The 72,089-nt window shown below is 40.2% G+C and overlaps 1 protein-coding gene across 3 annotated transcripts; it reads right to left on the reverse strand.

The window, feature by feature from the left end:
• Positions 1 to 4,534: 4,534 nt before the first annotated feature.
• Positions 4,535 to 60,688, reverse strand: ASB9 (ankyrin repeat and SOCS box containing 9). Of its 3 annotated transcripts, none has more exons than XM_036742860.1 (7): positions 60,385 to 60,688; positions 35,103 to 35,182; positions 19,835 to 19,942; positions 18,771 to 18,921; positions 16,748 to 16,882; positions 13,240 to 13,431; positions 4,535 to 4,782 (listed from the first exon to the last, which is right to left on the reverse strand). In XM_036742860.1, exons 1-7 carry the CDS (start codon positions 60,476 to 60,478, stop codon positions 4,658 to 4,660), a joined length of 885 nt encoding a protein of 294 aa, XP_036598755.1. In that variant the 5' UTR covers positions 60,479 to 60,688; the 3' UTR covers positions 4,535 to 4,657. The 3 variants fall into 3 exon arrangements, with proteins under 3 accessions (XP_036598755.1, XP_036598758.1, XP_036598756.1); XM_036742861.1 differs by lacking the exon at positions 4,535 to 4,782 and adding an exon at positions 8,817 to 9,576; XM_036742863.1 differs by lacking the exon at positions 19,835 to 19,942.
• Positions 60,689 to 72,089: the final 11,401 nt, after the last annotated feature.

The following is a 72,089-nucleotide window of genomic DNA, read 5'->3' on the forward strand; positions in this document are numbered from 1 at the left end:
TGATGGGTGTTCACTGCACAAAGCATGCTACGAATATGGCTCATTTAAAGATGATGATGGTGGTGGTGGTGGTGGTGGTGGTGGTGGTGGTGGTGATACCACTCCAAAGTTTTCAAAGCATTTTATATTTGTCATCTCACTTGATCTTCATATCGTCCCCATTTTACAAGCCAGGAAACTAAGGGTGAGAAAGGTTGGTACCACAGTTAGTAAGTATATGAGACTGGACTCAAACTCAGTGCTTCCTGGCTTCAAGTCCAACACTTTCTCTACTCACCCACTCTGCTACCTAGCTCCCATTTTTTGATGGACAGACATGAGGATGCTTTATATTTTTATAGTATTGGCCAACTTCACAGGGCTGCAGTGAATTGACTGAATAAAGATAACTAAAGAAATGCCAGTGAAAACTACAATTTATCAGTTCTTGACTTCCTCAGAGCCACATTCGTTTGAGTGACACTCGTGGGCAAAATAAAGGCATGAAATGAAGGTGCTGGCAGAGTTAGAGCTGGAGATAATGAATTTTCAGATCCTTTCTCCATTAAAGCTAGATGATACATGTGATAAAAGGGTAATTATCAGTTCCTGGAAATCATTTTTATTGGAGTTTTAAGATGTTCCTGCTAAGTATGGTGCAAGGGGCAAGTGGCAAGTTCAAAGAGCAAATGACTTTCTTAATAAAAGATACATAATTCCCAATGGCTTCTGCCTTCGTTGTGTAAGCATGGGAGGCAACTGAATCAATGGATCAATGTGTCATCCTATCCCACCCCTGAGCCAGGATGCCTCTCTCAGGTAAGAATATATCCACTGCATCAGTCATTTGAAGACGTGGACTAAGTGATAGCAAGGACTCCCACATCTCTGTGAATCAATCCATGGAGGGCATTTCAATTAGGAGTAATGAGAAATCTGTTCAGATTGGTTGAGGGACTTGGTCATGTCCTGCAGAGCACGTGTAAAACCAGTGCACTAGTTTGGAAATCAGGCCTTTGAACATTTGGTACCTTGAGGATGAAGCCTTTTAGCCAAATTTCTGGGAAGGAGTCACTTGGGCAAAGGAGAAGAGCCTTGGCCCCTTCCTCAGCCTTGGCCTTGGCCTTCTCCTTCCTCTTACACGTTGCTTGGAGAATGAAAGACAAACAACAAAAACTCTTAAGATTATGGGGACCTTTTGAGCTTCAAAAGATCAGAGGGTTTAGACTTTCTATCAGCATCCTAGCAGCATCCCTGTGGACAGCAGTGAGTGGCAGCCATGTCTTCATGGGAAGTCAAGAATAGGCTGGGTGTGATGAGGAAAGAGTAAGAAGAGAAGAGAAGCAGCATTTATTAAGCACCTACCATGTGCCAGGCACTTTGCTAAGTACTTTATAAATATTATCTATTGGATTCTCACAACAACCCTGTGAGGTAAGTGCTATTACTTCCCCCCCCCATTTTATAGCTAAGAAAACTGAGGCAGAAAGAAGTTGGCTTGCTCGGAGCCACACAGATAGGAAATACTTGAGGCTGGATTTGAACTCAAGCCTTCCTGATTCTAGGGACAGAGTTCTATCCACTATGCCACCCATCTGCCTAAGAAAGGTCACACAGATGATAACTGAGAAGTTACACCATACTTAGTGGGAATATACCCTTTTATCGCCTAGCCTTAAGCCTACTTTCCCCTGGACACCATACATACTTATTGTAGAATGTGTCAGACTTGGGAGGGGAATGTTTTTGTACCACTTCTTCAGCAATCAACGTTGTTCATCCTTCATTTTCCAAGAGGACAAATGACATCACGATGCTCGTGAATGGGAATTAAGCGAGGCAGAGTTGCACAAAGTTGTCAGCCTCACTCTCTCTTCCAGAGTCATCGAAGTCCAGTGGCCGGACAAAAGTCAGGGTGACCAGAAACAGCCCAGGATACAGTGGATGACCTTGGCATCTTCAATGTCTGACCAAACTCTCAGTGCTCCATAGTGCCGGCTTTATTCACCTTCATAGCTGTTAGAATAAATTGTTCTCATCCACCAATTCTGCCGGGGAAAGTCTTCACATGCTTGGGGTGGATACGCCTCTAACACACCAACAGGTTGGAGCCATCTTGGTTACTCTCAAACTCTGGTTTAGCCCACCTGCTAAGATGTTTTACTGCATGTGACAGCTTCTTGGAGTCACAGGTGAGAATTGGGTACCAGACAGAAACCACAGGTGGATGAGCAGCCCCGAAAAAGGTTCAGCAACCCATCAGAGCAGAGGTGCTAGTCCTCCCTGAACACACCAAACATTTCTGTTCTTACTATACTACCTTAATAAATACGCCTTTCTAAAAGTCTGGCTAACTTACTGGTGTCAACTGATAATCATAGGGGAAGTCCAATGATGGGGGCTTGTGATGGCATTAAAAAGATTACCCTCAACCTCTCAGAGATACGCCTAGAACCTAGAAGTGAGACAGTGCATCTGCAGTGTCTGCAGACCTGGGCTGCTAGTGCCCAAGTGGGGTAAGAGAACGGCTCCTGGACATGAGTTGTAGGAATCTATAACATCTGAATGCAGTCCAATATGGTAAACTCTAGAGGTGTTATTTACCTAGCCATTCTCTCTCCTCCAACAGTAACGGGCAGTATCTTTTCGAATCAACTGATGGCTTCAGTTCAAACAATGGAATCATGAATGCATAGTTTTTGTGACTTGCCCTGATACTTTGGTATCAGAGTGTCATGGTGTAATGGAAAAAACATTGGTCCAGAGTCAGAAGACTTGGATTTGAGGCTTGGCCTGTATTTATTATCTGTGTGACCTTAGGCAAGCCATTTCTCTGAGACTGTTTGCTCAACTGAAAAATCAGAATACTACTACTGCTTTCTCCATCTACCTCATGGAATAGTTTTTAGGAAAAAGAAAACTGCCTACCAAAATGCAAGCTGGTACTACTACTACTACTACTGCCACTGCCACCACCACCACCACCACCACTTATAACAACAATAATAAGCAGCTAGGTGGCACAGTGGATAGAGTGCCAGGCCTGGAGACAGGAAGATTCATCTTCTTGAGCTCAAATCTGGCCTCAGACACTTTCTAGCTGCGTGAGCCTGGGCAAATCCATAACTGTTTGCCTCGGTTTCCTCATCTGTAAAAGGATCTGGAGAAGGAAACGGCAAGCCACTCCAGTATATTTGCCAAGAAAACTCCAAATGGAGTCACAAGGAGTCGGATATGACTGAAAATGGCTGAACAACAAATAAAAATAAAATCTGCAGTACATACCACATAAGGCTATCATAGAAGTCAAATGAGTTAATGTAAGCAACACAATGCAATGTAAACAATCTTCCAGCTCCATTTAAAACCACAAACTAAGTTTAGTCTTGGACAATTCTCACACAAATATTGCTCATGTCTTCACCCAAGATTTCTCATAAAAATAACAGAATTTAGCTTATGCTCGAGCTCCACAGAAGAAAGGATCTTCAGCTACTATATGCAAACACTCAGGTTAATGGAACATATAGACCAGTCTTCATTTAACTTGACCCCCCCCAAAATAATAAATAAAACCTAAAACAAAAATACAACCCACCAAGGACCTGCATCCATCTTTAAGTAGTCAAGGAGACTCCCCCTTTCCTCCAGTAAACCCCATCTCCCAGAAGGACCTATAAAATCCTTCAGATTTATTGCCAGTGATGTGCTAGAGCCAGCTGGAACCAGCTCACAAGAGGCAATTGTTAAATTTTCAATGGGAGCACAGACATCTTGGAAATAGGCAAACGCTATAAATCAGGGTTTGATTTATTATTCTGTTGACTGTATAGACCTTTAAAAGTGATGGATAAAATGTTAATGATGCTGATTAAACTTAAAGGTGTATCATGCATACATTCCCCAGCACCACCACCACCCCATCACCACCAGAGAGCTGGTTGTTAAACACTTATCAGCACTCTCATGTTAATACAATACCACCCAAGGTTTTCTCTAACCCCCTAAAGAGGGAAGCACTTCAGCACTGAGGGCCAGTCAAACCCTCTGCCCTGGACTAGCACAGGCCAGGGTACACTTGCCAAGTTGTGGCTCCACCCAGCTCCAGTTCCTACTTGGTCCATAGGACCCCTCCCTCTACTTGATTCTCTTCACCTGGAGCTGGCTCCAAGCTATTTCTGGTTTCCTAAAGAGGTGGCATGGATGTGTGTGTGGTCCTCCCTCCAGGGAACCAAATCTGTGTGTAGTCCCTCTGCCCTGTGCGTCCCCAGTTTTCCAGTCTCTAGCCTCTCCTAAAACCTTTTAAAAGCCGAACTTTAAGGTTGTAGCTGTAACTCACTCATCGAGAGTCATTCGTCATCATCAGTGTTGTCTTAAAGAGAAAACAAATGCCCAGGCAGTAACGTGCTCTGAAGTCTAAAGGCCAACTGAGACCTGTACTATTGCTCAGACCCCAGAGCTGCATGGCTGCCCTTTTCAGGACAAAAAAATTCAAACAGAATCCTTTCCTAACTGAAAAGAAGCAGTACTCTCCAACGAAATCCAACTTTATTCTGGAAATACAAGGCACAAAAATAGCAACGCCACTAGTCAGCCCCACACTCTTCTCTTTTTTTTAAGAAGGATGATTTTAATATGCTAATGTGTTGGCCTCTTATTTATGAAAACAAGAACAGGTTTAGATGTGTAAGAGAAATCGTTTCAGCTCCTCGGGAAGAAGTAGTTCACTTATTCTATGATGTTGTTTGATTCCAAAGCACTTCCTAATGCGTAGTCGGCAAATCTGCATCAAAGACAGAGGCCCTGGAGAAAGAGGCCACAAGGTAAGTTATACACCTGATTTCATGCTTCTAAGATTCGTTTCTGTAAAGCACAGAAGAGGTTACAGTTTAACAAGGTATAAACAGCTCAAACACATCTTACATTGACTCTATTTTTTTTTTGAAGAGGAGTTTTCAGATTATTTTGTCTTTGCATTCTCTGAGTTAAACCAATCCATAGAACCCCTTAGGTTTTGTTTTAGAAAGGGAGGAGAGAGGACAATTTAAAGCTCGACCTTCCTCACAATCTTAAAGGGACTAATTTATGAATAACTCTGCTCACAAAACAGTTTCCAATAAAAAAGCAATTTTAAACTGATTAAAAAAACCTAAAAGGAAAAAAGCTCACTGAATTGAGCACAATCAGCTTTACAACTTGGAGTTACAGCTGAATAGGTAATTGTAAGATCTCTAAGCATAACATATGTTAGTACAATGAATGGAATCTATTTATATCCCAGTAACAATCATGTGTTCTAAAATATTTAAGAACTGTTATACCCAATAGTTCAGCACAAAGTGGAGAGTGTGCTTTCAACACTACGGGGTGGAAGGATGGGAGATTCTATGCGGAATTAAAGGAACAATTCCTTCTGAGTCACACACACACACACACACACACAAACAAGCCACACACCCCAGGGAACTCTCCCAAGGATGGTCCGATGAGCCCTAGCTCTCTGCCAAATCACCACTGAAAGGTTTATAGAGTGCTCTCTTTTGGATAGTTCCAAGAGATGGGCAAGTATCCTTCTTTCCAATTTGAACCTTAATAATTACAAGATAACTGCATCCAAAAATCAAAGGAAGAATTGGGGTGGGGTATCAGTTTCTTCATGAGCCCCTAATTCAGAAAGGCCTTAAAGCTTAGATGGAATTATAAGTCTCCATGATGGCAGGCCATAGCATCATTGGAACCTCAGAGGCCATGAAATCCAACCTCCCCCCTCATTTAACAGATGAGGAAACTGAGGCCCAAGGAAGGAAAGTTATGTGCCAAGGCAACATAGGTAGTGTCAGGAGAAGGATTCAAAACTAGGCCCCTCTATTCCTAAGTCAGTGTTCTTTCTGCTCTAACACACTGTATTCAAAGAATATATTAGAATTACAGAAAGTACCCCTTACTGTCCTTTAATGCCAGGCAGCATTCAGAGATTTCTTCTATACCATTTTGTGGAGGGTGACTCATTCTTCACGTCTCTTTCTGTCCCACAAGCAAACATTTCTCTAAAAGCTTATTGGGGGGAAGGGGTGGCCTCTAAATGCAGCAAGTTATCATCCAAAGAAGAAGACAAATTTGAAAGAAAGGAGGAAAAAAATCCAACTTCTGTGAAGCCCATATTCAGGAAAATAGATGCCCTCTCCAAACATGGCTGGATTTCATTTAATTTATTCCCTGTCATCCACACAGTTGAGAGTGGGTGGTAATTTAATTAATTTCTTTTCCCCCAGGTGTGGAGGAACAGATGGCCTGAAGAAAATATGACTGAGGTGACACTCGGGGACAGAAATTGCCATGTTAAACCAGTGGGCATGACTTTCAGCAATGCTTGGCACAGCCTCCTCCTGTGGTTCCAGCCAGTTGAGAAATCACCTCATTGGAACTCATTCCAACAAAGGGATTTGGGAGACAAAAAAAAGAGATGAAAAGATTCTGTTCAGCAGCAAATGATCTTTTTATGAACCAATGGAACCGTTACTGATTTTGTCGCCATTTAAAATCAGACTAACAAGGACCATGGGCATGAAAAAGACGGGAATGAGACTCATGGAAGCCTCAGGGCCTGTCGGGAAAGTCAGGGTTTGGGGATTTTGTTTTTGTTTGTTGTTTAATGCACACACAGCACCCCTCCTTCCCAAACTGTTCAGTCAGTCAAAGGTGTACATAGCACATTTCATTAGGTATCTGTCCAGGGAATTTTTTTAAGGTGAACATTTTTATTAGATCTCCTCAATCATAAAGGATATTATTTTAATTCACACCATGCTAAAAAACACCTAAAATAACTTTTAATTAATAGCTTAATTTTACTTAAAGTTACTTAAACACTTAAAAAGGAAGTGATTTTTTTAAAGATATTAGGTGATGCCTGGGCACAGCCATTACACCCCCATCTGCGTACCTATCCTTTTACTGTGGATTTAATTAGTACTTTATGAAAGATTAAAGTGATATTGCCCAATCTTGGCCCCATTTTGATTACAAAGAGGTCAGAGGTTAAGAGCATTTGGAGGTATTATTCCCCACACTGTATGAACTCAGATTGCCGTTGGCATTGCCCTCGTTATGACCCTTTAATAAGTATAGCTGAGAATGGAGAGGAAGAGTAATCAAATACAGGTGGATCTGAAATATGACCATCTCACACCTGGCTACTCCATACCCCAGAGATACAGCAGGGAGGAGACTGGCAAAGTGGAAAGTCCCTGGAAATGGAAGCCAGGAGCCAGGGTTCAAGTCCTCCCAGCATGACCTTGAGTGAGTAAATCACTTTAATCCCCTAACAGAGGCTCACTTTCCTAAACTCTAAAATGGGAATTATCACCTCACACAGAATATTAATTCCCAAGGTGGCAGTGCCTTATCAGATGCCATAGAAACGTGAGCTATTAACACAGGGTACCTAAGATTCGAGAGGTAGGTGGCATGGTACGGAGAACAAACGTCTGGCCAGCTCTAACTTTTGTTAGCTGCGTGGCAAGTCACAAATGAAAAGTGTTCTGAACCTGCCTGTCTCGGTTTACTCCTCTGTAAAATGGGGTGAAAACAGCACTGACCTCTCAGGATTGTGGTGAGAACAAAATCAGAAATTTGTAAAGTGTTTGGCAAATTTTAAAGGACTACAGAAATAGTATTATTGTATTATTACTATTACTATTATTATGCCTAAGCCTTCCTGAAGCACCGTCAGGAAACACTGTGAGGAACTGTAGCTGAGAGGGTGCAAAAGCAAGGAACGGGGTCTGCCAATCTCCATGAAATGCCATAGGTGACTTTCGCCAGGATGCTAAATACAGCCCCTGCGCCCAGGGGCTGGCAAGCTATTTCCATTTTCTAACCATTCCAGGAAACTTCCAAAATTTCAGGTACTCCACTGCCCACTCGGGATTGACTGTGCTTATGAGAACACAATCTCTCAGAGGTGAGACTTACAATCATCCATTTAGTTTCCTCTTCCATATACCACTCACCTTCTAAAAAGACCCTCCGTAGAGCCAGCCCCATGCAGAGGACAAACAGGTAACTACTCTCTAGGTAGGATTATTTGAAAAGTCCAGAATGCCCCTGCCCAAGGCCGTCTTTCCCACTACCCTGCCTTGACGCTTAAGTTCCCACAATTAAAATTACTCCTTTGGCTAAGGCACTGTCTCCAGAAAGACTCTTCTAAATCTAAGAGGTGACTATACAAATAGATAGCTAATGCCTAAAAAATGGACACAGATTTTAATTTTAAGGGTAGTATAAAATAGACTACACTATAGTTAGCTTAAAAAAAATCAGGAGTTTCAGGGATGATAAGTTGTGGTAGATGAATATGGGGAGCAGCATAGGAGGCGCAGTGGCCTGAGCGCCAGACCTGGAGTCCAGAAGACCTGAGTGCCAACGTGGCTTCAGTTGCTTCCTAGCTGTGACCCTGGATAAGTCACTTAACCTTGTTTGCCTCAGTTTCCTCATGTGTAAAATGAACAGGAGAAGGAAATGGCAAACCACTCCAGTACCTTTGCCAAGAAAACCCCAAGTAGCCAGACATAACTGAACAAAATGTGATGGGATACTATCATGTATAAAGATCACATAAGAAATAAAGAAATAGATGATTTCACATGCAAAAACATACATGAACAGACGAAGAACGAAGTAAACATAACTAGACAAATTATACTACAGGGTATTCCTAAAGTCTGGACACATAGGCAAAAATGCATATTTTCAAGAAATGAAATGAATTTTTCAACCACATTTTATTTAATTGGAATATTAACAAATAACATCTTCAATATGATGTCCATCATTTGTGATGCAAAGGTTGATGCGCTTTGCAAGATTCATGTGAACTCGATGCAATAACTTCACATTGCGGTCAATTTCAGCACATTTCACTCTTTATGCACTTACACATTCAATCGAGTGTGTTGCACCTATGATTTTCATCGAGTACACCTTCTCCTTTAGCGTACTCCAGAAAAAGAAGTTGCTGAACAACACAGAGTCTTCAGTGAAATGGTTAATGAGATGTTAATAACATTTCCTATGGGCCCAGACTTTAGGGACGCCCTGTATAACATCGATATTATAAAAATGAGCAATTTTGAGGACTTTTATAAACTGATGAAGAGTGAAATGAGCAGAACCAGGAGAATAATTTATGCAATAAAACACTGTAAAAATATACAACTTTGAAAGGTGTAGAAATTCTATCGATACAAAGATTGTTCAAGATTCCAGAGACCTGATGATGAAACTTTTTATCTATTAACAGAGAGGTGGTGGATTTAGGAGGCAGAATAAGACATATATTTTTGTACACAACCATTGAAGGAATTTGTTTTGCTTGACCATATACATTTGTAACAAGGAATTTGTTTTCTCTTTTTCTCCCAATAGCATGGAGGAGGGGAAACAAATAGATTTCCATTCATTAGAAAGAAAAAAAATAGATGGAGAGGGAGGCTGCAGATGTGAAATGTTACATGCACTTTCAGATGAGGTCACTCTATTGGTTTTACTTAATTGTTTTGCTTTGCTATAAAAGATGTCTCACGGAGTAGAGGTAATCTGCAAATAAAATGTAAAAACAAAACACATCAATAATTTTTTAAAAGAGAAAACAAAACTATAATATTTAAAAGTGACTCAAATTGCAAAAAAAAAATATCGGTTTTCACAAAGAAATACTCTGCTTGGGCCCAGCAGCAGCTTTCTTTTGGTAGTCTCAGGGCAGACATTTACTTACTCCACCAAAACTCCCTATACAGCTAATTCCAGCAAACCTACTAAAAACAGATCATGACCTCAGCCTCACAGTCTCCCCCAAGGAATTCCTATGAAAAGATGGAGATCAAGGAAAAAATTCTGACCTATTGTCCAGCTTCCTGGTGCCCTGGTGGATGGAACTTCTCTATATTTCAGCTCTTTGCCCTAATTTTAGCTGTTTCAGAGCACAATGGCTTTGCATTTGGGTCTAGTTGGACACAACTAACCCCTACTATTAGCAGCCAATCCATTGTTCCTCTTTCTCCTCCCTCAGAGGATCTCAAGGTTGGAAGAAACTGTTCCAATCTATACCCTTTTCTACTATCTCAGGAAAAAAAAGGAAAAAAAAGCAGTCATCCAGCCTCCACTGGAGACCCTGTAGCAGATGGGGAATTTGCAGTAAAGGTCATTGCATAAAGACAGATTTCACAGTGTGTCTGTCTGTCTGTCTGTCTGTCTCTGTCTGTCTGTCTCTCTCTCTCTCTCTCTCTCTCTCTCTCTCTGTCTGGAACTCTCTGACTTTTCCTTAATATGTTGTATAACACCCAAGTGCTGAACCACTGGGCAACACCTGTTGGGCAAAGTCCAATTGCTGAGCTGATTTCCAGACAAAGAACTCAAACTCTGTATAAAGCACTGTTCCGGGTTAGCTCAGAGAGGCTTCCACCCAGAGCAAACCCATATTCTTGGCAGCTCCCCATCCAGCTGGCCCACTCCAGAAGGATGTTATCAGAGCCTCCCTCTGCTATTAGAAGCATTACTTTCCCCTTACTTATCTTTTCTACTGCTTTAATAAAGTTCTTTTAGCTACTATATTATGGTTCACGTTGCCCCTATGTTTCTATGATCCCTCAACTTAGGACATCCCAAGCCAATAAATGGGAAAATGAGCCATTAATTCTACAGGCAGCTCATTCCACTTTTGGATGGGTCTAATTGTTTAAAAAAAAAGTTTTTTCTTTACTTTGAGCCAAAATCTCAATGCTAGGAATGACAGGTGAAAATTACAGGTTAAGAAATACTTTGGCTTGATGTAAGAAAAAATTATCGAATAATTAGAACCATCTTTAACTAAAGGTACAGCAGGGTGGTAGAGTCGATAGAGTACAAGGCCTAAAGCCAGAAAGACTCGTCTTCCTAAGTTCAAATCTGGCTTCAGACACTTGCTAGCTATGTGACTCTAGGGAAATCACTTAACTCTGTTTGTCTCAGTTCTTCATCTATAAAAGAGACAGACAGACAGACAGACAGAGACACTCTGTGAAATCTGTCTTTATGCGATGAACTTTACTGCAAATTCCCCATCTGCTACAGGGTCTCCAGTGGAGGCTGGATGACTGCTTTTTTTTTTCTTTTTTCCTGAGGAGAAGGAAATGGCAAACCACTCTAGTATCTCTGCCAAGGAAACTCCAAATGGGGTCAGAGAAAGTCAGATACAACTAAAACAGATAAACAACTACACACATACATATGTGTATATATGTGTGTATATGTAAATGTGTATTTTAAGTAGATGTATATGTATGTGTATGTATATATGGTGTGTAAATACATATAGGCACGTATACGAATATTCACTGAATTGTATACTAATTACATTTGTAAAGGCAAAAATAGGTGTTGTAAGAAGTGGATAAAAAAATTAATAAGAGTAGGTTTCAACACCCTAGTGACAGAATATGATGAATGCAAAAAACTATTAAAAATGAAGTTAGGAACTTGAACCATGTTGAAGAAACAAGATTTAATAGCCATATAAAGAGCAGTTAATGAGAATAAAGCAAGCATTTTATCTGGGAAAAATAAATTAACTCATTAGTACATTATGAACTCAGCATAAATCAGTTAGTCTATTAGACTTGTTAATTGAAACCCTGGAAAGGAGGGGTTCTTAACCTACATAATATGAAATTTCTTTTAAAAAATATTTTGATAACTATTTCAATATAATTGGTTTCCTTTAAATCTATGCATTTTGGGTATTTAAAAACTTTTTTTGAGAAGGGGTCCATAGGTGTCACCATAGTATCCAAAAAGGCCATGAAACAAACCAAAAAAAAAAAAAGTTAAGAAACCCTGCTGTAAAGCAAAGCTTTGAGGGAATGGGATGCAAAACATTAGCAAAAGATTTGCTAATGCAGAACTGAGTAGAATGTTACAAGGGCAAGACGCATGGCAACCAGGAGACAACAATTGGGCACCAGTACCAAGGGAGAATGGGCAGAAGAGAGTGACAAAAGGAGGAAAAGAAAGGCATTGCAAAGGGAGATAGAGATGTGGAGGGGAAGAGGAAAATGCTGAACAAACTCAAGCCCCTTCACAATTCTGTCTCTGGCTAAACTTGACACTTGACTTCTGGCAAGAGAAATGACTATGTGCTAGAGGTTGAAATGACATTATTGGGTCAGGGTCATCCTGAGAAGGAACAGTCCTTTCCCACTGGGCTTCTTAGAATTCACTTCAGTTCCTAGAATACAGTACAGGTCATGAGAGCACTGGGAAAGTGGAAACTGGGCCCTGCCCCCCCCTCCCCGCCTTTTAAAGCTACACATAAGCTCTCTCAGGCATTGTCTACACACCAGACCAGAAGATGACCCAACCATACACCAAAATTCCCAATATTCTTAGGCTTATAGGGGTGGAGGGTGTGCAGTAATTTGAGAGACTGATTCAATTAAGGGCTCAACTTTTTATAGGTCTGAAGGTATATAAAATAATCCTGCAAAGTAGGTAAAGTATCATTCCCACTTTACAGAAAACTGAGGCTCGGAGAGATTAAATAATTGCCCCCAAGTTATAGAGCAAGTAAGTTTTCAAGAGCCAACAATCAAACACAGTCTCTTGACTTAAATTAAGCAAGTCACTAATACATTTCGGCCTTAGTTTCCTCATAAGTAAAGTGAAGGGATTGGATCAGATGAGCTTTCAAAGTTTTTTCTAGCTCTGAATATCTGCGTCTATGAATGTTTTTCCTACTCATTTATTTCACTATACCACCCTGTCCCTCTATATTGTCACCTGACAGTCCATGACCCAGAATTTTATTAAACTCATGTTTGTACATAATTATTGTCCATAATGAAGACCTTGAGGAAGAGATTAGGCTGACATGGGTTTTGTCCTAAGCACCAATATCTGGGAGTGCAAGATTATTCCCCCGCCTATGACCATGGAGAACTAGTTGCCCACTCTCATGGTCAGCCTAAGGCTACCACATCCTCATGGTCTCCATTGTACCACTGGCCTGGGGACCCAGCCCATGCAGGGTGCCCAGGCTCAGTGTAAGTATGGGGAGGCATGGAATCACCAGTAAAGCCAGCAACTGGTAACCTGAACATGAATTTAGGTTAATACTTAAATCAATTATACTTTCACCACCCCCCACCAAAAGGATTTCTTCCTCTCGGTATATACAGCACAGAAGCTTCTAAGATTAGGACCTAGAATGAAACAAAGCAGGAGCACCTTCTTTCTGGGAGAACACTTGTGCTAGTGTGCTATTCGGGGAAACCAAATCGACCGGCCGTTTGCCTTCCGCATTCTTTGAGTGTGGCACTGCTCCAAAGTCTATCAGCAAATGAACCAGGTCCAAACTAGAGTTCCTGGCTGCCACGTGAAGAGGAGAATCCAGCTCTTTGCCTTCATTCGCATTCGCTCCTAAACAATTAAACAAGTAGAAAAAAAAGTCTATATTAGTCAGGTACCAGGTTGCAACCGCAAAATTCCTTTCAAGATATCACTCCCCAACTTCCCTGAGCAAACCACAGCTACCCTCTCCCAGGAACATGTTCAAATTTGTTGTTGAAAGGGGATGGAACTCAGTCTGAAAAACTTATTTTATTATGTGAATCGATGTGCAGCTTCAATTAATTTCCAAATGATCTGCCACCCTGCAGATCAAACACTCTAGACACTTGGATATGTGGATGGTTCTAGATGTGCACCCTCCACACTACGTCCTTCTATCCTGTACAATTCCTATAAATACTCCAAAAGGACTCTCCGGGCTAGCCGCTTGTAATATCATGAGTTAACAATGTGCCATTCGGGTTACTCATCTATTGTCTCTATTCTCATGACGTGATTGGCCTTCTCGTTTTCCAGCAAATCAGGTCCTTGATAAAGGCAGGCAGTGTGTCCCAGTGGAAGGAACCACGGTCCTAGAATCAGATAACCTGGGTCTGAATCCTGGCTGTGACGCTTACTCTCAATATAACCTTGAATTCTTTGGGCCTTTGAAAATGAAAGGGTTGGGCCGGATAAGGCAGCATGGTTTATTAGACAGAGTACTGAACTTGGAATAAAAAAGATGTAGATTTGACTCCAACTCTTAATAGCTGTATGTCCGTGGACAAGGCATTCAACCCCTTTGGACCTCAGTTTCCCTATCTGTAAAATGAGAGAATTAGACTCAACGATCTCTAAGGTCTCTTCCAACTCTAAAACTATGATTCTATGATCACTAAAGTAAACTCCTCTGGGAAAGTTACCATCATCAATCTCTAGCAGCCTCCTTCAATGTATCTTTCTTTAGTGCTTTGGGCAATAAGACATAGGTGCTGCTTGGGCTTTTGCAGCAGTGAGCAGGTTAGGATAAACAAAAACGCCATATAATTTCTGAAATGCAAAACAGCCTAGTATCCTTTCCTACTAATTTCTACCCTTCTCTCCCAATCTGATATTCATGGTGATCTTTTCTATAAACTGCAGATTTCGCTTCATGCAGCAGTTATTGTGAAATGACTCTTTTATCTATAACTGGTAATTTCCTACCAACTAAACTGTGATCAAATTAATTCATGGAGATGCTGTCCTGAGCCTATCATTTAATTCTGGTTTTGAGAAAAGTAATCAAGAGGTACAGATATGAACTTTCTCAGAGTCTCTACAAGGCATCCTCCTTCATTTCTTTCTTGACCCTGAAACATATTTTCCCACAGTTTTCATAGTCCTCCCCTTTGTGGACTTCACACTAAAGTCACTGAGTAAGGTGTCTGTTGACTAAAGTTCGGAAGACGTTCCGTGCTCTTCAAGTAATTCCCGTGTTTCTCTTTTATAACAGACATTGGTACATACCTTGTAATTATCTCCATAGTCACCATGCCCACCAATAATATTACAAAGGGAGAGAAGTAAGTGCCTCATGAAACGATGCTTATTGCTGTCTTTAGCTGTAAGATGAAACCAACTCTGCTAGCTCTTTCATCTGCCTCTCTAAAGAGACACTGGGAGCCTTTCTTCCACCTTCCCTATATCGTATTGTCTCATTTACTACATGAACATCAATGTGGATGCCATTCAGTTCCTCCAGGAGCATGTTAACTCACTGATTCCTTGAGCACAAGTGAAATAAAGCCCAGAAACACTTTGAAGCCTCAAAGTATCATGTTCATATTTAATCTTAATGAGACATAAATGTAGTCCCAGAATAAGGGCATATAGTGATATCTCCCTTCACATCAGAGAGTGTAATCACAACTTTACTAGGTCACTTGGGGACTAACAACTGGAGTCAGGGTGGTGGTGGTGGGGGCAGTAGTAGTGGTGGTGGTAGTGGTGGCAGTAGTAATCATTGTGGTGGTGGTGGTAGCAGTAATAATGGTGGTGGTATTGGCAGTGGCATTAGGAGGAAAAGGAGTAACAGTAGTGGTAGTAGTGGTGATAGCAATAGAAACAGTAGTAGTGGTAGTAGTAACTTACGTTTATACATTTATAAAGAGCTTTAGGATGAGCAAAGTACTTCCCTCACAACAGCCTTGTGTGATAGATGCCATATATATTATCCCCATTTTAGAGACGAAGACACTAAGGCTCTGAGAGTGACTTGCCTATGATCACAGAGCTAGTGTGAGAGGCACCAGTCACACCCAGGACATGACGGAAACAATTGCACAACCAAAAATATCTAAATATACGTGTATGTGTATGTGAGTGTGTATATATATATATAGATATATATATATATATATATATATATATATATATATATGTATGTATATGTATATGTATATATATATGTACATATATATATGTATGTATGTATATATTTGTGTATATATGTGTATGTGTATATAGATCTTTATATACGTATTATACACACTCGTATGTATAGATCTTTATATACATCTTTACATACATAGATCTATGCACATTGTGTATATAGATCTTTTTTATACATATATACACACATTTGTGTGTATAGATCTTTATATACATAGTTCTAGACACACACACACACACACACATAGAGGCACATATACTAAAGAACAACACAAGACAGTAAGTACTAGCAAGGAGGTACAGACCCTCAGTGCTATGGGAGTCCAGGGGAAGGAGCCTCTCCGGAGCAGTTAGGGAGGTATCCACTGAGAAGATGGGACTCCATCTGTGTCTTGAACATGGGGAGAATTCAGAAAAGCAGAAAGGAAAGATAACCACACTCCAGGAAGAAGGAAGAACATAAGGAAAGAAACAATGACAGAATAAAAGAAAGCATGCCTAAAGGATAATGAGCAGTCCAGTTTTATTGGAAGATGTTCACAGTACATGGAGGGAAAAACGGGCAGGGGGGAGGTTCACTCTTAGTCCTGACTCCAAGCACAGAATGGGATCCAGAATAAGAAAGAATGCAATTATAGTCATACCAGTTTTGCAAGAAAGTTGGGGCCTATGCTTATACTTGGGGAAAGGAAAAAGGGAATGAAATCCCACATGAGAGACTGTAAATGGAACAAGGAAATGGTTTAGAAAATAGTATTACATGTATTTGTTATAAATATTATAATATTATATTATTGTAAATATAGATATTGTTATAAAATAATAAAATACAATATTTATACATAACAATTATAAACAATAATATTTATATATTATACAAATTCTAAATTATTACAAATTATAAAATTATTTTTATTTAAAATTTAAATTTTATTTAAAAATATATATTATTTTATTTTATTTCTTTTTTTACCTGATTCAAGTAGCCTCTTGGCACAGGCTATCTGCTGGTTTTCACAAGCCACATAAAGTGGAGTGCCAAGGTGTCTGATATTTTCATTTATATTTGCTCCATGAGATACAAGGGATTCCATACACCCCAGGTGACCTATAGGCCAAGGACAAAACAGTTAATAGTATAATTGTGGTTGATCGTTGCTGTTTGTCCTTCTTTTTCAAAGAGGACCAATGGCATGAGGAGGAGGATGTCTTGACTCGCAAGTGATTTGGATATAAGTGAGGCAGGGCTGTGCAAAGTCATCAGCCTCACTCTCTCCTCCAGAGTCATCTCCAGCGGCAAGATATAGTATAATGCATCTTATTTAAAGACAATGGTTTTCCCCTTGCCAGACCTTGAGATCTGGAGATGGCTTATCTATAAAGCTGGAACCTAAGTCAATTACTGAGTAGAGAGTGAACAAGTTCAAACAGAAAATCTGAATGCTTCTAAGACCTTTGCTTTCAACAGCTGTGGGTCTCCCTTCCAGCCACAGCCACCATATCCCCGCTATCCCCTTCATGAGTGCTGTGGTCAAGCTTTTTACCCTCTGGTGACCAACCCTTTGGTGAAGGCTTTCTTTGAACTTAACTAGGCTGCTCCTCAAAGGAGAGAAACTCAGTCAGTCCGTTGCCAGGCTACCTTTGAAGACTTTCCAGCTTGGAAGGACCTGTCAAACACCCAGGCTCAGCTGGCAGAGCCCTCATGAACCTCAAGAGAACTCCATACCATGATAAAGCTTCCTAGAAAGGTTTTGATGGAGTGGCAATTAATTAGCAGGGCTAATTTTGAAAATGAAAACTCCCAGTGCCCTGGGATAAACTGCCTTCATTTTTCTTTCATTCTCGATATATTATCAGTACTAAAATAGAAATAAAATACAGTTGGGGAGGAAATCAGGCACCCCACATGGTTGTGAGGGTAAAGATGTAAAGATGCAAACTCAGGTTCACTACAGGACACTCTGAAATGGAGCAAGAGACAGGCAAAAACAAAAAAGGGTGAAAAATCTTGCCCAAATTGAGCTTCCAGGTGCTTCTGGTGTCCACATATAAAACTGAGGGGAAAAAGAGGTACCTAATGATGATCAGGGAGTCAGAGTAAGGCAACATGGCTAGATTAAACTGAACTGGCTGGTCTTTAAGTCCAAAACTTCAGATTTTAAAAATGTGTTCTCTTTTTTTAAGTCCCCATAAATCTTTACCCCAATGTTGGTCTAGTGAATATAAGACAGAACCAGCTCTTCTCTTAATAAACCTCTTTGCTTTTGATTCAGCAGGAAATAAAGAATTTGCAGTAATCCTCCAGAGCTAAGCATGAAAGCTAGGGATTCATGGAAAAGAAAAAAGAACTAGCATTCTTTGTCCACAGCCTCTTGGAGTTGCAGAAATTATATTTTCCAGACAGGAAATTGACCAACTTAGCTTAACCAAAGGCCCTGGCTCTGAAACAATAAGTTTTTAATTCTTTTTAATGACTATACACAATGGGACCTATACGCTTTTTTTAACACCTGATTTATTTGGGGCAGGGGTCTTCATAAAGGCTCTGCTACCTTTTTTCTTTCAAGTGCAAGGTGATACACACTGGCTCAACAAGAATTAAGCCCCTGTTACAAAACAGGTGCGATGGATACAAAGACAAAACCCCAAAAGACAGTCTCCATCCTTACAAAACTTGGGATTGAGGGAAGGAAAAGGAGACAAGCTGAGAACTGTCAATGGTGCAATTAGAAAGACACGTCATTTGATGTTTTTTCAGTTGTGTCCGGCTCTCCGTGACCCCTTCTGGAGTTTTCCTGGCAAAGATCCTTCAGTGGTTTGCCATTTCCTTCTCTAGATCATTTTATGGGAAACTCAGGCAAACAAGGTTAAGTGACTTGCCTAGGATCACAGAGCTAGTAAGTCTCTGAGGCCAGATTAAAATTCAGGAAGAAGGGTCTTCCTTTACTCTAGGCCCACTGTGCCACCAAGCTGCCCCTAATCTTTTGCAAATGTACCTCTTTTGGCAGCTTCATGGATGGGAGATGCAAGATCACACACAGCATGGGGACTTGCTCCATGTTCTAACAGTAAGTTCACACAGTCCTGGCTTCCACTAACACAGGCGTTATACAGAGGCGTGTGCCAATCAACAGTCACTCCATCCACCTGAATTAGAAAAAAAAAAGACAAATCTATCTCTGAAGGGCAAATAATTAGCAATGCAATTTTTAAATAACCTCCCAGCAGCCTGGGACCAAGCTGCCTTCAGTTTTTGATTTTTTTTTTCATTTTGGGAATGTCATCAATACTAAAATAGAAGTTAGAGAGAAATATTTAGAGAGAAATAGAGAGAAAATTGGGCAGTTGACGTGCAGGTAGGGACAAAAAGAGGTCACACTCTTGGAGAAGAACTTTCAAAGTAGTGATGTTAGGTAATATTCCAGAGGCCCTCACCTCTCCTAAAGAGTCAGAGGATTGTTAACCCCTGTCTTTCTGGGTATGTCCTCACTTATCACTCATCTATTCCCTCACTAATGCCTTTACCAGGTTCTCTTTGCCTTCCCAGAAACAGGATGAGAAATAGGAAACACAGAAAACAGGAACTGTTGGCATATATTCCCTGTTGGCACCAAAGAAAATGATGATAGAAAATCAGGGTCAATTTATGTGCTTATGGTAAGGTTTGAGGGTCTCTCTTGGGGGATAGCAACTTCCCATTTTTACATGTTTGAGGTACACTGTCTCAGTACAAGGCCCACCTGGATGCCAGATTGAATTCAGCAAAGTGAGGAGGATGGAAATGGATGATTTCTAATAGCACTTCCAGCTCTATTAATCTATGTCATTCTGAGCTGAAAATATAAACGTCACAATGATACCCATTACTATGGAATTCGCTGTTTTAGTTTTTTCTAAGGATTAAAAAAAAAACTTGACTGTTATAATCTTCTACAGAAGACCATTGCTGGCATTTAAGAATCTGTGTGAACAAAGCACTCAAAAGTATCCTGGAGGAATTAACGAGTTGTTTTTTTTTTTCCTATCCCAGTTTCTAAAATGAGATATGAATGGAACTGACCTGAGCCCCGTGCTTCAACAGAACACCGGCACAAGTCGAGTGGCCCCCTAGGCAAGCTTCATGAAGTGGAGACACTCGATCAGCTGTAATGAGGTTTACACCATATCCCTTGTGAAATGAGAACAGGCAAAGTGTAAGGGGTAGAAACCAACCTACAATACCAGTTGGTTATCTTTAAAGTAACTCTGCAAGAGTCAATTTAGCAATCATGACTAGATCTCATGGACTGTTAGGACCTAGTACTAAAACCTTGCCAGAAGTAACATGGGGGTGCTTCCGACTAGAAATGTGCCTTTTTTGAAACTTAAAAAAAAAGAAAAGGAAAAAAAAAAGGAAATTAAATATTTATTTTAGCGCAACCCTTAGAAATCTAAAGCATTTTATTGGTTGAGGAACATAAAAACGTATTTTTACATTCTATTTATTCAGAAAGTTATCTTTTTAGGGGACATATTTGGAGATTCTTAGCATTAAGGTTTTGGCCCCCAGCATGACAGATGAATTCATAGGATGCTATGAAAAAGAATTACATAGGATGAACAGGCATGAATGGTTTGTGATTGGCATCTCTTGACTGAAAATCCAAAGCAATGAGATTTATGGAATCCTAATAAAGCTACCCCCAGCCCCAATATTCTAACTTCCTTGTGGACCCACTGAACAGCAGCCCCGCTGCCCCTACCTAGCCACTCCCTCCTCTCCATTCAGTATCCTAATTTTTCCATATATGTCTCACTGCTCACTAGAACAACAGGTGTGTCCATGAACTCGTATTTCTCACAGAAACAGCAGGCATGTCCACGTGTTGGGATCCAGCCACTGCCTCCAGCTAGCCACTGCCCACAGACCCATTCCTCATATTTCCCTCAGAAACAGCAGGTGTGTCCATCCACTCAACCACAACCACATCCATCTAATCTCAGGATCACAATACTCAGCCAATCAGAAAACAGCACCACCAGAATGCCCAAGCAGGATGTGAACCCCCAAACAATAGAAGGGACTTTCCCTAAGTCCCCATTACCTGCACAGTAATAGCAAAGCTATGCTTGAGGTGAACTGACGACACAGAGGCTTACTATAATATCATTATCATACATACATACCCCCCTAAATGGGTTTTTCTGTATGCAGTGTGGGTAATTGCACACATAGTTCCACTGTGGTGGGGACCCCTGCCCTATTACCCAATCCCTTAACAAACCCCTCCTGCCTTTTTAATATTCATAATTTATGTTATATAATTGCATCTTTACCCTGTAAAAAATCTATCTTGCTTTCTCTGAAGTTGCTGGTTCCTCTTGGAACTTAGCCCACTTCATGAGAGGCGTCAATCTCAATAAATACCTATACTTGGACCAGAAGTGGTCTAACTCTGAATTCTCTGAGACAGTTCCACCACAACACAACGTGAAACTGCAACGAGATCACAGACCCACTGGAAAATGGAGATATGAAGGAGAAAGAAAGAAGAAAGAAGTTTCTGGGATTTATTATTTTTGCCATATTTCAAAAATATACTTTCTCCCAATTTTTCCTCTGTTCCTAAATTGCTAAATCTCCCTTATTTTGCTTCTCTGACATAAGGGTACGAATATTATCCATTACTAGGAAAAATGAGGTAAGAGAAATAATAAACAGTTGTTCACTGTTCAAATTATCCGACAGCTCAAGCTTTAACACAATCTTTGAGTGTTCCGTGTAAACCTTCAGGGTTAACGGATCCTTTCTCTAACTCAATAACTTCAATAACATTTCCTGTTTGAAATCCATGCAATCGGTCTGTACCTCCCTTTCCCCATCCTTGTTGTTGTACCCTATCAAATCCAGGTTATTCTCTCAACTTTTTAAATTATAATAACTGAAACTCACATGTCACTTAAATATGGCAGTAATCCCCCAGCAACCTATAAGCTCATTGAAAGGAGGGATTGTTTTATTCTTTGTATTCGTATCCTGAGCACTAAGGACTGACTTGAATGCAGTGGGTGTTTAAATAAATGCTTGTTGGTCAATTATCTCATTGCTCCACAGGTTAAGGAAAATTATGATATAATGGGCTCCTCGACCTCTAAAGTCTTGGTTGTTATTAAGTCGTGTCAGATTCTTTGTGATTCCATTTGGAGTTTTCTTGGCAAAGATACAGCAGTGGTTTGCCATTTCTTTCTCCAGCTGCTTTTACAGATGAGGAAACTGAGGCAAACAGGGTGAAGTGACTTGCACAGGGTCACACAGCTAATAAGTACATGAGGCCAGATTTGAACTCAGGAAGATGAATCTTCCTGACTTGAGGCCTGGTGCGCTAATCACAGCACCACCCAGTTACGCCCAATCTAAAGTCCTATCCAGCTCTAAATCTGTGATCCTGCAACCCTGAAACAGTGAAATGGCCCCATTTACTCCTTTTCTGTATTATGCTAAGAACTTCAGAGTTATGATTGCTTTATTCTCCAATAAAAACAGAAAAATGTCAAAGTTGTTGGTCCTAGACTAAGAATCTTTTGTGAGCTGGATTTAAGTGAGGCAGAGTTGTACAAAGTCAGTCTCTCTCTCTCTTCCAGAGACATCAAAGTCCAGCGGCAGGACAAAAGTCAAGAAAACTGGCAATAGCCCAGGATGCAGAGGATGACCTTGGCATCTTCAGGCACTCCACAGCGCCAGCTTCAGTCACTTTCATGGCTGTTGAAACAAACTGTTCCCCTCTGCCTATTCTACCAAGGGAGTCTTCACATGCTCGGGGTAGACACTACCCTCATTCACCAATGGGTTGGAGGCCTGCTGGTTACCCCTCAACCTGGTTTAGTCTGTTTACTGAGATGATTTTACCAGCATGTGGCTGCCATACACTTTACAGCCTCTTATAGCCACTGGTGAGGGTTAAATGCCAGGTGGGCACCAAAGGTGGATGAGCAGACCTGAAAAGGCCTCAGCAAGCCCTCACATCAGAGGTGGTAGAAGGGAAAAACAAGATTTCCCTTAGTTTATTTATTTGTTTGTTTATTTTCAGCTATTTTCCGTTTTCAATATTCACTTCCACAAGATTCTGAATTCCAAATTTTCTCCCCATCACTCCCCACCCCCCACCCCAGGACAGCAGGCATTCTGATTACCCCTTCCTCCAGTCTTCCCTCCCTTCTATTACCTCCCACCCCCTTCTCTTATCCCCTTCCCTTCTATTTTCCTGTAGGGCAAGACAGATTTCTATGCCCCATTGCCTGACTTCCTGGTTGCATGTAAAAAGAATTTTTAACATTCGTTTTTAAAGCGTTGAGTTCCACATTCTCTCCCTTCCTCCCTCCCCACCCACCCTCATTGAGAAGGCAAGCAATTCAATATAGGTTATACATATGTAGTCATGCAAAACACTTCCATAACAGTCATGTTGTGAAAGACTAACTGTATCACCCTCTATCCTGTCCTGCCCTCCATTTATTCTATTCTCTCCTTTGACCTGTCTCTCCTCAAAAGTGTGTGCTTCTGATTGCCCCTTCCCCCAATCTGCCATCCCTTCTATTATCTCCCCTCTCTTATTCCCTTACCTCTGCTTTCCTGTAGGGTAAGATACATTTCCATACCCAGTTGGGTATGTATGTTATTCCTTCCTTAAGCCAAATTCAATGAGAGTAAGGCTGACTTATTCCCTCTTACTTCCCCCTTCTTCCCCTCCATTGTAAAAGTTCTTTCTTACCTCTTTTATGTGAGATGATTTACTACATTCTACCTCTCTTTTTCTTTCTCTCAGTATATTCCCCTCAACACTTAATTTTATTATTTAGGTGTCATCCCTTCATATCCAGCTCACCCTGTGCACTCTGTCTACATATATATATATACACATATGTACACATAAATACATATGTACACTCATACACATATATATACACACACATACACACACACACACACATACACACATACATTCCTTCTAACTACCCTAATAGTGAGAAAGGTCTCTTGAGTTACAAATATCACCTTTCCATGTAAGAATGTAAATAGTTCAACTTCAATAAGTCCCTTATGATTTCTTTCCTGTTTACTTTTCATTCTTCTCTTGATTCTTGTATTTGAAAGTCAAATTTTCTATTCAGCTCTTTTCATCAAGAATGCTTGAAAGTCCTCTATTTCATTGAAATTCTATTTTTTCCCCTGAAATATTATACTCAGTTTTGCTGGGTAGGTGATTCTTGGTTTTAATCCTATCTCCTTTGACCTCTGGAATATCATATTCCAAGCCCTCTGATGCCTTAATGTAGAAGCTGCTAAATCTTGTGTTATCCTGACTGTATTTCCATGACACTTGAATTGTTTCTTTCTGGATGCTTGTAATGTTTTCTCCTTGACCTGGGAACTCTGGAATTAGGCTACAATATTCCTAGAAGTTTTCCTTTTGGGATCCTTTTCAAGAGGTAATCAGTGGATTCTTTCCATTTCTATTTTACCCTCTGGTTCTAGAACATCAGGGCAATTTTCCTTGACAATTTCTTGAAAGATGATGTCTAGGCTCTTTTTTTGATCATGGCTTTCAGGTAGTCCAATAATTTTTACATTATCTCTCCTGGATCTGTTTTCCAGGTCAGTGGTTTTTCCAATGAGATATTTCACACTGTCTTCTTTTTTTCATTCTTTTTGTTTTGTTTTTATGATTTCTTGATTTCTCATAAAGTCATTAGCTTCCATTTGCTCCATTCTAATTTTTGAGGAATTATCTTCTTCAGTGAGCTTTTGGACCTCTTTTTCCATTTGGCCAATTCTGCTTCTTAAGGCATTCTTCTCCTCATTGGCTTTTTGGACCTCTTTTGCTATTTGGGTTAGTCTATTTTTAAGGTGTTATTTTCTTCACCATTTTTTGGGTCTCCTTTAGCAAGCTCTTGATTCATTTTTCATGATTTTCTTGCATCACTCTCATTTCTCTTACCAATTTTTCCTCCACTTCTCTTACTTGATTTTCAAAATCCTTTTTGAGCTCTTCCATGGCCCGAGACCATTTCATATTTTTCTTGGAGGCTTTGGATGTAGGAGCCTTGACCTCGTTGTCTTCCTCTTTCTGCATGCCTTGCTCTTCCTTGTCACTAAGTGTGTAAGAAAACATCTTTTCACCAAGAAAGTAACCTTCTATAGTCTTATTCTTCTCTCTGTTTTCTCATTTTTCCCAGCCAATTACTTGACTTTTGAGCTCTTTGTTAAGTGGAGGGTGTATTGCCCCAAGTTTCAGGGGTTTTGTGAGGCTGTTTTCAGAGATATTTCGAGGGACCTGTAAATTCTGAGTTCCTCCAAAAAGGGGCGATCAAAAGAGAGGTCACTCTGGTCTGTGAGCAACCACAAGCACTCTTTTCTGCCCTGGGACTGAGAGGAGGGTTCCCTCTCCACAGCTACCACAAGCTACAGCTCCACCATGCCAGCACTCCTTCTTACTCCAGGATCACCACTCAGGACTGTGACCCAGATCAGCTAATCAGTTCTCTCTCTGACTGTAGGCCGACAGCTCCAGAAGCAACCACAGCTGCGGCAGTGGCTGCTGCCACCCTGAGGCTAGGGCTGAGGCTGTGGCTGGACATCACGCTCCTGGGTGAGACACAGGTGAGGGAGCTATCCCGCTAACCTTTGAAGCTGTCTTTGACCATTTGTGGGTTGAGAAGTCTGGAAATCAGAGCAGCTGCCAGTAATTCAGTGCCCAGGCCCAAGCTGTTCTAAGCACGGTGCTATAGACCCTTCCTGTCGACCTTCCAGATTGTCTTGGGCTAGAAATCTGCTTCGCTCTCTCATTTTGTGGCTTCTGCTGCTCTAGAATTTGTTTAAAGTCATTTTTTACAGGTATTTCAAGGGGTTTGGAGGCAGAGCTCAGTCAGTTCCCTTCTTTTACTCTGCCATCTTGGCTCCGCCCCCCCCTCCAATTTTTAGAAATATTCTTGAGGCAACTTTAACCACATGGTTTCTCTGATTAGTGACTCTATCTTGATCTTTCTTCCCAGAAAAATTAAAATACTTTTCACATCCATTTCAATGAGCCTCAGATAGTATGTCCGGCACAATCCCTTGTCTTTTTCATTTTGGGGAGCATTTACAAGAGTTAATCCAAAATAATTCTGCATTCTCTGTTTCCCATTTCTGGTTGGAAAACTACCCAGACTAGGAGGCAGCTGGTATTCTAGACATGAACTAGCTGTGGGACCCAAAGGGGGCTCAAATCTATGGACTTTTAAGGGTGATACTGGAAGAAGAGTCTAGGAAAAACCCACTGGCTGCCATTATACCTCCATTTGTAGTTCACAGTTTGTTATGGGCAGGGGCTGTGTCTTCTCCTTTCCTTAAAAACTTCATCTCATCTGGTACACAATGAACATCCCTCAAAGGCTGACTGACCAACTGACCTTAACCTGAATCATGAGTATGGCCTTTTGTTCTTGGATGGGTACGCCATAGGCCTCTGCAGGATATGGGATCAGCTACTTTCTAAACTTCTCTGCTATGCTGTGGACATTTGCAGCACAATTATAACTCTTTTTTCTCTCCTTGATGGAGCAGATTTTAAGATTAAGGAGGAATGTTCCTAAGCAAGAATTATTTATTGGCTCCCCTGATACTTCTTACTACTTCTGCCACGGCTGGCTTTTTTTTCCCCAGGGGAAAAAAAATACAGATGGGCTTTATCTATGTGCATAGTTTATGAAAATTCAAAGTTAAAAACAAATTATTACATGTTACAAAAAGACTCCCCCCAGGATTCCTTGAACTCACAGTTTTTTCCCCAAATGAATTTAATTTAATTAATGAATTGTTTACAGATCTGCTCCAATTGGAATGCCCTCCCCGTCTATGTTAACCAAGCAAAACTCCATCCATCCTCCAGAGTCCATGTCAAGTGCTGGTCTCTTCATGAGTCGTTTCCAGATGCCTCCAAAAAGATATGTCCATTTGACCATTCCGTGGCATTTTGTTATAACACAATATTCTTTGAGTAGCTTGTACTACAAGGCATGCCTGGCTTCTACCTCCTACTAGAATGTATGCGCCTCAAAGGACAAAAGCTTGGCATCTTCCTTTGGAAAAAAAAAAGCCTTGACTTCCGTATTCATAGGAGCTGGGCTCAGATTCTATTTCTGATCCTTACTCCTTACGCAATCTTAGGGACAGCTAGGTGGCACAGTGCATAGAGTGCTGAGCCTGGAGTAAAGAAGATCCGGCCTGAGAAACTAGCCGTGTGACCCTAGACAAGTCACTTAACCCTGTTTGCCTCAGTTTTCTCATCTATAAAATGAGCTAGAGAAGGAAATGGCAAACCACTCCAGTGTCCTTGCCACGAAAACCCCACAAAGAGTGAGACACTACTGAAACAACAGCAAAGCACTCTCCACCAATCCCTCTATCTTCTCCAGTGAGGAAACTGTCTCCATCAATAGAAGATTATTTAGCAATGGATCTGTGATGTAACTAGTAGGAGCTTCTGGTGAGGAAACTCATGAATTATTTTACAATTTATAAGCTTGGAGAATTGCCAGGAGACACCGAGAGTGACCCTTCCAAGGTCACACAGCCAGTATGTGTCAGAGTCAGGAATTAACCCAGCACTTCCTCACACCAAGATGCCTCTTGGCTATCCACAGAGAAGTGAAAATGGCAAAGGAAAAATTAAAAAGGAAATAGTAGAGATAAATATCCTGTTCCAAAAGGGGGGGAAAGAAAAAGAAGGACGACGCAGAGGACTTTACAAGCTTAGTGACAAGACACCACATATACCTGCTCCTTCATCTTTGCTCCTTGGCCTAGTGCAGAGAAAGGAAGCAGGATTTCTGAGAAGAGAGGGGTTGAAAAGACAAATTAAACCTTCCCTATAATTAACTTGGATGGCCTCAACAAGGTATATTGATCAGGGTTAGAGAAAAAAGTTGAAGGTTAAGTAACCCAGGGCCAAGCAAGTCGGAATATTGAGGACAAATTGCCAACAAACTTTGTTTTGACCCTGACCTGAGGTAATGAGCTAATGATGGCATAAAAGGGACGGATTTGTTTCTACTCATTCCTTTATTCCAGTAGCTTGCTCTAAAACAAGGATTCTTAACTACTTTTTGTTTTAGGGACCCCTTCAGTGGTCAGTCTGGTGACGTCTACGGACCCCGTCTCAGAATAATGTTTTTAAGTCCATAAAATAAAATATATAAGACTACAAAGGGAACCAGTTATATTGAAATAGTTATCATCATATTTCTTTCAAGTCCATGGACCTCTAATCTAAAATGATTAATTCAGTTCAATTCAACAAATATTTTTGATAACATTATTATGTTCAAAGCATTTCAACATTTTGTTGTCATTCGTTGTTTCAGATGTGGCTGACCCCGTTTGGGGTTGTCTTGGCAAAGATACTGAAGTGGTTCGCCATTTCCTTCTCCAGCTCCACCTGAGGCAAACAGGGTTACGTTACTTGCCCAGGGTCACACAGCCAGTTAAGTGTCTGAGGTCAAAATTGAATTCAGGTTTTCCTGACTCCAGACCCAGCTCTCTATCAACTGTGCCACCTAGATGCCCATTTATTAAATGCTTAATGTATGGAATGCTCTGTTACAGCTTTTAAGATAAGGCAGGGAGCTGTATGAGGAGAAAGATTTGTTGTAAATAAGGGAAATCAGGAATGCCTGCATAGAGGAGGCGACATTTGAATTAGGCTTCAACAGATAAAGAGGGGAAGTATAAAATATCCAGAGTAAAGGATGTAAAGTACAGAGGGCAAAGACTGTCATTTGTCTCATTTCTTTCCTTAGCCCTTAGCACATGCCTGGCACACAGCAGGTGCTTAATAAATGTTTAATGATTGGTTCATTGAAAGCAGTTCAGCTTGTCTGGAGAACAGTATGTAGAGGGGAGTAATATGAACAACGGCAGAAAATGTAGGGAAGCACCAGATTGTTAAAGTCCTTGAACGCTAGGCAAAGGAGTCTGAACTTCAGCTGGTAGGTATCGGAACAAAAAAGATTATTTAGAAAGAGTTACACAGTGATATGCATAAGGGAGATTACAGGGCAGTGGTATAAAGATGGAAGGAAGGAAGGAAGGAAGGAAGGAAGGAAGGAAGGAAGGAAGGAAGGAAGGAAGGAAGGAAAGAGGAAGGAAGACTTCCACCTGATGTCACTGAAGGCCTGTCCCTCATTTGCAGTGTGTGTAATCTCACAGTGTAGCTGGGAGCCAGGAGACCTAGGTTCAAGTCCTATGTATGACATTTACTAGCTTTGTATCCTAGGCTGGTAAAAATGGAAATGGTCGGGGGAGGGGGTGGGGAGGAATATATCAAAGATAGGATCGGATAACTAAAGATGAGAAATTAGGGGTACAAGAGATTTCAAACGTGGGTGACTGGATGAACTAGTTAAAGTAGAAGGAAGCACAGATTCAGGGAGAAAGTTTTAGAGTTTTTTTGACTATCAAAAGTATCCTTTTAATATCGATCTTTGCAGAAGCATTTCCCCTGATAGCCTTAGGAAAAATAAAGATAAATTACATGTACAGAGGGGGAAAAGTTTCAAACTTTTTTAAATGATTTTAAACATTCTGAGTTTAAGACAATGGTAGGATATCCACATGAATGTGTTCTTTGCATAGCTGGAAATTTGGCAAAGTGCCTGGCACGTAGTAAGCTTTTAATAAATGCTCATTGATTTATTGCTTGAGTCTCAAGAACAGAAGTCAGAGCTAGATACAAATATTTGGGAGTCAACTACATAGTAGTTGAAGCATGATCAAGAGAATAAGGCTGCTAAAAAGAACAAAGGGCAATACCTCAAAAAGCCTTCAGTACAAGAGGAACTGGGTTCAAATCTCTGATATTCCCATGGCTACATGCCTAAGACTCAGTTTTCTCCTATGCAAAATGAAGGGTTTGGACTAGATGGCCTTTAAAGGCCCTTCTTTTCTAAATCCATGAATCATTAAGACACCATTTTTATTTAGTATTTAATTTTTCCCCAGTTACATGTAAAGAAAAATTTTTAACATTTGTTTTTAAAAATTTGAACTCCAAATTCTCTCCCTTCCTCTCTCCCCACCCCCACCCCTCATTGAGAAGGCAAACAATTCCATACAGATCATATATGTGGAGTCATGCAAAACATATCCATAAGAGTCACGTTGCAAAAGAAAACACAGATAAAATAAAACTCAAGAAAAGTGAAGTGAAGAAAAAAAGTTGCTTCAATCTGTATTCAGACACCAACAGCTCTTTCTCTGGGGATGTCTATCATTTTTCATCCTAAATCCTTCAGAGTTGTCTAAGTCATTCACTGCTGATCATCCTACAATGCTGTCACTTTGTTCCCAGTACATTTCATTTTGCCTCAACCCATGTAAGTCTTTCTAGGTTTTTCTGAGAGCATCCTGATCATCATTTCTTATAGTACAATAGGATTCCATCACAATTACACAATCGTTCAGCCATTCCCCAAGTGATGGGCATCCCCTCAATTTCGAATTCTTTACCCCCAGAAAAGAGCTGCTGTAAATTTCACAATTTCACAACTCCAACAACAGTACATTAATGTCTCATTTTTTCCCACATCCCCTCCAACATTTGGTCAATTACCTTTCCTGTCCTATCATCTAATCTAACAGGTATGAGGTAGTACCTCACTATTTTTTAACTTGAATTTCTCCAATCAAGAATGAATTTGAATATTTTTTCATAAGGCATAGGTAGCTTTAATTACTTCATCTGAAGACTGATTATATCTTTTGATCATTTATCAATTGGGGAATGGCTCTTATTTTTTTTAAATTTGACACAGTTCTCCACATGTTAGAGAAATTAAACCTTTATCAGAGAAGCTTGCCTCAAAAACTTTTTTCACACAGTTACTATTGTTAACTGTATTTCCTTCCATCCTATCGCTTCCATCCGTTTATTTTATTCTCTCTCTGTCTCTCTCTGTCTCTCTGTTTCTCTCTCTCTCTCTCTCTCTCTCTCTCTCTCTCTCTCTCTCTCTCTCTCTCTCTTTCTCTCTCTCTCTCTGTCTCCCTCTCTCTCTCTCCTTTCACCCTGTCCCTCCTCAAAAGTCTTTTGCTTCTGATTAACCCTTCCCCCATTCTGCTCTCCCTTCTATCACCACCCCCTTCTCTTATCCCTTTCCCCTTCTATTTTCCTATAGGGTAAGAGAGATTTCTATACCCCATTGCCTGTGTTACATGTAAAAACAATTTTTAACATTCGTTCTTAAAATTTTGAGCTCCAAATTCTCAGCCTTCCTCCCTCCCCACCTACTCTCACTGAGAAGGCAAGCAATTTGATATAGAGGTTGACACCGTTTCTTTATAATACCATAATATAATAACAATAATATATATATATATGTATTTTAAATCTCTTTCTGCTATACCATTACACAGACATGCCACAATTTTCTTTTCTAAGTTTCCTACAGTCAGACATTTGGATGTTTCCAGTTTTTTTTTAACAAATAATATAGCTATAAATAACTCGTACAGATGGTTCTTATTTATTAGTGATAATTCTCTTAGGACACATTCCCCATAGTGAGATTTCTGGGTCAAAGGATGTGGTTATTTGCATTGCTCTTGTAGCATGCTTTTTGACTCAATAATCCCACCATGGGAAATACAGTCTAAGAGAATCATCCTAAGGAAGAGTTCTCACCAATTTGTAATGTCATCAGCAATGAGTTAAATCTTCTCATTTTTGTTAATGTTTGTCAGATCTGTAGTTGACATCCCAAGAGTTGTTTAGTTTATTGTTTCAGAGACTGAACTTCCCCCACCCCCACCCCCAAACCCTTACAGTATGGTGGAAAGTGCTGGATTTGGAATCAGGAAGATCTGGATGCAAATTATCCCTCTGAGGCTAACCATTTCTCTGACCATGGGCATGTGACTTAATTTCTCTGACCCTGTTTCCTAACCTGAACTGGCAATAAATCATATGGTTTTTTACAAGTACAGGTCAAATGTGATTATGTAATCAAATGTAATATGTACAAAAGTGCCTTTCAAATGTTAAAGGACTACATAAATGGCATTACTATTATTTATTGTTATTATTATTATCACCTTTCTCATCTTTTTTGTTATTGTTAAGGTTTTTATAGAAACCGTCTGAGGATGAATCGATATCCTGTTACTACTCCTTTCTAAGCAGGTAGAAAAAATTGTATTTTTGTAATTGAATAAGAGTATTGGGCTATAAGGTCATCTTCTACATACTAAATGAAATAATAATAAGCCCTTTGGTACGTTTATTTGTATTCTATTAAATCTATAAATTAATTTAGCAAATACCTTTTTTTGGTTAATCGAACCCATCTACGGAAATTGGCTATCTCTCTAATTGTTCAGCTTTTTTATTTCTGTCAATAATGTTTCAAAGTTATCTTTGTAAATGCCACCTGAATAATTAAGCTAATCAATTTCCTAATTTTGTTGTTGTTGTAAATAAGATTTATGCCTTAAATACATATTCTGTACTTTATCAGTAGTACACAAGGATATAAGTGATTGCATAATCTTATGACCTTCAACACTGTTAATTTTATTTTCTCAATACATATTTGTCTCTTGTATTTTCTAGATATACAGTGTAGTCATCTACAAATAATGATGCTGTGCTCTCTGCATTTCCACTGTTAATCCCTCTAATTCCTCATCATGGCTTACTGCAATTTTCTAATATAATACTTTTCTAACGTATCAAGGGCAGTTGGGTGGCACAGTGAAAAGAGTGCTGGATCTGGAGTCAGGAAGACTTATCTTCCTGAGTGCAGATCACATACTAGCTGTCTGACCATGGGCAAGTTATTTAACCTTGTTTGCCTCAGTTCTTTATCTGTAAAATGAACTGGAGAAGGAAATGGCAAACCACTCCAGCATCTTTGCCAAGAAAACCCCAAATGGGGTCACAAAGGTCAGACATGACTAGACAAAAATAACAAAGTAACGTCGAATAGAAGTAGTGAAAATGGGCACCATTGTTCTGAACTTGGTTTTAGTGGGACAGCTTTTAGTTCTTCTCCATTGCCCATAACATATGCTCTTAGTTTCAGATGGATGCCTTTTATTGTATTAAAAAACAAAAATCCTCTACACATACTCTTCTTAATATTTTTATCATAATTGATGATAGGTTTTGTCAATAGTCTAGTGAGGTAATCACATGACTTTTCTATTTTTTCTTAGTGACATTATGTTGAAATCTCCTTACATCGCTGTTATTAATAAGATCTGATTGCAGTGAATGATGATCTTTAGTTAACTCTATTAATATTTTGCTTATTATTTTGTGCTTATTACATTCATTTACTGAAAATGAAATTAAACTGGCTAGTAGTTTTCTTTACCAGTATTCTCTTTACCAGAAGAACAGAATAGTTTGAACAGAATTTTGAACAGAAATTTAAACTGGTTTCATCCTAATGCCAATCTCTACTTATCCCAAATTCAAAATCGTGAAGTCTGAATGATCTTTTCTATACCGTCAGCTGAAGACAAAACACCTACTAACTTGTAGATAAGTCTCGACTTCGCTGACAAGACCACATATTACACAGGGCTCATTTTTTCCCCTCCATAAGAGTCACATACGAATATTTTACTCCCATATGAGACTGCTCTGAAATGCCTCCTGGTCCAAATAGTTGAAATTATAAAGTAAGCCAAGGAGGAAATATGATTCACCTTATAAAAATTCAAAGTAGATTAGTATTTTCCAAAGAGGCTACATAATAAAGTAGGAAAAATGACAATCTGCCGCAGATACTTATTAGCCACTTGTCTCTAGTGTCTGAGGAGCTGGGTTCAAATTCTGACTCATGTTACTTGTGTGACCTTGGGCAAGCTATTTTGGATCTCTGGGCCTCAGTTTCTTCCTCTGTAAAATGAGTGAGGTTAACTAGATAGCCTATGACATCCCTTCCGGTTCTAAATCAATGATCCGATCCTTACTTCAGGCCTTTATCATGTCTCACTCAAATCATTCAACGGCCTACCTAATTGGTCTCCCCACACTTCGGTTCATTCTTCCCACTGCCATGAATGTGATTTTTTGTAAGCACAGATCTGATTATGTCACTCCCCTACTCAATCAACGGCAGTGACTCCCTATTGCTTTGCGGTATGAACATGAACTCCTCGGCTTGATTTTTAAAGCCTCTGATCACACCCATCTTTCCAACCTCACTGCACAACACTCTCCCTCCCACACTCTGTCTTCCAGCCAGACTGTCCTTGTCTCTTTTATGCACACACAGCACTCCCTCTCCAGTCCATGCTTGGAATATACTACCCCCCTCAACTCTTCTTCAATACAATACACCAACTCCCAATTCCACACATTTTTACCGGCTGTCTCCCACACCTGGAAACCTCTCTCTTCATCTCCTCTCCTCTATCTCGAGGAAGCCTTGGCTTCCTTCAAGTTTCAGCTAAAATCCTAACTTCTGATCATCTTTAATGCTAGCGCCTTCGCTCCATTGATTATCTCCAATTTATCCTTCTTGTTGTCGTTAAATTATGTCCTCCTCTTTGTGACCCCATTTGGGGTTTTCTTGGCAAAGATACTGGAGTGGTTTGATGTGTCCTTTTCAAGCTCATTTTATAGAAGAGGGAACTGAGGGAAATGGGGTTAAGTGACTTGCCCAAGGTCACACAACTAAGCGTCTGAAGCCAGATTTGAACTCATGCAAATGAGTCTTCCTAATTCCCAGTACGGTGTACTATCCATTGCACCGCCTAGCTGCCCAGCACAAATCCAAGCAAAACCAAATCTAACTATTTACACATGGCAGACACTTAATACTTGTCAAACTGATCTTAAGATCTTAAGTTACTTAACTTCCCTCAGGTTCTCTTCCTTTATTATAAGTAAAACAGGGATGATACGTGTTGCAACACTAATCTCCCAGGACTGTGAGGACCAAATGAGACGTAAAATGTTTTGGAAATGTTTGTACAAATGTCAGTTATTATTGACTTCCCTCTTACATAAAGCAAGATATATCTGTAGTGATTAACTCTCCTAGTATTCCTCTCAGCTAAGGAAGGGTGGGAAGGGATGTTAGTATCCCCGTTCTGCAGGAGATATGGAAAGGTGACCTTGGAGCGAGGGCCCGAAAGTGACAAGTGTATTCCTTATTTATATTAATTATATCAATTAACATAGTGTAATCATATTCATTGTATTAATAATCAATATATACTGATAATATAAAAATTAATTTTAACCTTAACCATAACACATTAATTTAGTAATTAATATTAACAATATTAGTTTAAAAGCTACCTGACTGATGAGCATCCTTAGAGAAAGGAGACGTCCATTAACAGCAGCATCATGCATGGGAGACCAATCAGACACAAAATCTGTATAAACATGGAGGAAATGTTTAATGACATCATACGCTATGTTTGAGTTTGACAGCGCCATCATAATCCCCCAATACATGAAAGCCTTTGTGGTTCAAAGCCCTAGGATAAGCATAAAGCACTCTCTTTTTTTTGGAGGGGGAAAGGCAAGGCAATTAGGGTTAAGTGACTTGCCCAAGGTCACACAGCTAGTAAGTGTATCAAGTGTCTGAGGCCGCATTTGAACTCAGGTCCTCCTGACTCCAGGGCTGATGTTCTACTCACTGTGCCACCTACTGGCCCTTTAAAACACTCTTAATAAATAACGCACTTGCTTGCCTCAACATGTTTCCCTTCTGTCCAGTGGAAACATTGGATAGCTTTGTAGTCAGAGGACCTGGGTTCAAATTTCAGAGGTGTCGCTGATAATCCGTGAGCTAAGTTAATTCTTTGACCTCTCTAGGCCTTGATTTTCTCTGCAAAATGAAGGGGTTTGGACTGAATGACCTTTGAAGAACTTTCATTTCAAAATCCAAGATCCTTGGATGTTTGACACTCATCTCTCTCTCTCTCTCTCTCTCTCTCTCTCTCTGTCTCTCTCTCTCGTACATTTGCATGTATGTATATATTTATATGTGTATGTGTGTATGTGCATGCATATGTACATATATGTATATATCTGAACTCTGGATCACTGCCTTGTGACAAGGAGCTGGCATAGCTCAACAAAACCAAGAGCTATGCTGTGGAGGGTTATCCAAGATAGACAGGTTATAATGGAGACTTCTGACAAAAAGTGATTCACGGAGGAGGAAATGGTAAATGGCTGCAGCATGTTTACCAGGAAAACCCCATGCACACACGCATGTATATCATAAATACATGCATATATATTACATGCTATATATATATATATATATATATATATATATATGCACTGTTGTTATTATTCAATCACGTCTGACTCTCCGTGACCCCATTTGGGTTTTCTTGGCAAAGATACTGGAGTCATTTGCCATTTCTTTATCCAGTTCATTTTACAGATGAGGAAATAGGCAAACGTGCCCAAGGTCACATAGCTAGGCCGTATCTGAGGCCAGATTTGAGCTCAAGAAGATGAGTCTTCCTGACTCCAGGCAGGTATTCTTCCACTGCAATACCTAGCTGCCTCTGTACTTACTCACACACACACACACACACACACACACACACACACACACACATACACGCACATATGCTATACACTATAGATAGGTATAAATACATGTTTATGTAGAAATAGAAATATATACACAATATAATATATGTACATACATGTATGAAGTATGTGTCATGGATATATGTGTGTGGCATATACGTGTGTGTGATTTCGTGTGTATGTGTCTTGGATACATATAAAATATATATATGCATGAATGTATTCACACACATATTTGGAAATTGAGTCTCCCTGTCTCACCCAGTCTAGAAATGCAGTGGTCACTGAGGGGACCAATCCCACTGAGGATCAAAGTTTCAGCCTGCTCCCTTTCTGACCCTTGCTTATTTTCCTCCATCCTTAGGCAGACAGGACGCCCCTCTGCTCCTAGGGGCTCACCACCTGGGGGCTTCACAAACATACTGTCTATGAACCTTACCAGGGTAGCAGCTAAAGATCGAAGGGCAGCTAATGATCAAAGTGGAGGTGGGGGTGGGGAGTAAGGGGTTAATGGGCTTAAAAAGATTATTTTGGTGTTGTTCAGGCTTTCCTCCCACTGCCTAATCTGATTAGTTAAGTGAGGGGTGCAGGTCCCGATAAACATCTTTAGTACATGAAATGGTGTTTGAAGAGTCCAATTTCCTGGCGTGGATTGTCAACCTAATTCAGTACCAGCAGACAGAGTTTTTATATTAATAGTGCTGATGCCTGGCTTAATTACATTAAGTGCTTGGAGCTAAACCTCAACAGAATGAAATCTGGCTCTCTGGGGATTCTCTTCACCCTCTGTGTCAGCTGTGAACCCTCACTCAGTCCGACCACAGGTCCCTTGACCAGACGCAGTGATAGGCCCCGGCGATTCAAAAAACACACTGCAATCCTCCCTACTTAAATGAAGGCTTATCCTAGAGCCGCTTGATAAGAGACAGAAAATATGGCTGTGAAACGTGACTTCTTTCCAGGGGAGGAGGGAAGGAGAGAATTCAGCCCCATTCGATACGAGCTTTTAATCGTCAGATTCATAACTTAAGCTAAACCTGTGGGCTCAGAGAGACTGTGACTTGCCAAAGGTGTTACAGCTAGTGTCACCAAAAGAGGACTGGAACCTGTATCTTCTTTAGAACACTGTCTTTAAAAACAGGAAGGGAAAGGAATAAGCATTTAAATAACATAGACAATGTGCCAAGCGCCGTTCTAAGATTTTTACAAATCTTTTCTCATTTTGATCTCAACAACCCTGCGAGGTAGGTGCTATAATTATCATCCCCATACAGATAAGGAACCTGAGGCCAACAGAGTTTAAGTGATTTTCCCAGGGCCACACAGCCAGTGAGTGTCCAAGGCCATGTTTGAACTCACTTCTTCCTGAATTCAAGCCTGGATGCCTGATGAAACGTATACACACACATACACATACACATATTGTTCGGTCACGTCCAACTACTCATGAACCCTGTGGATCATACTGTTCATGGAGTTTTCTTAGCAAAGATACTGGAGTGGTTTGCCATTTCCTTCTCCGGATCATTTTACAGATGAGGAAACCGAGGCTAGCAGAGTTAAGTGACTTGCCCAAGGTCACACAGCTAGTAAGTGTCTGAGGTCACATCTGAACTCAGGGTTACACCAGAGTGGACGATAGAGAAGGTGGAGGAGGGAAAACATTGAGAAGCATTATTTAATAATTCAGCAGGATGGTAGTGAGGGTCTGCACCAGGGAAACACTAGTGGGAACAGATAACTTAAAGAACATCCCTACAAACTTGGAGGAAGCACTGAAGATTTTTTGAAATACATTTTTGAAAACAGCCGTGGTGTGCAGCCAAGCGTCTAAGGATTTACTTCCTTCCCGCCCCAACCCTTTCCGTGTCCAAGTCAACTGCTGCTAACAAACACAGCTGCATCACTCCCCAAGTCCTTCTTAAATAGAACTAATCAAATACAAAACACAGAACAGGAGAGCTAAGTCATTTCGGTCCTAAATTGCAACCATATTCAATTCTCTTTAACTTCAGGTCTATGAGCTTGTTTAAAAAAATACTTTGATAACTGCATTTCAATATATTTGGTGTCCTTTTTAGCAGTATGAATTCTACCGCATGCATTCGAAAACACTATTTTGAGAACCTATTTCATAGTTTGGTAGGTAGGTGCTATTATCGCCCGCATTTTACAGATGAACAAACTCAGACACACAGGGGCTAAGTGACTAACCCAGACTGCCAGGGTCCAATTTTAGGATTCCGGATCTACAGGCCATCCGTGATTTGGCCGTGCCTTCTCCTCCTCCCCGCTACCCGCTCCCTTCTTGCTCTGCCCTTTCTCTGCAATCTCCCATGTCCGGTTTCTTCCAAGCCTGAAACCTTCAGGGCAGACATTTCCTAGATGACAAACAACTCCCAGCCTGCAACACCAGAGGTGGCAAACCAAGGGGTCTTATTTCTCCCTATAAAACATCCGAGCTTCCCTTGTGTACACAGAAAAGACTGACCTGCGTCCCAGCGAGAGCGTGATGTAACTGCGCACCAAGCATTGGGGGCGGCCTCTTGCAAGTCCATATCCAGACTCCTTCCTTCTGAGATGGTCTTCAGAACACCGTGCCAGGGGCTCTGGCAATATCCCTTGTTACGACCCTTTTCTGCCCTTCCTAGTGCCATTCTGGACACGCCATTCATATTACGTGGGACTCCCTCTCCCTCCTATATTTGATGTGAGAGCTGGATTTAGGAAATCACTGTATACTTTTCCAGAGGGAACACAAGACTACATGGGATTTCGTGACCCTGAATTAGAATGCAACATTTCAAGGACAAAGATAAATTGTGCCTACAATACACAAAACCTCTTTAATCATGACTGCGTGTGACTATGTCTGTATCAAGTCTTTGTATTGCTTATTAACAATCTATAAAGACATAAAATAAAATCCCACAACAAGTCATCCCACCATTAGACTTCAATCCAAAGTGACTCATATTGGGTGGCATAGACGGCTGCCCTCTCTCAGAACAAATCGAAAAGCTGGGAATTAGATAATTCTCTGTTCCCCAACACCACTGTTATGCCATGATTTTCTGTTATTTCACCAAGAAAAGAGCTGCTTGCTCATGCAAAATTTTTTAAATGGTGTAATAATCATAATAGCTAATATTTATATGATACTTTGGGGTTTGCAAAGTGCTTTACAAATATTATCTCATTTAATCCTCACAACAACCCTGAGAAGTAGGGTTATTATTGCCCCCACTTTAAAGGTGAAGAAACTGAGGCAGGCAGCAGTTAAGTGACTCGCCCAGGATAACACAGCTAGCTAGTGTCTGAAGCTGGATTTGAACTCAAATCTTCCTGACTCGAGGCCCAGGGTTTTAACCACTCCATCACCTAACTGCCCCAGGTATATTAAAAAGGTGTCTCTTCTCATCATGCTGATCCTGACTGTCATCGCTGGTCTTTCACTAATATTGGGATGATAGGTCCATCAATAAAGAAATAGTTAGCAATAGTGGTAGAAACAGACACAGGAGAGACGCTGAGTGTTTAATCCTCTGACTCCAAACCAGGGCTCTCTCAACCATACTAGACTGCCTTTCATTCAGGTTCTGCTCCCACTCTATCCTCCAGTGGTGGGATTCAAATGAATTAATAAGCAGTCCTCCATGGAACCGAGCAGAAGTGCTGCCCACCGCCCCACTAACAACCCATTCATCCGAACTCAACCTAAAATTAGGTATTGGTTCTACTGAACCAGTGCAAATGGGCTGAATCCCACCACTGCTATTCCAACCCCACCCCACCCCCCCACACACGCATAGACATAGCAGGGGTTCAAGAATCAGCTTAACTGGAAACTTAGGGGAACAGCTTAATCAGGGAACTGCTGAATTATGGTACCTAAGTGTAAAGGGAAACTATTGTGCTGTAAGAAATGATAATTAAAAGGATGGTTTCAGATAAACCTGGGAAGACTGAAACAGATACAGCCAAACAATTTATATATTAATTAACAACACTGTCACACAACAAAAAGACTTGAGGATTCTGATCATTTCAATGGCCAACCACATCTTCAAAGGATCAATGATGAAACATTCTACCCATCTCTTGACAGAGAATTGACAGCTACAAAATGCAGGATTGGACTTTTTTTTATCTGATTATGCTTACCTATTATAAGAGAATTTTTTAAATCTTTTTTTATCAATAGGAGGGATGGGAAATAAAATAACTATCCATTGAAAATAGACAAAATCCATAATTCTACTTAAATTAATTTACTGTTCAGTTCCACAGCAATCAAATTACCAAAAATTATTTCATAGAGCTAGGAAAAATAACAAAATTCATCTGGAAGAACAAAAAGTCCAGAATGTCAAGAGTAATATTAATGAAAAGAAATGCAAGGGAAGGTAGCCTCGCTGTACCAGATATTAAATTGTATCATCAAGCAGCAATCATCAAAACCACTTGGTACTGGCTAAGAAATAGAGGGGTAGATTAGTGGAATAGGTTAGGCACACAAAACAAAGCAGTCAATGACTGTAGTAATCTACTGTTTGGTAAACCCAAAGAGCCCAGCTTCTGGGATAAGAACTCATTATTTAACAAAAATGGAAAAACTGGCAAATGGTAAGGCAGAAACTAGGCATAGGCCAACATCTTACACCGTACCAAGATAAGGGCAAAATGGGTACATGATCTAGACATAAGGGGTGACACCATAAGAAAATCAGGAAAGCAAGGAATAGTTTGCCTGTCAGATTGATAGAGAAGGGAAGAAATAACCGTCAAAGAGATAGAGAATACTACGAAATACAAAATACAAAATGATAATTTTGATCACATTAAATTAAAATGTTTTTGCACAAACAAAGCCAATGCAACCAAGATTAGAAGGAAATCAGAAAGCTGGGAAATTATTTTTACAGCCAGGTCTCTGATAAAGGCCTCATCTCTAAAACGTATAGAGAACTGAGTCAAATTTATAAGAATACAAGTCACTCCCCAATTGGTAAATGGTCAAAGGATATCAATAGACAATTTTCAGATGAAATCAAAACTATCTATAGTCATATGAAAAAATGCTCTAAATCACTATTAATTAGAGAAATGCAAATAAAACAACTGTGGCAACAATATTCCTAGGAGTTCTCCTTTTGGGATCTTTTTCAAGAGGCGATCAGTGGATTCTTTCCATTTCTATTTTACCCTCTGGTTCTAGAATATCAGGGCAGTTTTCCTTGACAATATCTTAAAAGATGATGTTTAGGCTCTTTTTTTGATCATGGCTTTCTGGGAGTCTAATAATGTTGGAATTATCTCTCCTGGATCTATTTTCCAAGTCAATGGTTTTTCCAATGAGATATTTCACATTGTCTTCTATTTTGTCATTATTTTGGTTCTGTTGTATAATTTCTTGATTTCTCATAGTCATTAGCTTCCATTTGCTCCCTTCTAATTTTTAAGGAATTATCTTCTTCAATGAGCTTTTGGGCCTCCTTTTCCATTTGGCCAATTCTTCTTTTTAAGGTATTCTTCTCCTCCTTCGCTTTTTGGAATCTCTTTTGCAATTTGGGTTAGTCTATTTTTAAGGTGTTATTTTCTTCAGTATTTTGAGGGTCTCCTTTTTTCATGGTTTTCTTGCATTCCTCTCATTTTTTTTCCTAATTTTTCTTCTACTTCTCTTACTTGATTTTCAAAATCCTTTTTGACCTCTTCCATGGCCTGTAACCAAATCATATTTTCCTTGGAGGCATCTGATGTAGAATCTTTGACTTTGTTGTCCTCTTCTGGTCGTATGTGTCAATCTTCTTTGTCACCAAAGATTCTATAGTCTGAGTTTTTTTAATGTGATCTGCACATTTTCTCAGCCAATTACTTGACTTTTGAGCTCTTTGTCAAGGTATGACTCTGCTTCCAGAGTGGAGAGTGCTCTGTCCCAAGCTTCAGGGATTTTGCATAGCTATTTTCTGACCTACTTCTAGGTGCTTGTAAATTTTCAGTTCTTCTGAGGTGGTATCATCCAAAGAGAGCTATTACTCCTCTCCTGGCCTGTGCTCTGGTCTGTGAGTGACCTCAAGCATTCTTCTCTACCCTAGAACTGTGAGGAGGACTCCCTCTCCACATTTGTCACCAGCTCCACCAGGCCAGAGCTCCTCCTCACTCCAGGACCGCCACCCAGGACTGCAACCCAGATCCAAGCAGGGCAAAGCAGGATAATCCTGCCTCAGTGCCAGCAAAGAGATCCCTGCACTCCCACTCTGATCAGCTGCTTGATTCCCCCCACAGTCTGTGGGCCTGGAGCTCTGCAAGCAGCCACTGCTGCTGCTGCCCCTGGGCAGCCACCTCCGCCCCGGAGCTGGGGCTGGACGGTGTTCTTCATCCAACAGAGTCTTCCCGCTGACCTGCTAAGTTATCTTTGGCATTTGTGGGTTGAGAAATCTCGAAACTGCCACAGTTCCCAGTGATTCAGTGCCTTGAGGCCTGCTCCGCCTGGTCTGCTCTGGCCTAGTCTGTATGGGCAAGGCCCATGTTAGGCTGAGCTCCACTCCCAGCGCCATGCTATAGAAATTCCCAGCATCCTTCCAGACTTATTTCTCTCAGTCATTTTGTGGGTTCTGTAGCTCTAGTATTTGTTCAGAGTCATTTTTTACGTTAATATGGAGGCATTTGGGGGAGAGCTCAAGCAAGTTTCTGCTTTTACTCTGCCATCTTGGCTGCTCCCCTAAAGTAAAATTTAAATAAAAGATTAATTACAACAAAGTTTTCTTTACCCTTCTGGGAAGGTGGTTTCTAAAAGGTATCATTCTCTCATGATGAATTTATCAAATGCTATAATCAATCTATATCAAGTAGTAATAGTGAGCATGACACTCCACACATGAATGACAGAATCATTACAGAATCTTTCTCTTTTTAAAAATTCTTTATTATAATAGATGGCTTCCTGAGTAGGGAAGGTGAAAGATATGCTCAGTGATGGAGATGATATTAATATATACATACAAAACACATATTTTATGTGTGATATAATATGCACATATCATTTGAATAATTTTAGAGGCTCATACTATTTAAAACTGGAAGGAACCTTAGAAGTAATTGAGTCTGAACCCTTCATTTTACAGAGAGGAAAACAGAGGCACAGAGAGAAATAAACTGCCTAATACCACAAAAGTAATAAGCAGGAAAGCAAGAATTCAAAACAAAGCTTTCTGACTCCAAACCCTGTGCTCTTACAGAACCCCTCTTTAATCAAGTCAAGTAAATAAAGATTTATGAGACACTTACAATTTCTGTAAGGCACTACATTAGCAGCTGGACTCCTGCCCTCAAAGGGCTTACCTTGTACTGGTGGGTGGGTGGAGGAGGGATACCCCCCCTCAAAGAGACAAGTACATAGAAGGTAATTTGAAAAGGGAAGAGTATTAACAAATAGGGGACTTATCAAAGTATTTAAAAATCTAAGGCCTTGAAAAAAGCACTGAATTTTCCACCACACATTTGCAACATTTTATAGCTGAACCAATTTGTGTATGGCAAAGCAGGGCAGCAGTAAATCAGCCAGTATCAAAATTTTCAGCTGAAAGGAGAAACACTGTTCTAATAATCACCCACCACCTAATTGAGCAATTAACTTCATTAAACTCACCTTTCATTTCCATGACTTCTAAAGTGGAGCTTTTTAATCTCTACACCACACTGAAAAGCATACCTTTTTAATTTTTTAGATGGGAATTCAGTTGTGTCTGTGGGTACATTTCAAAGAGAAATAGACGGGTCAGTAAATGTTTTGAAAGGACCTCCCCAAGAAAAGAGTAGATTGGTCACTCATTCCAGACCATTTTTACTCCAACCCTTCCAAAAAGGAACTGTGTATCTGATATAGGACAATTACAGCCGAACCCACAGAACAATTACCGACTAACAAGGTTAACTCCCTATTCTAATAAACCCTGGGGGACTTTAAAGAATTTTCTCTGCACTCTTTCTTCTCCCCACCTCCCCCATCAGACTCACAATGACTCCCAGGCTTATACTTGGGACTCATCTTGGGACCCTCCCTGCTGCAGAAACTCCAATCACACACCCCCACCAAGCAGATAGAACTTACCCTGTGCCTCAAATCCTGCAGTCCATGTGTAACCCCTGCCACTCCACAATCACTCTCCTTCCCAATGGCTATGCCATCTCACCTCTGAGTCCATGTCCTACACCCCTTCTGGGTGCCAGTTGACCATAAAGGTTAATACTTTCCTTTCACCAGGCCAGGATGTTGTCCACAGAGGTCCAATATTTTCTCATAGAAGATGGGTACCAACCCCTCCTTTGTCATTACATTTCCCAGTTCCCATCTCACTACTTCTTCCATAGGATGCTCTTCAGCGAGATCCTATCTTCCCCTACGTTGGATGGAGATCCTCCCTTTCAATCCCCCAGATTCAATCCCTCACTTCCACTGCCTCTCCCATTTTTGCCTAGAGTCTCCAAGATACCTCATCCCTTTGAGTAGCAGTGGACTTGGCTCCAAGCAGTACTAATTTGCCCAGATGGGTGAGGAGGGATGGACAGGGGGACTGTTTCTATTCAACATTACTTCAACTGGGAATTTGTAATTCTGAGTGTGAGTCACAGCATAAAAAAGGGACAAAACCCTACAAAGACAACAACATAGAAACTGCTTAGAATTCAGAGCTCAAAACCAATGCATCAGAAGTTTTAACTTTGTTAAGACAGAAAGAATAAATGATAATATATTCAATGAATCAGGGTATAATTTAATTTTTTTGCCTTTGAACTTGAAAAATGCCAGTCAATAGGAGTTTTTCCATTTACAAAGAAGAGATAAAGAAGGTTGTTCACGAAAAGACAAATCTGTATTACATTTAATTTTTTAAGGATCTGATGCATAGCAACTTTAGTTCCAAAGCTATTCCAATTGTCTTTTGTTCTGTGTGAATCTCCTTATATTCAATTTTATGTGCTCTTTTTGTTTTGTTTTGTTTTTTTGGAGGGGGGGAAGGCAGGGCAGTTGGTGTTAAGTGACTTGCCCAAGGTCACACAGCTAGTAAGTGTGTCAAGTGTCCAAGGCCAGATGTGAACTCAGGTCCTCCTGACTCCAGGGCTGGTGCTCTATTCACCACGCCACCTAGCTGCCCCAACTGTGCATTCTTTTTAATGCTTCATTGACACTCCATTTAAAAAATATAACTTTCATTACCTCCCTCCCCTAATTCTCTCTATCGATTTTAAAAACCTACTCTTGTAACTGAGCATAGTTAAGCAAAGCAAATCCATATATTTGCCATGCCCCAAATGTATATAGCTCATTCTTCACCTCTATTGCATCACCTCTTTTATCAAGAGAGGACAAACGGATTTCATTACCGGTCCTCTGCAGTTTTGACGCATCATTGCATTGACCAGAAGTCTTAAGTCTCTCAAAGCTGTCATCTTTTGTGATATAGTCACTGTATAAGTTTTTCTCTTGATTTTTCCACTTCATTCTGTATCAATTCATCCAACACCCAGGTTTTTCTAAATCTGTCCCTTCATACTTTCTTACTGAACAATAAAATTATATTAGATTCATACATCATTATCAGCCATTTCCCAAATAGAGAGGCCAAAGGACGTGAAGAGATAATTATCAAAATTAGAAAAGCATGCTACTAACAAAAATATTTTAGAAATGCTCCAAATAATTAATAATAAGAGAGTGCTCCCCATATTTTTTTTTTACCAAATAAGGAGTCTTTCTTGAAGATGTTGGGATCTTTGGGTTTACCGAAAAAACTACGTTAGTATTATGTTAATTTCCTTCTGTTTCTTGCCCTCTTAATCTGTCCCACTGATCAAACTTTCTATTTTTTAATTAACAGTTTTGATGATTACTGATCTAAAGTATACTTTGAGATCTGATAATGCTAATCCTCTTTCTTTCTCTTTTTTTATTACCATTGAAAATTCTGATCTTTTATTCCTGTGGAAGAATTTTTGTTTTCTTGTTTTTCTGGCTCTGTAAAGTAACTCTTTAGTTGGCTGACTGGAATGGTAAATTAATTTAGGTGATACCAATTTTATTGTTGTACTGGCAGGGCTAAATTGTCAATTCAGGTATTTAGGACTGTCTTTATTTCTGTAAAAAAGTATTTTGTAGTTGAATTCGTGTAATTCCTCTCTATGTATTGGTAAGTGGTCACAATACATTTTATATTTTTTTCAAATGAAATTTCTTTTAGTGTTTTTCTGGGAAATATGCAGAAAGGCTAATGATAATCATGAGTTTATTTTATATCTTGCTACTCTACCAAAGTTATTGTTTTAATTAATTTTAGATAAATTTCTAATGGTCCCTAAGGAGACTACTACAACATCTACAACAATAATAATAACAATTATTATTATTATTATTATTATTATTATTATTTCCTCTTTGCCTGTTTTTATTCCTTAAATTTCTTTTCCTTGATTTATTGATATGGCTAGCATTTCTAAAACCACATCAAATAGTAGTAATGGTAATAGACATCCTTGCTTTATCCAATTTTATTGGAAAGGCTTCTAGTAATTTGCCACTGTATATAATGCTCACTCCTGGTTTTAGATCAATACTATCTATCCTATTAAGAAAAGTTCATTTTATTATGCTTTTAAAATGTTTTTCCTAACAGCAACAGATGTTGTGTTTATCAAGTCTTTTCTATATCTATTAATGTAATTATATAGTTTTTATTATTTTGTTATTAATATGGTATATATATGTGTGTATATATATATATATATATATATATATATATATATATACAACATTCATAGTTTTCCTAATATGAAAAAACCCTACATTCTTGGTATAAATCGATGTGATTATTATGTTCAATTATTTTTATATGTTGTTCCATCCACTTTGCTAATATTTGATTTAGCATTTTTACATAGATATTCATTAGGTATACTGAGCTATCATTTTCTTTCTCTGCTTTATCTCTCCATGGTTTAGGTATCAAGACCATATTTGTATCATAAAATAACTTCGGAAGAAACCCTTCTTTTTCCATTTTCACACAAAGCTTATGTAACATTAGAATTAATTCTTTCTTTTAATCTTTGATAGAGTTTATTTGTAAATCCATCTCATAGTTATTTTTTCCCTGCTTTGAGAATTCATTTATGCCTTATTCAATTTTCTTCCTGAGATTCTATGCAAATTTGCTGTTTCTTCTTCTGTTCATTTGCATAATTTATTTTTGCATGTATTCATCCAATTCATCTAGATTTATCAATGTTATCAAGCAAAATAGTTTCTAATAATTTCTTTTAGTATTTATATTGTAAGCATATTATGAATTCTCCTTTTTCATTTTTCATATTTATCATTTGGTCTTCCTCTCATTTTTTTCAATAATCGCACTAGTCAAGTTTACCCATTTTATTAGTTATTTCCCAAATTAATTAATTATTTATCAATTTTTAGCAATTCATCACTTTTTTCTTTAATTTTATTAATCTTATCTTTGATTTTTAGAATTTATATTTTTTTGTCAGAGGTTTTTTATTTTTTATTTCTCTAGGCTTTAAGTTGCATGCCTAATTCATTGATCTGTTATTTTCTCTTTTCTGATTAAAATGTTTAAAGATATTAATTTTCCCCCTTAAGAATGATATGGCTGCATTTCAAGATTTATGCGATGTTGTCTCATTGTAGCCTTCTTTGATGAAATGATCTATTGTTTCTGTAACTTGCTCCTTGAGCCACCAATTCTTTAGGATTAAATTATTTAGACTATATTTAAGTTCAAATCGTTTCTCCAAAGATTATAATTTTTATTATGATAAAGTTAGTAAATGATGTGTTTATTATTTCTGCTTTTTAATAACTTACCTATGGTAAATTTTCATAAAAGTGTCATATATGTATAAGTATCAAAGAGTCATCAAAAAGTTCCCCTATATAATTTTTCTAAAGCTCTTTTTGGGTCCTTAACTTCTTTCTTGTTTATTCATTCATTCATTCATTTATGCTAGATTCATTTAGGTCTAAAAAGGGTACACTGAGAAGCGGCTAGGTGATGCAGTGGGTTGAATGCTCAGCCTGAAATCAAGAAGACTTGAGTTCAAATCTGGTTTCAGATACTTATTAGCTGTGTGACCCTGCGTAGTCACTTAAAGTCTGTTTGCCCCAGTTTCCTCATATGCAAAATGAGAATAAGAATAGCATCTACCTCCCAGGATTGTTGTAAGGCTCAAATGAGATAATAATTTAGTGTTTTACATAGTACCTGGCACATAGTAAGTACTATATAATGTTAGCTACTGAGGTCCCTACCAGTTTCACTGTCTATTTCTCCTTGTAATTCAAGCTTCTTTATTGTAATTTATTGTATTGTATTGTAATTTAAGCTTCTTTATATTCTATGACATTTGGTGTATGTATATACAATACATATCTATATGTGTATATAAATAAACATACCACAATATATAGATAGATAGATAGCTGTAGATAGATAGATAGATATAGTTTTGATATTACTTCAGTATCTATACCTTAAGGTGTAATGTAATTTCCCTATCTATTTTAACGATGTCTATTTTTAATCTTACTTTGTCAAAGATAGTAATTGCTATTTCTTTTTTGAGTTCAACTGAAGAATAATGAATTCTGCTCTTGCCCTTCACATCAACACTGCCTAATTTGTGTGTTTCTTGTAAACATGATCTTATTGCATTCTGCTTTCTAATCCATACTGTTATCTTTTTTCCATTTTATTTGTGGGGTTCATATTCAGTGCTATGATTGCTAATTGTGTACTTCCCTCCATTATTTTATTCCTTTTGTTCCCTGCCCCCTCTTTACAAAGAAGGAGAAGGTAGAGGAAGACAGGGAATGTGATCAACATTAGTGATCCTCTTTAACCCTTAGCCAGATTTCAATCGCTAGTTCCTACTTTCTTTTTTCCTTCCTTCCTTCCTTCCTTTTTTCTTCCTTTCTTTATCTCTCCTTTCTCTTTTCTCTTTCTTTCTTTTCTTTTTTTTTCTCTCTCTCTCTCTAATCTTTCCTCTCTTCTCCTTTTTTCTTTCTCTCTACTCTCTCTCTTCTCCTCTTTTTTCTCTTTCTCTCTTTCCTCTCCTCTTTTTTCTTTCTTTCTCTCTCCTCTCATTTTCTTTCTTCTCTGTGTCTTTTTCTTTCTCCTTTACCTTTCCTCTTTCTCTTTGACATTTTCATTCCCTCCTTCCTTCCTTTCTCCTTCTTTTTTCACTTTTTCTTTCACTCTCTTTCTCTCCATTGTCTTCCCTTTATGATCAATCCTCCAAAATTCATATTTGTTTTTTGTGTAATTACTGCCTTCTCATTTCTTCCCTCCCTTTTAAGCCCCTCTGTCCATTTTCCCTATTCCTGCCTGTTACCCTGTTGAGTTTAATATACTATACCAAACTTTTTATGTTTGTACATATGTGTATATGCTTTACCTGCACATATATGTGTATGTATATGTATACATACTTTATTTTTATGTGTTTGCATATGTGGTTAAACACAAATCTCCTTTGTTTGGTTCAGATGATAATAAGATTTATTTGGTGACATTCTTCCTTATTCCTTCCCTCCACTTTTGTATGGGTTCCCAACCTTCTTCCTCATTTGCTTCCCAGTGTATTCATTTGTTCCAAGAAATAAAATTTCAGAATAGAAAAAAAAACTTTTTTGGCACAGAAAAGTAACAAACATATGAAGTTGCCAAAAAGGAAGAGAAATTCTGAGCAACAGGGGAGAGAAAAGAGATAAAATAAGGAAAGAAAAAGGTAATAAAATAAATTTTAAAAAAGAAAAATAAATCTTTAACATAAGTAAAAAAAACCCAAATAAGGAAGAGGGTGGGCAAATGGAAGTGAAAAAAGTGAGGGAGAAGAAAGGCTTCAGGAAAAGTTACATCAAATTAATTTAAGCAAAACTAATCACAAAGACAAAATGTTAACTTGAAAGAAGGGAATAAAAACAACTAAATATTAGAGAAACAAACTGAGAACAACACAGATCTAACTCTCTTAACTTTATGTATAAATGGACTAATTGAGCCAACAAAATGAAAGAGAGTGGTAGAAAGGATAAACAAACAAAACTCTACAATCTGTTGTTTACAAGAAGGACATCTAAAAAGCAAAAACACATAGAACCAAAATGAGAAGCTGGAATAAAATTTACCATGTATCAGGTGAATCCAAAAAAGCAGGAGTTGCAAACATGCTAGCAGACAAAGGAAAAATAAAAATCCATGGTATCAATGGAGACAAACAAGCAAATTATACTTAAAGGCAAAATATAACCAATATCAATATTATACATATGCACCAAATAGCATTATACATAATGGAAAAGTTAACTGCATTACAAAAACACCTATTAATACTAAAATAGTAAGAGACTACTGTTATTTGCTCAGAGCTGGGCAAATCTAGCAAAGGTTAATAAAAAGGAAAAATGGAACTACATTGTGATAATTTTAGACTAAAATATTTATAACATCTTCTGAATGAGAATATTAAAGATGTACATATTTCTCAGCAACACACAGTACATTTACAAAAATAGACCATTTGCTTGGCACAAAAAAAATTATAAATGTAAAAACGATATACTAAATATGCATCCTTTACTGACTTTAATGCAATAAAAAAATAGCAATCAGTATAGAAAGTCCAAGTAAAAGACATAGACCTAAGTGGAGACTTAACAATGAAAGTCCGAACAATGAGAAGATCAAAGAACAAATCATAGAAATTAAAATAACTATGTGAAGGACAATAATAATGATGAGACAACATACCAAAATTTCTGGGATACAGCTAAAGCAGTCCTCAGAGGAAAAATTATATCCCTAAAAACATAAGTTAACAAAATAGAAAAAGTGAGGATTAATTAACTGAATATGTAAATTTTAAAATTAGAAAACCAACAAATAAGTAAAACCAAAATAAGCATAGAAAAGGAAATCTTCACAATTAGAGGAGACATAAATTAGAAACCTGTACTGACAAAATTAAGAGCTGTTTTTTTTTTTTGAAAAGGCTAACAATGTTGATAAATGTTTAGGTGAGCTGATTAAAAAGAAGAGGAAGATCAAATGAACAAAATTAAAATGAACAAGGTAAAATCACAACAAACCCAGAACAAATAAAAAGAATTATCAGAACCTATTATAATTATGTGCCAATGATACCGAGAATTCAAAAGAAATAGAAAATTACCTAGAATATACAATTCCCAAATTAACAGAATACCAAATAGAGATCTTAAATAATCCAGTTTCATAAAAGGTAATTGTCATAAGGAAACTATTAACCAGGAGGCGGGGGAGGAGGCAGTGGGGGGAGGAATTCAGGTAGATATACAGGAGTCTATCAGACTTTTAAAGAAAAACAATATCATTCTCTCTCCTCTCTTCTTTCTCTTTCACTTTCTTCTCTTTCTCCCTTTTCCTTTCTTTCTTCCTTTTTTTCTTTCTTACCAATTATTCAAAAAAATTGAGAAAGAAAGCATTCTACTGAACTGCTTTTATGAGAAGAATACAGCCTTAATTACTAAACCAGGCAAAGATGAAAGAAGAGAAAACGGTACATCAATAGAATTAAACATAAATAAATATTTTAATATGATAAAAATAAATACCTAAAGGGGCAGCTAGGTAGTGCGGTGGATAGAGCACACAGGCCTGGAGTCAGAAAGAATCACCTTCCTGAATTCAAATCTGCCCTTAGACACTTCCTAGCTGTATGACCCTGAGCAGGTCACTTAACTCTGTTTGCCTCAGTTTCCTCATCTGTAAAATGAGCTGAAGAAGGAAGTGGCAAACCAATATAATATCTTTGCCAAAAAAAAAAAACTTCAAATGGGGTCACCAAGAGTCAGACAAGTCTGCAGCAACTGAACAGTAACAACAACACTGCATACAGGTTAAAAAAAATTGAAAAGAAGAGCATCAGAACAGGCTAAACAGAGCAAAATCAGAAATAATTGAACTTAGTGACCCAGCATACGATGAACCCAGAAACAAAATCCCTAAGGAAAAAAAACTCCCTATTTGAAAAGAATGCTGGGAAAACTAGAAAACAGTCTGGTGGAAATTATGTTTAGTATTTTCACCACATGCCATAACAACCTCAAAATGTATAAGCAAAATGATTATTAAAAAGTCATGTTACCAAAACAGAAGAAAACCAGATCAGATACCTGTATCAATATTGCTGATAAGGCTACCAAGAGAGACAGAAAGATAGACCGACATACATACATGCACATACACATATACAAACATATATGTATACATGTACATACTCACATATATATTTACAACTAACAGAAATATTTATGATCAAAATTTATTATGCAGTAGAAGAATACGACCAAGGAGTCTTCAAAAGAAGAACTGAAAGCAATTTACAGTCATGAAAGAATCCTCCCAATTACCAATAATCAGAGACATGATGATGCAGAAGCTTAGATACAAAGTAAATACCTATTGATTTGGGGTCGGTTAAATAAATTGCAGTACATGAACGTAGCTGAAATACCGTGAAAAAAGAAACAACGAATATGGTGGATTCAGAGAAGCATGGGAAGACGTGAACTGATGCAAATTTAAATAAGCAAGCGCGTATTTCATATGATGACTCCAACAAAGCAGCAAAACAATAGAACCCAAATTCTCTGAAATTATGGGCCAGGCTTGGCCCCAAAGAAGAGATTTGAGAAGGCCCCACCTTCGTTTCTTTGCAGAGGCTGGGGATTCTGAGTGTGGAATATTGGGTATAATGTCAGAATTTTGCAATAGAGCTCCTTGAGGGGAGAGCCTGTCTTTTGCCGCCTCTGTATCTCCGCTGCTTAGTACAATGCCTGGCACGTGTCATTGTTCAGTCATTTCAGTCATGTTCGACTCTTTGTGACCCCATCTGGAGTTTTCCTGGAAAAGATACTGGAGTGGGCTTACCATTTCCTTCTTCAGCTCATTTTATAGATGAGAAAACTCAGGCAAACAGGGTTGTGAATGATTTGCCCAGGGTCACACAGTTAATAAGCCTCTGAGGCTAGATCTGAACCCAGGAGGATTAGTCTTCCAAGCCGGGCACTCTGTCCATATAGCCCCACCTAGTTGCCCTGCTTGGCACACTGAAGGTGCTTTAAAATATTTATTGATTACTTTTCCAGAAGTGTTTTTCTCCTCTTTATATTCTGTGTCACAGCTCTCTGAGCAGGGGAGAGAGGAGAAACACTCTAGAAAAGTATAAAGGACTTAAAGGATACCGATATATTATTTTTAAAGTTGTTTGATGATTATGTAACACGTGGTATCAGATGACTTTCTCAAAATACCGGAGAATTTGTTACAAAGTGAGATATAAAAACAATGCATTCGTCTGCTAGGGAGTGGGGAGAGGGGGAGAAGGGGATCAACGGTCTCCTTGTTCTTAGAAACGGAGAGGTTTGTTTCAACGGTGTGTGTCGATGGAAGGATTCCAATGGAAAAATTCCATTGGAATCATACCGAAAATGGACCTAGTTGTATTCCAATTAGCAAGGGTGAAGGGTATTTGGGGTGGGGGGAGGGGTGGGAGAGCAGGGTGCAGGGTAAAGACAGGAAAGGGAAAAGCTAAACCATAGCGTTAGAGCACAAAGTAACCTAAAGGTCACCTGGGCTGGCCCATTCATTTCCCAGATTGGAAAGCTGACCCCCAGAAAGGGTAGGCAGAAAAACTGGAAGTCAAACCCTGGTCCTCTGAGTTCAAAATCTGTATTTTTTTTCCTAATGAAGTAAATACCATCCTTATCCAACAGGCAAGCTGACCCTTCCCTTGAGTTAAGAAGAGTATTTTCCCCAGAATGAAAGCAGAACACCATTTTTTCTGCAATCCCTCTTCTGCTGGCTTTATTCTCCAAAAAGGTAGATGTTATTCGTATGTGGAGAAGGTCTTTATCTATGTGTTACAAATGATGCTGGAACTTTACTTCACCCACATCTCTCACACACACCCCCCCACACACACACACACCAGCCAGAAGTCACAGCATCTTAAATCTCAGACTAACTTCATCTATGTGGACAGCAGTATGGTTACCAAGTGGAAAAAACCCTGGAATAGTTCATTCGCCTGGCTGTTTGTTGTTCAGTCGTGTCTGAGTCAGCATGACCACGTTTGGGGGTTTCTTGGCAAAGATATTGGAGTGGTTTGCCATTTCCTTCTCCAGCTCATTCTGTACATGAGGGAACTAAGGCAAACAGAGTTAAGTGACTTGCCCGGGGTCACACAGCTAATAAGTGTCTGAGGCCACATTTGAACTTAGTAAAACGAGTTTTCCTCGTTCCAAGCCCAGGGCTCTATCCCACGGCACCACCTAGCTGCTCCACTCATCTGGTTATGCCGTCAACTAACTGTATGACCTTTACCTGCCTTAGTTTTCTAATCTGAAAGAGTCTGAACTGTCTCCCTATCAATGACTTGGAGCTGGAGAAGACTTTACAAGCCACCTAATCCATCCTCTTAATGAACAGATAGAGTGCCAGGCCTGGAGTCCAGAAGATTCAAGAACCCATCGTGAGACACTTACTAGCTGTGTGACTCTGGGCAAGTCACTTAACCCAGTTTGCCTCAGTTTCCTCATCTGTAAGATGATCTGGAAAAGGAAATGGCAAACACCTCCAGTGTCTTTGTCAAGAAAACCCCACACGGAGTCAAGAAGAGTTGGACAGGACTGAAAGCTGATTGAACAAACAAGCTTGTCTCAGTTCTCATGATCTTCTTCCCCTGTGGACATTTGAGGAGCCCTAGTCCTTTGGCTCTGTGTACTAGAGGACATGGGGCCTCCTTTGGAGATCTTATCTACTTTTGTGACTTCAGCTCTAGCCACAGGTCTATACAAGTCCCCGAACTCCAGCCCCACCTCTCCAAATTGTCAATCAAATCACATGCATTTATTAAGAGCTTTATTATATGCTAGACACTGAGCTAAACTCTGAGAATACTAAGACCAAAGTAAAGTAGTCTTTACCTTCGAGAAGTTTACACTCTATCAGGAAAGACAACGTAAATAATTCTATGTGAGACAGCTAGGTGGGGCAGTGGATAGAACACCAGCCCAGAAGTCAGGAGGACCTGAGTTCAAATCCAACCTCAGATACTTATTAGCTGTGTGACTCTAGCCAAGTCACTTAACCCCATTGCCTTCCCCACCCCTGAAAAAAAATTAAATAAGTCTATAGAAAATAATCGTAAGGCAAATTTTTGAGGGAAGGATGCTAGTAGCTGAAAAAGGCTTCATGTAGAAGATGTCAAGGGCAGTTTTGACACAAACAAGGGGCAGAGATGAGGTAGAAATGCATTCCAGGCAAGTGAAAGGTGTGCAAATGGAGATGGAGAGGCAGGAAGGCTAGTTGGGCTGAACCATAGAGTGCGAGAAGGGAAGGCAGATTGAGGCTAACAGAGGTAGGTTGATTGTCTTTAGATTTCCATATGACTATCAAGCTTAATATGTCCTCAGATTAACTCATTATCTCGCTCTCTGCAGCCCTCACCCCAAACTTGCACCCCTTTAAAACATCTCTGCTTCTGTCAGTGGCACCCTAGTTCCCAGGTTTAACATATACAGGCTTGAGATCTTAGATTAATATTTTGTTCATTCTTCCCTTTCCTTCTCCACATACAGACACCACATCTTGAACACTTTTGTTTTGAAATATCTCTATCTGACCCTGATTCTCCCTAGTTCCAGTCTATTATCTTACACCTGGCTGCTTAGAAGGGACTTTTGACCATCTCTGTCCACTCTGCCTGACCCCAAGGGTGTTCTTTCTCATCTTCGTATCCCTGGTGAATAGCACAGTATATTGAGGGACGCAGAGAAGTTCAGTGGCTTGAGTCAGAGAACCTGGGTTCAAATCCCCGCTTTGACCTCATAACCTCCCCAGGATTCCATTTCCTCATTTATAAGATGAGGGAATTGGACTAGATGGCCTTTCCAGCTCTACATCCGTGACTCTATGCACATTTTTGTTTGCTTGCCTTAATTTCTGGCCAGATCTGTGATTTTATCAGTACAGGGAGCTGGAGAGAGATGCTGCTTCCTTTGCAGTAACAAGTAAGCACCTTCTCTGAGATGTGCAGCCATAGTTGGCACCGGGAGCATTAGGGGAGTAACTGATCTGACCAGGGTCACACAAGTCAGCGTGTTTCAGAGGCAGAATGAGAACCCGGGTCTTCTCGGCCCCAGGGTCAGTTTTCTATCTACTATACCACATTGCCCTTCACCTTGAAGATAAATATTAGGTGGATTGGTGAACTGAACAGCCTCCTTACGGCTTCCATGATTCCTGGCTCCCCACCGGCCAGTTCATTCCCTAGCCTGCCCTTCGTCTGATCATCCTCCCAAGTCATGATCTATGTATCTTACATGTGTCATATGTCTGTGTGTCTTTCATCATGATTGCTCTCCTCCTTGAAAATCTTCACCACGCTCCCTACTTCCTTCCTACCTCATCTCAAGGCCATCATTTCAAGGCCTTTCGCTACCTGGCTCTGCCCTAACCCTCTAAACTGCTTTCCCACTCCTCAGAAACGCCCTCCGTTGTAGCCGGGTGGGTTCCCTAACTATCTGAGAAACATTCAATGATCATCTCTTGTCTTCACTCCTTCATTCATGCCTAGAATGCCTTCCTCTCTTTTCCTTTTCAAATCCTATCATTCGTATCCCATCATTCAGGACACAGATTAGGTTCTGCAATCCTTGACTCTTCCCCAGCCTCTTCCTACAGCCCTCAACAATCTCCCCTCAAGGCCCACGATGCTGTATGACTCAATTCGGAATTTTTTAACATGACCTTTAAAAAAAATGTTCTGCTGTTGTTTCCAGAACATCAGTCCTCTCTCCTCAGGTCTTCTCTCCTCAAGGGCACTTGAATCTCCTTGAGGGCAGAGACCACCTGCCCTAGAGCAGGGGACGGGTGGAGGGACCCACACTGCCGGTGAACCTGGGATGCTGTGTCCTCCTGAGGGCAGACCCATAAAGCAAAACTGCCTCGTTTGTGTACTGACCCAAGGCAAATACAGACTGGCAACACAGAGTGCTGAATGAAATAATCTCTTTGATGCAGTGCCTTGTTTTTTACAGAGTCATCAGGCAGCAGCTGATGAGCCAGTCTCTGCCTGCCTGCCCTGGGGGCCTGTGCCAGTGAGGGCCCTGGTTCCTTGGGGCCACACACACAAAAGGCCCCCGGTGTCCAGCCCACAAGATACATCCTCCCCCCTCCCCCCCGCCGCAGTCCCACTCACATACATGTGTATCTACATGCAGATGTACATATTTACAAAAGCACGTGTGTATGTATGTTTATATATGTCTTTCCACGTGTGTGAATCTATGTGCATCTTTATATATGTGTGTATGTCTCTCTCACCATATATACACTTTATATAGAGGGTGTCCCTAAAGTCTGGACACATAGGCAAAAATGCATATTTTGAAATATTTGGAATATTAACAGGCCATAGCCCCCTTTTTCTGGGGTATGCTAAAGGAGAAGGTGTACTCAGTGAAAATCGCAGATGCAACACACTTGATTGAACACATAAAGAGTGAATGTGCTAAAATTGACGGCAACGTGGGGTTATTGCATCGAGTTCACGTGAATCTTGCAAAGCGGAGCAACCTTTACATCACAAACGATGGAAATCATATTGAAGATGTTATTTGTTACTATTCCAGTTAAATAAAATGTTGAAATTTTCATTCATTTCATTTCTTGAAAACATGCATTTTTGCCTATGTGTCCAGACTTTAGGAACACCTTATATGTGTGTGTTTGTGTCTTTATAAGTGTGTATATGTGTGTGCGTGTATATATATATATATATATATATATATATATATATATATATATATATATATATATATATATATATATATATATATATATATATACATATATATATATATATATATATATATACACACATGTATATATGTGTGTATGTGCATGTTTATATGTATCTCCATGCATGTGTCTATATACATGCGTGCATGTGTCTAAATATAGTGTTTACATATGTGCGTGTCTATATGTATATGTGTGTGTCTATATATATATAGACACACAATGTTTATATATGGCATATGTCTCTATATACACAACGTTTATATATGTGTGTATATATATGTTTATGTATGCGTATATGTGTCTATATACACAGTGTTTAAATATATGTGTGTATGTGTGTCTATATATAGTGTTTACATGTGTCTTTCTCTACGTGTCTATATGTGTGTCTCTATATAAACAGGCACATAGTCATATATGTGTTTGTATGCATATATATGTTTCTCTATAGATATACATGTATATGTGTTTGATTTATGTATACACAAACATGTGTGTGTGTGTGAATGGGGGGGAGGGGAGGTTTGCTAGGTGACACTGTGGATAGAGTTCTAGGCCTGGAATCAGAAAGACTCATCTTCTTGAGTTCAAATCTGGTCTCAGATACTCACTAGATCTATACGACACCGCGCAAGTCACTTAGCCCTGTTTGCCTCAGTTTCCTCGTCTGTAAAATGAGCTGGAGAAGGAAACGGCAAAACCACTCCAGAATCTTTTCCAAGAAGACTCCAAATGCAGTCACAAGGAGTCGGACGTGACCGAAAACGACTGATAAACAACATGTGTGTATACGTATACACATACACACAAATATATACGTGTGTGTGTAGAGACACATATATACATGCACATGTGTATGTATGTTTATCTATAGATGTATCTAGAGACACATACATGCATACATACATACACATATATATTTTATAAATACACACACACACACACATATAGTGTCTATAGAAAGACAGAGACAGACAGACAGAGAGAACCTGAACATGCAATTTCATAAAGTAATTCCCAGATGAGAAAAATCTCTCTTGCAATGCAAGTCAGCTATGCCTCTATGTACAGTTAAAAAACAAAAGTCACTGATTTAGAGAGCATGAATTTATTGGACAATCTATTTTTTTTCCCTTTTTCTCTTTAAATAACAGTCAGCCTCCATCTAACATTTGAACATCAAGCGTTTTACTGGAGAACCTGCTGTCTACAGGGCCCTGCTGCGTATGAAGGGATCAAGACCTTTGTCGGAGAACCATCTGATTGAAAACGTTCTCCACCCTCAGCCAGACGCTGTCTTGGGGACTCTGAAGTCCATGCACTTTTCCCACCAAAACTAGAAGCTTCAGAGAAGCCTGTCTCTGATGCAAACAATCTGAAAACGCAAGCTGATGTTTTCACATGTGTGTATGGAAACCAAGGAGGAGTCTGGTGTGTGTATACATGTGTGCATATACACACACGTAAACATACACACATGCATACATGAATATACGCATATATGCCATAGATAGATACCAAAACCAGACTCCTAGCTGCTTTCCGTGATTTCTGCCTCTCCACGATCCAGTTCTCTCTAACTCTTTCTCCCTCTCTCTCTCCCCCCAACACACAGACACATGTATATATGTGTAACACATATGTGCATAGTGTACATGTACACACAAATGTGTACTGTGCTGCTTACATACATATACACAAATGCGTCTATGTGTGTGCATGTATATATACAGAGGTGTGGATGAACACACACGTGTGATATATATGTGAGTGTATTTGGGCATGTATGTGAGCATGTACATGTGTGTACACATGCATGCACATATTTATAAATACACATTACATTCACATACGTATGCATGTGTGGAGCCTGGATTTGCAATGTCATTAATAAAATAATTCCCAGATGAGAAAAATCCGTCTACCAGTGCCAGTCAACTCTGCACGTCTGTCCAGCTGAGAACAAGCGGTCGCTGCCTTAGGGAGCATGCACTTCTTGGAAGCTGTACCTAGACGTGCCCTGCTTCAGAATCAGTCCAACCACTCCAACCCCAGGCTCCACCGAGGCACAAACCTCCCCTGCCTGGTTCAGGGTTACTCACCACTCATCAGTGGGTTTGCAGAGGCCTGCAGAGGGGGCTGGCCTCCCCAGCCCTGGGGCTTGCCGGGGCTCCCGCCGCCTCCTTGGCTAGCCATGGGGCTCGGCCCGGCCGGGAGCAGGGCAGGGCTCCCCTCCAGCGGCTCAGGAGAGTTCAAATTCCATGCTCCCCGCCACTGGGCACCCAGGCGTGTGACTCATCTGTGGAGCACACAGCCTCTGCAGCGTCTGGGACTGAGTGCCAGCAGCAGCAGCCGTAACCTGAGCACCTGGGTCCGAGGCTCCCTCCCACCTCCCCCGGCTGGCTGGGGGGCTGGCCCAAGCCCAGAAAGACCTCAGGACACCCAGGGAGAGAAGCCGATGATGTCACGTCCTTTGCTCAAACTGAGGCCAATCAGTGAGAGGGCCTTGGAGGTTTATCAGGAAGGAAACTCACAGTTTGTAACTTTGGAGAGTGAGAGGGGTGGGGGTGGGACGGTGGGGGGAGATGTGAATGGGTAGAGAAGCAACTCAGCGGCTCGGGTCAGAGGAGGCCTCGGGGCTGTGGACACTGGCGGCTGGCTGCCCTGCGGATCACATCTCCCAGGTCACTGCTGGCCACAAATCAACCCACTGGAGACTCCAGCACCGACCCCACCACGAAGCATCTGAACAGCGTGTCTTTCTCTGCACGGAGTCCCTCTGAGCGGCCGGCACATCCCCATTCCCTCACTCCGGGCGTCAGCCCTCAGGCACATGTGGTCCTCATTTTGCTGGGCTTCCCTATGGAAAAAAGCTCTCCTTGTCAATGTGCTGCAAGAGCGCGTGGTATGAAAGAGGCTTTTTTTCCTCCCTGCCCCCCTCCACCCCCCAGCTTTAAACTAGACACGATGGCACTGGGTGTCCTAGCTCAGGGCTCCCTTCCTCTAAACTTGCTTTTTTTGTTTTAAGAGTGGTTGGCACAGGTGGTCAGGGCCTATTATCTTTCCCAGATTGGTGTTTATTTTTCAATGCATATTTTTCAAAACATACTCTAACGTGATTGCTCATTGTGCCTTTATTAAATTATCCCCAAACGCTTTCCATTCCATGAGTGAACATTTCCATCTTTATTAGCCTTGTCCTGAGGGAGCTTTCGGATTGACCTGAAGCATATTATGTCAGTTTCTACATATAAAACAAGGCTATCATCCATGAAGAATATAAAAAGAGTTAGGAGAGGGAGTTGAATTGAATGCAAAAAAAAAAAAAATCCAGTTAGAACGAAGGAGACAGCTCCACCCGTGTAAACAGGAGAAAACTGTTTTCAGTCACCGAGGTCAGGTCAATTCAAAATTAACCTCTAATCATCCACCTCTGGCTTTACTAACAAATATCTACTTTTTGGAGGCGCTGTGACGTAATGTACGGAGAGCCTGCCTCAGATCTAGGGAAATGTGTTCCATTTCTGCCTTTGACACTTAGGGCCTGTATGACCGGAGCCAAATGACCTCAACTCTCAGTGCCCTGGGCAGCTCAGCCTATAAATCGCAAAGAAGGTGCCAATCTACATGCATTCCGCATCCGGTAGTCCCCCATAAAGACCACCAGGTGGCACCAGATTGCTGGGCCTCTGCTTATTACTATTATCACGACGCAGGTAATAATTACACTTACCTCCCAGAGTTGTTGTGAGGCTTAGACGACGTATTTGTAAAGCACTCGGCACGTAGTAGGTGCTAAATAAATCATTCCCTGCCCCAGCAAAATCACAGGTCCCTTTTTTCCCTTTCCAATTACTTGACAACATTTAACTCTTCGTAAATACTCATTTTGACATTCGGCAAATGCGACTCCATCTCTTTTGCCATCTCAGCTCCCTCTTACTTCTTTTGTACACAGAGAAGCTGTAGATATCCAAACAGGTGGGCCCCTGCCTGTTCCACCAAAGGTCTGCGGGAGGGCAAAACTGAAATCAACCAGCACAGATTGAGTCATGGATCTGGATTACCTGAAAGTTGTTACACATGAGGTCAGGAGGTCAACTTTGCCAAATCTGAATAAACAACATCATTCTATAGTGCTTTGAGATTTGCAAAGTGCTTCCTTTGCAACAAACTTGTGAGGTCACGGAATTTTTTTTTTTTGTAAATAGCATTTTATTTTTTTTCCAGTTTTGAGTTCCAATTTTTTCTCCTTTCCCCAAGACAGCAAGCAATTTTATAATGGGTTATACACGTGCAGAGATAGTGTCGGGATGTCGTATGATTGGCTCCAAGTGTCCCACCTACCTCTCTTCCAACTCCACAACCATATCGCTTTTTGTGAGCAAAGGCTGCCTTCTCATGTAATTTCTTTACTTTGAGATGATTGAAATTCCCCAGACATCAGAAATCCCCATCTTCATATCCACGTTCTAATGGGAGGCACATTCCAAATGAGAGATATCGTGGAACAGGGAGCTGAATTTGGAGTCGGAACAACCCATTGGAATCCTCACTCTCCATTTAGCACCTGTTGTCTTCATTTAGTAGTTTCGGTCATATCTGACTCTTTGTGACCGCCATTTGGGGTTTTCTTGGCAAAGATACTGGAATGGTTTGACATTTCCTTCTCCAGCTCATCTTACAGATGGGGAAACTGAGGCAAATGGGAGTTAAATGACTTGCCCAGGGTCGCACAGCTAGTATGCGTCTGAAACCGGATTTGAACTTAGGTCTTCCTGACACCAGGCCCAGCGCTCTAGCTAGCTGCCCCTATTGGGGGCATTTGGACATTTCAGTTTTTTTTTCAGTCACGTCCTACTCTTCATGACCCTATTTGGAGTTTTCTTGTCAAAAACACCGGAATGGTTTGCCATTTCCTTCTTCATCTCATTTCACAGTTGAGGAAACTGTGGCGAACAGGGTTAAGTGACTTGCCCAGGGTCACCAGCTAGTTAAGTGTCTGAGGCTGGATTTGAACTCAGGAAGAGGAGTTTTCCTCAATGCAGACCTGGTGCTCTGTGCACTATGGCGTCACCTAGCTGTGCCTTGTGTAAGACAAGTCCTTTTCCTCTGTCTCTGTTTTCTTATCTGTACAATGAGCCGACCTGCTAGATACCTCTGGGGTCCCTTCAGTTCTAAATCTATGACTCACACAGAAGATATTTTTAGATGATCCAGACCCTACCACACCTGAGAGGGATGTGATAATAAATCTTTAATCTCCATATCATTCCATAGACACAATCAGCTTTCAGTGAGGTCTGCCCTCTCTGACCTTCTTGAAGAAAAGCAGAACTATTCCTCAGCAAGATATAGTAGTAAAAACACTAGATTTGGAAAAAAGCGAGGACCCAGTCACAATTTCAGACTTTGGCATGCTTGAGCCAAGTGACCACAGACAGCTCACTACTTTCTCATCTGTAAAATGGGCTAATACTCGTGCTACCAATCTCATGGAGGGGGTGGGTGGTGGGTGGAGGCAGAGTGCTGTTATGAGAACATGAGAAACACTATTCATAAATTTAGAGGGCAAGTTATTTGCAATATAGTCACCAAGTCCAATTTACATATACAAAGGATCGACGGCTTAGGAAACTCTTAGTGTGGGAACTCCCTTCACCAATGGATCACAGTGACCTGTAGTCTGATGGACATAGAGATTAAATGACTCGTCCAGGGACATAAAGAGGAAGAATTTAAAATCAGAATTTAAGTTCCTGGCCTCTAAAGTGAATACTCTATCTAGTATGCCACAATTTCCTTTTAAGATCCAAATTATAAAGAGTGCTATGTTCATTTTTAAGGATCTGAGATTAGACTAAGAGATACACATATAACAGGAATATATTAAAATAACTTTAAATTACCTATAAAGTCATATCCACTCTACAGTAATATAAAACAACGGCATGGTATCAAATCCCTTCAATGATCTGATTGCTTTCCACCAGATCACCAAGAAAAAAGAAAGTCAGAGGGAGAAGGAGATTCTGGCGGGGGGCGGGGAGGACGAATGGATCAGATTGGGATATATTATATTCTAAATGCTGATAAGATATCCAAGTATATATGTTAGCTGCGTAGCTGGAAATATAGGTCAGTAAAGGAGGCAGCAGCCAAACTCGAGGTAGATTTTGGGTGTCAAGTCCTGAAATAAGTCCGAGCCAGGAGTAAAGGAACAAAGTGTCTTTAATTGAAATAACAGAGTAGCCAACCTGCCATGCAGGGGGATGTCCAGTGGATTTCCCAAACAAAGAGACCCATGATAAAGTTTTTATAGTTTTAGGAGATGGGGAGGAGGTAGCAAGCCTGGTTAAAAGACCCCAGTGCTTGTTGGCAATCCGGACAAGGAAAACCTCTTCATTCTGGCTGCTTTGCCTTTCGTGCCATGGATTCCAGTGGAAGGGGGCAAGGACATCGGAGGCCTAGATCCAGCTGGAGCCCAGTTCCCCACAAGGCAAGGTCTCAGGATGGGACTTAAGGTCTGATTCAGCTCAACCTAATTTCATTATCTTTAGAGATAGGAATGCTACTGACATTGCGACGTTGCTAGTCATTTAGGGAGTGACAGGTAACATTACATTTGGTATTAACAATTTCTGTCCTTATATTAACAATTTTCTGTCAGGGGATTATCCTCACAGAGGAGATATTTGAAGCCAAGGAGGTGGGTGAGATTGCTAGAGGAAAAAGTAGAGGGGTAAGGACAAAACTTTGGAAGCAGATCCTGATATCTAAGTCATAGGCGGAGGCATAGTCGTAAAAAGAGGAGGAAGAGTGGCCAGAGAGGTAGGAAGAGAACCAGGAGAGTATGGTAGCTTCCATGGACAAGAGAGGACAGATGACCAAGAAGTTAGGGATGGCGAACAATGTCAGATGTTGAAGAGGTGCCAAGGAATGGTCAGGTATGAGGTGTTACTCTCTAGGGAAGAAGTCCAGTGAGGATCCTGAGGACCAAAGGATAGTTTTAGACCTGGAAGGGACCCATCAAGTCCACCCCTTCATTGTATAGACAAGGAACCCCAGATTCGAAGCAATTTTGCCTAAGGTCACATCCTGTAAATAAGCAGAGCTGAGATTCGAACCCGGGTCCCCCGGCTCTTTATCAATGAATCAATAAGGCATTATTCATCTCCTGCTTAGTGCCAGGCACTGTCCTGGGCACTGGAGATAAACGCAAAAACCAAACTCGATGAGCACGCTCTATACCACAGAGTGGGGGAACAGAATACTACTGTTGACCACGCCTTTCCCCTCTTCCTCGGACTCACCTTGTCCAGTCCCCATCTTTTCCTCCTGATCCGCTTATCCAGACTTCTCTCCTGTGTGACTCCCAGCTCTCAGCCTTGGTGACTTGGGCCGTTTCCCTGTTCTAACAGTTTTCATTCCGACCCCCACCCCTACACTCCCCGGAACGAACAGTTTAGATTCCTACACATCCTTCTCCGCCTGCCCACTCCTGCAGCCGCAGGGGCAATCTCGGGCCCTCTCCCATCGGTGCCACGCCAAGACTGAATTTACCTTCGGGGGTGAATTTGAGGCAGCTCACTGCTGCCTCCACCTGGCCCCAAATTACTGGAGAGCTCTTCTATGAGACACCCCCAACAATGCCCAACTTAAACCTTTTTTTAATCTTAGGCTCAACTTGGGGGTGGATGGGAATAGGGGAGGGGTGGCATAAGAGAACTACAGGCAGTGAATGAATATAGGCTACTCTTAAAAGATCATAGATGTAGAGCTGAAAGAACTCTTAGAGAGTCTCAGGCTTAGCCCCCCTCATTTTACAGATTAACAGCAAGCATTTCTGTAGCCTCAAGGCTTGCAAAACGCTTTACAAATACTATCTCATTTCATCCTCATATCTAACCTAGGAGGTGGGTGATATTGTTGTCCCCAATCTGCAAATGGGGAAACTGAGGCAGAGGTGAAACATCTTACCCAGGATCACACAGCTAGGAAGTATCTGAGGTTAGAGTGGAATTCAGGTCTTCCTGACTCCAGGTCTAGTGCTGCATTAACTGTACCATCGAGCTATCATCACCATCAGCATTCTACAGATTAGGAAACAAAGACCCAAATTTAAGTGGTTTATCCAAGGTCACACAGTGAATAAATAATTAAGTCAGGATATGACATAAGGTCTAATGATTCCAAACCCAGAATTCTTTTCACAAGTTCACCAAGTCCAGGGGTGAAAGAGAGGAAAGAAATAAGGGGGTAGGGGCAGCTAGGTGGCACAGTGAGTAAAGCACCGGCCCTGGAGTCAGGAGGACCTGAGTTCAAATGTGACCTAAGACACTTGACACACTTACCAGCTGTGTGACTTTGAGCAAGTCACTTAAACCCATTTGCCCGGCCTTTCCCCCTGCAAAAGGAGAAAAAAAAGAAATAAAGAAAGAAAGGAGTAGATAAGATGGTGAATGGGAGGTTAGTTTTTTAGCCTATGAGAAACCTAAATATATTTTTAGATAGAAGAGAAAGAACCATTGGGGGGAGTAGATAAATAGTGGGGGAAGAGGTTAGGGGTTTGGTTAAGTAAGGTCCTAACAAAGGCAGGACTTTTTTTTTTTTACTAAATTCTAGAAGAAACATAAGACTGGAAGAAACTATAAGAGTTCATCTAACCAAGGGGCATTCAACCTGGGGTCTGTGAATTTGGGGTAGGTATGTGTATATATGTTTAAATTTTGATAGCTGTTATTTCACATAACTGGTTTCACTTGTAATCCTATGCATTTTATGCTATGCATTAAAAAAAGCATTATTCCAAGAAGGGGTCCTTAGGTTTCAGAAGAGTACCAACAGGGTCTATGACAGAAATATAAGATTATGAAGCTTGGCTTCAGAGCATTCCCAGCATGCAGGAAGCACTATACTTAAAACCCAGAAACATAAGCATAAAGCCTGTTTTTAAGGGCTGTCCTGGATGTTACTTTTGGTGCAAGTTTGAAGGAGGAGAGGGACTACAGGTGACATTCATATAGTAGTGTAATGGAGCCAGATCAAACTGGGTCTGGAGGAACAATTATGAAATTTTCAGTGAATTTTTGTTGTTCAGTTGTAACCAACCCTTTGCGACCGCACTTGGGGTTTTCTTGACGAAGATACTGGAGTGGTTTGCCATGGCCTTCTCCAGCTCATTTTACAGATTAGGAAACTAAGGCAAACAGGATTAAATGACTTGCTCAGGATCACGCAGCTAGGCCAGATTTAAACTCAGGAAAATGAGCCTTCCTGACTCAAGGATGGCACTCTATCCACTGCACCACCTTGATGCTCAGTGTATTTACACTTCAGAAATCAGCAAATGCAACAAATCAGAGTTTGGTTGTTTTGTTGCTTTGTCTGGGTTTAAGAAAATGATGGAAAAAATGTTAATAACAAAGATTAAACCAGAGAAGCACATGTTAAACATTTACCTGTGCATACATATGTATGTAAGTGTCTTCTTAGTTTGCACTAATTTTGGCCTGACAACACCAAGAAAACACAAGCTCCCCACCAGCCAGCACCATACCATGGAACTATCGGAAAGGTCACTTACCTTGGCAATACACTTTCCGGGAATGTACACGTAGACAAGGAGGTTGACACATGCATTGCCAGAGCTAGCTCAGTGTTTGGGAGGCTCCATAAGAAAGTGTGGGAGAAAAGAGGTATTAGGTTGCCTACCAAACTGGAGGTCTACAGAGCTGTTGTGCTGGCCTCGTTGTATGCCCGTGAAACCCGGACAATATACCAGTGCCATGCCAGAAAAATGAATCACTCCGTTTAAGTTGTGTTAGGAAGATTATGAAGATCACCTGGCAGGATAAGGTACTGGACCCTGAGGTCCTTTCTTGAGCTGACCTGCCAACCATTCAAATTGTACTGCAGAGAGCACAACTCCAGCAGGCAGGCCACATTATTCAAATGCCAAACATATGTTTGCCTAAAAGACTATTTTATGGAGAACTCATGTAAGACAAGTGCTCATATGGAGCTCAGAAGAAGTGATACAAGGACACTCTCAAGGTCTCTGTGAAAAACGTTGGGATTGATTATGAGGCATGGGAGACACTGGCAAAGGACCATCCACCATGGTGTGCCCACATCGAAGAAGGCACTGTGCTCTATAAGTAAAGCAGAATTGCAGTAGCTCAAAAAAAACTGTGTGATGCACAAATTTAGAAACACCTCCATCCCGAATGTTCATGTGGACTATTTGTGCCTTACCTGTGGTAGGGTCTTCATGTACCTTGACTCCAACATAGTGATGTCATTTTGGTCCTCTTCGAGAATGAAGAACAACAACCAACCATCTCCTCTACTAATGCCCAACTCTAATGTCTTGCTGTGGCACAGAGGTGACCTTGGGTTTACAAAGGTTGTACCTGAGTTCTGTGAACTCTCAATAGTGGTTTTACCAACCTGGAAACACTTCAAGTACGAGCTTATTGATGGTGTCCATGTGCATTGTCCAAGAATTAGCCTTGCTAAATCCAGAGGTTCATAACCTGGTTAACCACAAGGTGACAAAGTTTTTAGACACAGCAATGCTGTTCAGAGAATATATACTAAGTTCCAGAAAAGTTGGGATATAAGTCAATGGAGGGAGGATTCCATTGATGTGATCATGGATGTTTGAAATACTGGTAACATAATTGATTATCTTGAATGGGCCAGCAAAATGATCCTTTTATTCCTCTCTGATTATTACACTGCCCAAAACAGGTGTTCAAAATCTTTTTTGTCCCCTTAAGCCTCCCACAGCACCCTCTCCCCTCTTTCTCCATAGTGTACCTTGCCTATATATTACTGAGAAAACAGGCATTCATTAATTCCCTCTTCTACACTATTTTACATCATCCTCTATTCTCTCTTCTTCTCTAGGCTATGATGAAAAGGTAACCTTGCTCCTTACCAAAGCCAGCCTTGATCCCATCCCTAGCAGCTGCCCCCTTCAGAAACATCAGCTCTCTAATTTTTTAATCTCTTCTTACCTTTTCTCCTCATCTTCTACCTACAAACACACCCAAGTTTTCCTTATCCTTTAAAAACAAACAAACAAACAAAAGTCCTTAAGGACTGTTCCATTTACTCATGCCTATATCCAATATCTATCTTCTTTGTCACAGCCAAACTCCTATTGCCCTGTGATGGCAAGCAGTGGGACTTTTTGATTTTGTTTTTTCTTTAGGAGTATTTCTCAGCACTGAGGTAATCAAGTGCTTTGATGAGTCTTGCCTTTGTTTCAATTAGGAGTCTTTGATTGAATCAAGAGTCTTTGATGACCTGCTTAAGAAACAAGAAAGCCCCAGGCCCCATACCCTTTTGCTAAGTAGATACTAGGCCCCAGGGCCCTGAGAAGTATATATATATGATCTGAGGTTGGCGTTTTATTTTGGGGGTTTCACTCATTGGAAGAGTAGTTGCTTGTGGTTTGGCCAGACGAGACTCTGGGTAGCCATTAAGATCCCCGCCCCCCACCCCAAGCTTTGAAAACCCAGATGTTGGTGCTTCTCTCTCTGGTAACTATGTATGTATTCTTATGGTCAGACTGATAGAAGCCTGTCTGTCAATTTGTGTTATTTTTCTCTGTTTATAATTTCTGCTTGTAATTTCTGTTTGTATTTGCTCTGAAGTTCAAGGTGCTGATGTTTCCCCCTGAACTAAGTGAATGATATATGTATGTTTAATTAAGGTAAGATTGTTAACCCCTTAAAGTTGCTTTCCTTAGAAATGCAGATCAAGGAACCTGTGCTGGCAGCCCTTCTGTGTGCTGGTGTTATTGGCCTTACACAGCCACAGTAGCTGCAGGTAGCACTGTTGTTACATGCCCTCCTCATTTATCTGTCAACACCTTGCAGTATGGCTTCTGACCTCATTGTTCAAGTAAATTTTCTCTGTCCAAAGGTACAAATGACTACTCAATGCTTATCCCAGTCTTTATCTCATGTTTGGTGACCTTGCTTTCTACTGGTTCTCTTCTTTATGGGTCAATCTCCCTTGTGGATCCACTCACCACCTATGTCCTGTCCCCTATATGTGGGTTACCCCCAAGCCCTGTGCTGGGCTCTCTCTCCTCTTGTCTCACTGTGCCCTTTCTTTTGCTCATCTCATCAGCTTCCAGGGTTTCAATTCTAATCTTTATCTAATGATTATCATATCTAGTCTCTTTCCTGCACTCCAGTCCCCCATCACCAAATGCCAATTGCACATTTCCATCTGGGTGTTCTGCAAGCATCTCAAACTCAACATATACAAAACAGAACTCATCCTCTTTCCCATCAAGTTTACCTTCTTCTAAACTTCCTCTCAAGGGCAGCACCATCCTTCCAGCTCACTACCTTGTATTTTCCTCAGTGCCGCACTCTCACCCACCCCAGAGATCCAATCAGTTGCCAAGTTTGGGGTTTTTCTGTGTTTTTTTTAATGCTATTTCCACAGTATCTCTTGCCTCCATCTCCTTTTCTATATACATAGCCACCACCCTGGTTCAATTCCTTATCCCTTCTCACCCGAATTATTATTATAATAGCCATACAAGTGCAATAAAACCACACATATACAAACACACACAGAAACACGATGTGACCAGATCATCGTGAAAGATCATCATCTTGACCAGATCATTATCCTTTTTAGTAGGAACTCTTTAACTTTTGGAAGGTTTAGAATTTAATATTGGTCACAATTATTTTAAAAATTCTTTTGAAGTCTTGCGGCTATTAGAACATTTTTGGATGAAGTTTATATTTCCATCCTTTTTAAAGTCCCAATATTATTTCTAAAAGGAAATGATACTGGATCTTTCTGGAGCAGGATTATGGTTCTTTTCTTCTTCTTTTACCTCCCTATCCCTAGTCTATCCCCACTCTAATTCACTTTCCACACAACTAACAAAGTTATTTTCCCAAAGTGTAGGTGTGACCACATCATCTCTGTCCTCAAAAAAATATCAGATATAAACTCCTCTGTTTATCATTTAAAGCTCTTACCAACGTGGCCATTTCCTACTGCTCTAATGTTTTTATACATTACTCTCCTCCATGCGCTGTTATCCAGCCATATTGGTCTATTCGCTATTCTGCACAAATCACACACCATCTCCTACCTCCATACATTTATACTGGCTGTCTCCCATGCCTGGTATACACTTCCTTCTCACCTTTACCTCGTCAAATCCGTGGTTTATTTCTCCCTCCTCATTAGATTACAAGCTCCTTGTAATCTAGGACAGGTACTGTCTTTTTCCTCTTCTTATATTCCTGGCACCTTCCCCTGCACAAAGGTAGGTGCTTAATTATTTTGAGGGGGAAGGCAGGGCAATTGGGGTTAAATGACTTGCCCAAGGTCACACAGCTAGTAAGTGTGTCAAGTATCTGAGGACGGATTTGAACTCAGGTCCTCCTGACTCCAGGGCCGGTGTTCTACTCACTGCACCACCTAGCTGCCCCAAGGTGCTTAATTTTATTTATATATTAATTGATATATTGATTGATTTAACTTAGCTCAAGTACCACCTTCTATATAAGCCTTTCCTGATATAACTCCCAAAACTACCTGGTATCCACTTTCACTACGTGTACAAAATAATGATAGTGCTTATATAATGCTTAAAGGTTACAAAGAACCTTACATATGTTTTCTTATTTAAGTCTTATTTGTTCCTTGTGATATCACGTATGCAGTTGTGCATGCATGTGTTATCTCCCTCACTAGAATGTAAGTTCCTTGAGGACAGACATATTTTACTTTTGTCTTTGTGTCCCTAGCATTTAGT

This window comes from Trichosurus vulpecula, chromosome 2 (assembly GCF_011100635.1).
Source record: "Trichosurus vulpecula isolate mTriVul1 chromosome 2, mTriVul1.pri, whole genome shotgun sequence".
Lineage (NCBI taxonomy): Eukaryota > Metazoa > Chordata > Mammalia > Diprotodontia > Phalangeridae > Trichosurus > Trichosurus vulpecula.

Coding starts and splice junctions, on each gene's coding strand:
- ASB9 (XM_036742860.1), bottom strand. CDS start 60,478: ATGGCTAGCCAAGGAGGCGGCGGGAGCCCCGGCAAGCCCCAGGGCTGG. Junction 16,883..18,770: donor CCATGAAGCTGCCAAAAGAG/GTACATTTGCAA, acceptor CTTGGCCTATAG/GTCACCTGGGGTGTATGGAA. Junction 4,783..13,239: donor AGTGTTCTCCCAGAAAGAAG/GTGCTCCTGCTT, acceptor CTCTTTCTCCAG/GGCCTCTGTCTTTGATGCAG.